At 38.9% G+C, this 72,089-nt stretch overlaps 3 protein-coding genes, 1 long non-coding RNA gene and 1 pseudogene across 5 annotated transcripts in view; all 5 read left to right on the top strand.

Annotated features, from left to right (window-relative positions):
• Nucleotides 1-8,870, top strand: part of LOC128605554 (C-C chemokine receptor type 4-like) — a 10,537-nt gene extending 1,667 nt beyond the window's left edge. Inside the window, exon 4 of the mRNA XM_053621126.1 lies at nt 6,570-8,870. Coding sequence (XP_053477101.1) covers nt 6,570-7,524 — 955 coding nt within the window. The 3' untranslated portion in view covers nt 7,525-8,870. The remainder of the gene's footprint in view (nt 1-6,569) is intronic.
• Nucleotides 8,871-29,478: 20,608 nt separating this feature from the next.
• LOC128605540 (C-C chemokine receptor type 5-like) lies at nt 29,479-35,894 on the top strand. Of its 2 annotated transcripts, none has more exons than XM_053621097.1 (3): nt 29,479-29,516; nt 32,760-32,839; nt 34,565-35,894. In XM_053621097.1, exons 2-3 carry the CDS (start codon nt 32,787-32,789, stop codon nt 35,610-35,612), a joined length of 1,101 nt encoding a protein of 366 aa, XP_053477072.1. In that variant the 5' UTR covers nt 29,479-29,516; nt 32,760-32,786; the 3' UTR covers nt 35,613-35,894. The 2 variants fall into 2 exon arrangements, with proteins under 2 accessions (XP_053477072.1, XP_053477063.1); XM_053621088.1 differs by lacking the exon at nt 29,479-29,516 and adding an exon at nt 32,099-32,430.
• A 3,695-nt stretch (nt 35,895-39,589) lies between these two features.
• Nucleotides 39,590-43,123, top strand: LOC128605549 (C-C chemokine receptor type 5-like). The gene is made up of 3 exons (XM_053621112.1): nt 39,590-39,752; nt 40,100-40,175; nt 41,569-43,123. Exons 2-3 carry the CDS (start codon nt 40,123-40,125, stop codon nt 42,599-42,601), a joined length of 1,086 nt encoding a protein of 361 aa, XP_053477087.1. The 5' UTR covers nt 39,590-39,752; nt 40,100-40,122; the 3' UTR covers nt 42,602-43,123.
• A 6,032-nt stretch (nt 43,124-49,155) lies between these two features.
• LOC128615989 (C-C chemokine receptor type 4-like) lies at nt 49,156-57,789 on the top strand (annotated as a pseudogene).
• LOC128605565 (uncharacterized) lies at nt 52,544-54,844 on the top strand. The gene is made up of 3 exons (XR_008385575.1): nt 52,544-52,584; nt 52,918-52,986; nt 54,757-54,844. It is a non-coding gene; the product is annotated as an uncharacterized LOC128605565 (long non-coding RNA).
• Nucleotides 57,790-72,089: the final 14,300 nt, after the last annotated feature.

Here is a 72,089-nt window from a genome sequence, read left to right on the forward strand (position 1 = left end):
TTTTATTTATATAAAAATTAACAATAAAGATAAACAGTGTCTCCGGTTAAAATGCTGTCTCTTTTAAAGTGCTCAGTGTGAAAGGGGTTTTAAATGGATTATACGCTTAATTAATTAAAAGTGTCATATGTTAATATTTAATTATGTCTTCAAATGGCGTTCAAACATGCAACTCTCACATAACTCCTGAACAGCGCTTAAGTCTGTAGTTATGTTTGAGGTCTGAAGATTGATGTGCACAATTCTGGTATTAAATCTTCACTGCACACTAATGTCTGGGTTATGCATGTAACCCTGTTCCCTGAGAAGGGACCGAGACGTTGCGTGAGCTTCACACTGTGGGAACGAGAATATCCACTCCGTCATACTGAGGGTACGGCCTGTTCAAAAAGATCAGAGCCCGTGGGTCACTGCAAGACACTCGAGCCCAGGGTGGAATGTATATCCAGGCTGTAATATCGAATGAATGTGTACGGCATAGACAACCCCGCCACAGCACACACATCCTGTAAGGATACAACTTTGGACAAAGCCTTCGAGGAGGGGACTCCCCTAGTGGAATGAGCCCTTATGCCCAGAGGCGAAGCGAGACAGTGTGCCTCGTAAGCGATAGAGATTGCTTCCACTATCCAATTAGAGATGCACTGCTGCGACACAGAATCACCTCTACTGTCGCCGCCAAGCAGACCAGCAGCTGCTCCAACTTACGTCACTGGCCAGAGCATTTGAACTAAGTACAGAAAGTCCTTACTGGACACAGTCGGTACAATTTCTCTTGTTCCAGTGTGAGGAACGGAAGAAGGCAGGAAGCCTGCAACACTACTGGCTGGGCAGCAGATGTAGGCATTTTAGGAATATAATCTGACCTAGAATACAGGAAGGCCTTGGCTAATCCAGGGGTAAACTCAAGGCAGAAAGGGGCAACAGAGAGAGCTTGTAGATCTCCTACTTGCTTAAGAGATGTCAGGGCCAGCAGAAGAGCTACCTTTAGAGTCAGAAACTTCTCAGAGGCTGATATAAAGGGCTCAAATGGGGCACCTGACAGAACTTGCAGGACCACATAAAGGTCCCAGGAAGGTCTGCAGATGGGCCTCAGCCACCTGCCACCATGCATAAACCTTGAAGTTAGAGGATGTTGACCCACAGAGGCTCCATCAATAGGACCCTGATTGTAGCCAACCCTGCTGAGAAATGTCCTATGTAACATAAGATCATTCAACCTAAGAATTCCATGATTGTAGCTATTGCACAGTTTACTGGGTCTAGCTGACGTTCCTCACACCACAAGACAAAAAGTTGCCACTTGAGTGCATACAATTTCCTCATGGATGGTGTTCTAGGATTCAACATGGTCTCTACAACTTCAGTTGTGAGACCAGAATCTATGAGCTGGTGCCCCTCAGTGGCCAGACCCACAGTTTCCACAGTTCTGACTGAGGGTTATAAATCAGCCCTCCGACTTGAGACAGGAGATCCCTGCGGATGGGAATCTCCCAAGGAGTGCCGTCTAGCAAGGATATTGTCTCTGAGAACCATATTTGAACTGGCCAATAAGGTGCTACTAGCAGCAGACATAGACGGTCTTGCCGAACTCTTGCTGAAACTTGTGGGAGCAGAGCGATTGGGGGAAAAGCATACAGATGTGGCTTCAGCCATGTGAGCACCATAGCATCCAGCCCTAATGGTGCAGGAGGAGTGATGGCGATCCACAGAGGGCAGTGTGTTGTCTCCTTGGAAGTGAACACATCCACTTCCACTTTGTATCATTCAAGTGAGCCTACCATCCGAACAGTAACCTTCCGGAAGTGGAAGTCTATTGATCACACAGCTTTCTCCAATTCTGTGGTTTCCATCCTAAGCGATCTTCATCCCTCATCACTGGAGGAGAAAGTTCTGCAGCTAAATTCCACTCTTGCTGCTAATCTTGACACTTTTGCTCCTTTAAGGTCATGTAAGGTCACATTCACCCGCTCTGCTCCCTGGTATAATGACAGTCTGCACTCTAGAAAGGCTGTATGTCAGAAAATGGAGCGAAAATGGTGCCTTACTGGACTGAATGTCTACTATCAAGCGTGGAAGGATCTTCTGGAGGATTATCGTGCACTACTGGAGACTGAAAGATCCTCTTACCTCTCTCAGGCTATTGTAAATAATCAAAATAATCCCAGACACTTGTTCCAAACCATAAACAGATTGCTTCAAGTTAATGCTATTACCACTTTGCCTGTTTCTCAGCAGCTCTGCGATTCTTTTCTACAGTTTTTTAATTCTAAGATTGTTAATGTTCACAAAGAAATTTCTGTTAACCCTGACTGTGACACTTCACTCCTTCGTCCATCTGGGTTCACTGGTGCTTCTTTCACTCATTTCTCACTACTTAATTCTGAGGCTCTCACAAGGGAGGTATCCAGCATGAAATCTACCACTTGCTGGATCCAATTCCTACGAATTTATTCAAATCGTGCTTCGCTGTGTGGTGCCCTACTATCCTCAGCATTACAAATGAATCACTGGAGACTGTGGTCGTTCCAGCAGTACTAAAGACTGCTGCTGTTACACCTGTACCAAAGAGAGAAAATGTTTCTGTGGATGATTTTAACAATTTTCGTCCCATCTCAAATCTTCCGTTTTTGGCAAAAATACTTGAGCGTGTTGTTGCCTCTCAACTCTGTACTCATCTTACAACCAGTAACCTCTTTGAACTCCTTCAGTCAGGTTTTCGTAAATTTCACAGCACTGAAACGGCATTGGTCAAAGTCACCAATGACTTGTTGATGGCCTCTGATTCTGGAGCTACCTTACTTCTTATTCTTCTTGACCTTAGAGCCGCCTTCGATACTGTGGCTCATGGTCTTTTACTTACCCACATTGAAAGTGTTTTTGGTGTGTTTTAAACTGGTTTAAATCCTATTTTACTGACCGTTCCCAGTTTATTTCTTTGTGTGGCTTTAGGTCTGACACGGTGCTCACTGGTGTTCCTCAGGGTTCAGTTCTAGGCCCTCTACTCTTCAATATTTATCTATCTCCCCTTGGGCATCTACTGCGATCGCTTGGCCTCCATTATCACTTTTATGCTGACGATACCCAAATCTACATTCACTCTAAATCTGGTGAAAACATTGATGCTTGTTATCTTTCTGAGATAAAAACATGGATGAACAATAACTTTCTGTGCCTGAACAGCGGGAAAACTGAGGTTATGCTTATAGGTTCCCGTCATCAAATTCGCAAAGCGGTTCCTCTGTCTCTGTTTGTTGATGGCTCTGTTTTAGAGACCCAAAGTAAGATGAGGAACCTTGGTGTAATTTTTGACCCCAGCCTCACTTTTGATTTTTTTGTTCAGGGCACTGTGAAGGCATCCTTTTTTCACCTCAGAAATATAGTCAGACTACGCCCAATGCTAAACTTATCTGTCGCTGAAAAGTTGATTAATTCATTTGTTGTCACACGGCTGGATTACTGTAATGCTGTTTTAGCCGGAGTTTCTAAAACCGCAATAAACAAACTGCAATACGTTCAGAACTCTGCCACCCGGATCCTGACGGGAACCAGGAAATGTGACCATATTACTCCTGTTTTGAAGTCCTTACACTGGTTCCCAGTCAGGTTCCGTGTCGATTTCAAGATCATGATGTTGACATACAAGGCATTACATGGATTGGCTCCGCAATACTTATCTGGCTTATTAATCCCTTACACCCCAAATCGCAGACTGCGCTCCTCACAGTGTAATCTGTTAACTGTTCCACAAACACACCTAAAGTCTATGGATGACAGGGCTTTTTCTGTCTATGCTCCATCACTTTGGAACTCTCTTCCTACTGAACTCAGGGAAGCCCAGACTTTTGGCATTTTTAAAGCTCTTCTCAAGACACACTTTTTTAAACTTGCATTCAACTGCTGATGTCTTTTTAGATTGTTTTATAATTATTTTTATTATTAATGTTGTTGTTTTTGTTCTTATTAACTTTTATTGGTTTTATTTTTCTGTGGACTGTGATTTTATGTACAGCGCTTTGAGAAGCTGCTTTAAAAGGCGCTTACAAAATAAAGTTTATTATTATTATTATTATTATTATTATTATTATTATTATTATTATTATTATTGTCCAAACCTCCGCCATACGGACTCCACCACTTCACGATGGAGCCTCCAACCACTGGGCCTTAGCCCCTGCCTCGACAGGATATCTGCCCACACATTCCGGCTGCCCGGAATGCACATTGCACTCACTGACAAGGACTTGCACTGTGCCCAGAGTAGAATTAGTTGCGCCTGCCTGAACAGGGGGCGTGAACATAACCCTCCCTGGTGGTTGATATATGAATCCACCGCTGTGTTGTCTGTCACAACTAACACATGGTAACCTCTTAATTTAGGAAGAAAGCATTTCAGTGCTAGAAATATGGCCCGTATCTCTAGGCAATTTATATGCCACTCCAGATGAGGGCTGCTCCAAAGATCATGAGCTGGACAGCCATGTAATACTGCACCCCAGCCCGTCAGGGAGGCATCTGTCATTACCGTCTTGTGATAAGGAGATGCCCCTAGAGTGTGACCCAAGGCTAGAAACCAGGGACACCTCCAAATTCACAAAACACGTAGGCATCACCGTGTGACACTGATTATTCTCAGAGGTTTTGTCCTCGGACGAAACCCCCGACTTTTCAGCCACCACTGAAATGGTCTCATGTGCAATAGGCCCAAGGGTATGACATTGGCTGCTGTTGCCATAAGCCCCAACAGTCTCTCATAGAGACTGGAGGGGATGACATGATCCAGCTTTATCTTGCTCAATGTTGATAGGATTGACCCTACGCGTGTTGGGGAAAGAAACGCCCTCATCATAGTAGAATCCCATATAACCCCTAGAAAATTTGTCCTCTGCACTGGAGATGTTTGCTGTTTTGCTTCACGAAACCTGTCGGCGATGGTATTAACCACGCGGCTGAACAGGCCAGAAGGTTCAACAGGGGTGTCCAGCAAGGAGACCTTATCTTTGTCCCCCATCCCTGAGAGGTTGAGCCATAGGTGCCTCTCTACCGCAAGCAAGCTACCCATTGAATGGCCAATATGATGGGCTGTTTACTTGATCACCCGGAGAGATAAATCCGTGGCATGGAGCAGCTCTGCCACTGCCTTGGGCCAAATTCTCTCTGCAGTGTTGAGGTCTGCTTGGTAGGCCTGCAACACTGTCATTGTATGCAGTGACCCAGAAGCAAGACCCTCTGCCGCATGCCCACCAACAGCGAGGTGGCTTTACATGGCTTGGAACGCAAAGCCGGCCCCCCTAAATTACCTGCTGTCGATGGAGAGCTGTGGCTCGCAAGCACCTCCTCCACCTTCAGCATAGTTAAATAGCCGTGCTATTCACTCCAACGATAGCCGAATAATCAGATGTCATGGGGTTATGAACATGGCTAGTGTATGGTTTTCCCCAGAAGAGTAATACTTCAACATGCATTTCTGGAAAAAAGGGGAGTTTTCTGCTGTGTGAGGGAGATTTATTTTCACTGGGGAGAAAGCGCTCATCCAGCCTGCTACGAGCCACTTTCTCTTCCCCGGGCCAGTCTAGATTTAGTTTTTGAACTGGCCTAGTAATCACTTCAAGCAGCTCTTTATATGCTTCAGAGCTGCTCTCTGTTTTTGGTGCAATGGCATCTCCTTCTGGCTCCTCTGAGTCAGAGAGGGTGTTTAGGCTTTCCATAGCGGAAGGAGGAGTTGTGACACGAGCTCCAAAATCCGGCGGAGAGCTGGACCGGGAAGACAGAGCAAGAGATAGAGCAGGGCTTGTCTCCAGCTCCTCTTCCAGATCCATACAAGATCCCCAGGACCTGAACTGGCTGGCTGCCTCAGCAGCGGCCGGCCCACATGTGCGAGGCTCTGAAACCCAACTCCCTTCGGCCGAGAAGAGAGCGAGCCCAGGGTGGAATGCATATCCAGGCTGTAATATCGAATGAATGTGTGCCGCATAGATCCCCTGTGATGAAAGGGGAGAGGCATAGCACACTCTTTTTGTAAAGGGACAGAAAAGTAAGAGATTTTTCTTTCTGTTTTTTGAAAAGTTAGAGAGGAAATGAAGAGTCTTTTGTGAGCGTTACACAAACGACCGACATGCAGACTCTCTGAAGATAATAAGGCTGATGGTGAGGTTCACAGGTGCCATTTTTATATCACGCAACATGCTTAATTGCCACATCACCTGAGTACGGCAGGTGTTACAGAAGCTTCAGATGCCGGTCACGCACGAGGGCACTTCCCATAGCGTGGAGCTCCAGCAATGTTGAGTTCCTGTTGAAAGGGAACTCAGCTTCTCATGTGCTGAAACTCTCTTGCAATAATTCTGTTCTTACTGTTTTCAGCATCACAACAACAAATGATTATTCTGATACTAATTCTGTTAAACCATGTGATTATTTTGTTGAAGCATGTGAATAGTACCTAAATCCACAGTTATGTCTGAGGTCTGAATGTGTATAATTTTGTCACTGCATTTAACTCAACTCTGAATACTCCTCCTTATGTGCTGAAGCTCAGTTAATAACAACTGTCTTCTCACTGTTTTCAGTATGATGACAACAGAGGATTACTACAATTACTATGAGGATGGCATTGATGGTGAACCGTGTGATTACGGCAAACATGCAAGTCATTTCCTCCCTGTGCTCTACTCCCTGTTCTTCGTGGTCGGCTTCCTGGGCAACATGCTGGTGCTGTGGGTGATCCTGAGGGGCCCTCAGATGAAAAGAACGACTGAAGTGTCTCTCCTGAACCTGGTCATCACTGACCTTCTACTAATCTTCTCTCTCCCGTTCCTGGCTCACTATGCCAGGGATACCTGGGTTTTTGGTGGAGCCATGTGCACTCTGGTCCTCAGCGTGTATTACATTGGATTTTATGCCGGCATTTTCTTTATTGTGCTGATGAGCATCGACAGATTCTTGGCTATTGTCCATACTGGGTTTGCTTTGAGAATCCAATCAAAAACAAAAAATGGGATTTTAGCTAGCGTGGTCATCTGGATTCTAGCTATTGCAGCATCATTTCCTGAGCTACTGTATCTTGGAGTTGAACACTATGACAACAAAACTATTTGCACTGCTTATCCAAAAGACAATAGGCACAATAATGTGAGAAGTGTAGCTTTCTTTAAAATGAATGTTTTGGGAATGCTAATTCCACTGACTATTGTGGGATACTGCTACTCGATGGTTCTCTGGAGGCTTCAGATGCTGCGTAATTCAAAGAAACTGGCCATTCGTCTTGTTGTTGTTGTTATGGTGGTGTTCTTCTGCTGTTGGATACCGTACAACATTGCAGCATTCCTGAAAGCACTGGAACTGCTGGAAATCCTGCCTCCAGACTGTGAGCTCAGCAAAAGGACCCAGCTGATGCTGCAAGCCACTGAGGCTATAGCGTATTCGCACTGCTGCCTCAATCCATTCCTTTATGTGTTTATGGGTAAAAAGTTTAGGAGGCACCTCACGAAGCTTCTGCACCAGACACCATGCATCCAAGAGTAGTGGTTTTACATTCCAGCATACCTACTTGGAATCACAATTATGATATGATTTATATGACTACACATGGTCCTTAGTTTTCATCTAATGAAATTCTGTATCTGGCCTGAGAATGAAAATGGAAATATATACATACATACACTCTATGGCCAAATGTATGTGGACACCTAACCATCATACCCATATGTGGTTCTTCCCCAAACTGTTCACAAAATTGGAAGCACACAGTTGTCTAGAATGTCTTTGTATGCGGTAGCATTGTTAATTTACCTTCACTGGAACTAAGAGCCTCAGACCTGTTCCAACGTGACAATACCCCTGTGCACAAAGCTAGGTCTGTGAAGACATGATTTGCCAAGGATGGAGTGGAATGCCAACTACACGTAAATTCAATTTGTTCATTTATTTATTCATGAATTAATTCATAATGTGAAGTCATGATTACAAATAAAATATCCCTGAAGTACATACATGCCAGAAAGAGATCATCAAAGAGAATATATGGCTCTGACATACATAATAGCAATTGAAAGCCCATAAAATGCTCTAACTTCTATGTTCTGTAATGAAAATGAATGGCCTGTTGTAAGGTAATAGAGGACAGTTTGAACAGTAAAATACAATAAAATAAATGAATCTCCATTTGTTGATGGATGTGTAGTTGGTAAGTAGGGTCAAATGAAATTGTAGAGTAAAGTATGATTTAGGACTGTTTTATCCATAGGATTTATCCATACTGGGTCAAAATTGACTGGCAATCCTCAATGATGTAACTGATTTGCAACCATAATAGTTGCGTTAGATTTTCAAAACTCATGGTGCTCAGATTTGTCATGCCTCCCAGCAAAATGCCGGTTGCAGACTTTAAATTCTTAGATTTCCAAAACAAGTAAATCAAGGAACACATAAAACACACACAAAAAAGATAGAAAAAGTTTGAGCACTTGTACATGCCACAAATGACTATCAATCGCATAGAGTAAAAGCCAGGCAAGATTCAAACACGACAATAATCAATATTTTCAAGATCCAATGGATAATCCAAATGAGTAAACAAGATATAAAAAGCAAGGGTCATACACACATGGGAGGACGAGAAGGATACACTGATACATACTTCAAAATCCACCAGATCCTTCAAATTAAGACGGCCATCGACGGCACTTGATATGACAGCCGAGATATGCAGCCGTATTAGGATGCAGCCTTCCTTTTGAGAAACACCCTTATTGAGCAGGAAATGAGCATGACAACAAAAGAATAGTCTCTAGAATTCAGAAGATGGTGCCCTCTAATGGCGTGGTGGTGACCTGTCCTAGACTGAAACTTCGAGCGCACACTTTTTCAGACCATGTTAAAATACAACAACATGAATGTTAACCATCTCCTCATGGAAAATGTCACAGTATTAACCATTACACAGTGTAATGAGCTTCATGAACTCAGCAGAAATAAGGAAGCCGGCGGCAGGCTCGGGACAACTCAAAAATGCACTTTTCTCCTTCACAGCTTATTTTATTCCCTCACAAACGCATGCATGCACACACGCAGGTACACACGGCTTCATGCTGGTTGCTCTCTTGATGGTTGCGCTCTTTCTTGCTTGCTTGCTTGCTTGCATTCTCTCTCTCTCTCTCTCTCTCTCTCTCTCTCTCGGGGCACGTCGCTCTCCCCTTTTTATCTTCTCACTGCAACACACAACATTCATTAATAGAATTCCCCCCAGGTATGCATTCTTCACCACTCACCTTCTCCAGCTCCGCCCTCCAATCACAAACCGGCACTTGAGCACACCCCTGTTATCCACACATTTTCTTTTATTGATTGAGAATGTATAACATGCAATGATGAGTACATTAATATAAACATTGGAGCCCGAGCTGCTGTTACAGAAATTTATTCAACGCTTTCTGACAATCATATTAGAGAATTCATCAGTGCTGTGATACAATTTTTATTAATCACACATCAGATCAATTGACTGCTTGTCTCTGTTATGCTAAGCCACGTTGCTTTTAATTCAGTACTGAAATGTTATATCTCATATATCTCATTACAAGTTTTCCTTAGAATTCATGAAAGCTCTGTGCATGGAAAAATAAATAGAAGCTCTGCTCTACAGCATACAAGAACATTAACTATTAGCTGGGCAAACTAATCAATTACCAAACATCATACATGTCTCCATAGAGCCCCATTACTCATCACAAAAACAGAAATCTGAAAAACACCAGCATCTCATTTCAGTTTTTGCTTTGGACAAATTTTATTTGGACAATGATAAAGTTATTGTCATTTTAGCTGTGTTCCACAGTATACTGAAGTTGAAATTAGCTTTGAGGGAATTTACATCCAAATCAGGTGAATGGTGTAAAAAAAAAGTCAGCTTTTACCTCATTATTGCACTTACAAGTAAACAGATAAATGGTTTAGAATTGATTTAAAGTGCACAAGGCATTTGCATTTGGAATCTAATACTGTCCACTCTTAAAATGAAGTCCAAAGAACTGTCACTGCCAGTGAAGCAAGCTATCATTAGTGTATAAAACTAAAACAAACCCATCGGAGAGACAGCAAAAGTAAGTCCAAATCAAGTATTTGATAAATTCTTAAAAAGAAAGAACTGTGGTAAATGACAGAAGAAATATTTCTCTGTGTTACATGTCAGTCTAGGGTATGAAGTTTATATATGTTGGTATATTTGCAGACGTATATAATGAATAGTACAGTCACCACATGATAAACAAGCAATAATACAGACAGGCCATTGCTCAAGGGGGAAGTAAACAACAAACAAAACCCACCACTAGCTCTACCAAAACCTACCTTCCCTAAATAATAATAATAATAATAATAATAATAATAATAATAATAATAATAATAATAAAAAGAAAAGAAAATTAAACGCAGTTTACATCCCTATCTCCCTACCTAATCCAGGAGAAAAAGACACAATGAACAAAAAGGCATTTACCCCCTTCCTGTCAGGGTTACAAACACCCAAACAAGACATTTCAATACATTATTATCAAATACTTCTACACCAAAGAATATTGCTCCGACCGATATACAAACAGGTCAGCCTGGATGGCATGCAACATGGAGTTCTCTTCTTCTTCCTTTATAAACTACCTTCCAGCACACAGTACTCCTACAAAGGAAACAGTTCCACCTAGGACACAAAATATATAATATAGTTTGTATATTATGTAACTTCATTTTTGACAGGTCTAGGTCAAAGGTCATACTCATCATAATTAAATATAATGATGATGACAGGTCAAAGGGTCAAAATCATCATAATTAAATATAATGATGATGACAGGTCAAAGGGTCATGATAATCACTTATAATTATGTTAAATCCGGTTCCGATGTATTCCAGATGTATTCCAGACACACGCACACACAAGTTGTTTCCTTTCCCATAGATTGTGATATGCTCATGAGTTAGGCCTAGGTCAAAATGGTCAATGATAATTATTGCTGCATGTTCATAGCTATAGCTTTCACACGCATATAACCCCCGCCCCTCCCTGCTTAGGTTGCTAGTTGTTTTCCTGAGTTAGGCCTAGGTCAAAAAAGGTCAATGATAATTATTGATGCATGTTCATTCCTATAGCTTTTCCTACAGCTCCGAAGCAATTCCGCAGACACACACACACACACACACACACCACACGCACACACATATACACAAACGCTCACACATAAATAAGGATGATGAAAAATAAGTAAATGATTAATAATTAATTTCCATACACATCCAACCAAAAATATGACCCACACACACGCGCACACATCCAACCAAAAATATCACACACACACACACACACACACACACACACACACACACATATACGAACCTGTCTATAAAAGCGAACACTTTGTTAGTTGGAAAAATCAGCAAAGAGTCGAATAGTTTGAAGGGATCGAAAGAATTTCCAGACTCTATCCTTCAAAACTTCCAAACACCATGGATTTCTCAGCAGTTAAGAAGATTTTAAACAATTGAAATAGTTCATTATAAATTGAAATACAATGTTTATGTAATTATCCATTTGATATTGATATTGATATTGATATAAATCTAAAACTATTCTTTCTGAATACAGCAATCATCATCCTTATCTGGTCATTATGTAAACGGGTACGATCAATATCTAAATTTAATGTTCAATACATTTATATTACAGAGCAAGACCAAACTAAGATCATCTGATTCTAGTGTATAGGATAACGTATCAAACGAATGCGAGTCTACTAGGTAATAAAATTTTGTCTCTTAGATCTGTGTAGCGAGCTAGAAAGGGAACTGTTAAGGTACTAAAAGTATGTTTTATTTGCTTTACTGTTTGTAGATAACAGTGTCGTCATAATTTCTGACGATGGAATTTCCGAGACATCCGATCGAAGACTTTTGAATCTGAGCTCTACACGTAAGTCATAACATAAAATCATGAATGTTTCATGCTGTAAAGTCCTTCATACATAATTATAACTTTTTGTTTGTGTCATATTCAGAAGATGAGGGCGTCATGACTATCAGTGCTTACGGTGGAGATATTTCAGGCAAGATGACGTATATTTTACCTTCTATTTACCCAGCTAAAAATAAAAACAAAAATAAAAACTCTTTCACTTGTTCTGACTTATAGATACGAGTGATGTCGACAATTTTGATGCAGTAGAAGATCGAGAGGAAATCAACTCGGAAGCCGACCTTCAACCCGATCTCGAATTGCAGGAGATCTGTACAGCGTGGCGTGAATTCTTCCAAGCAAAGACTGCTTTATTGGAAAACTTTGGGCAGCTTGATAATACATTTGAATCCGGTCGAGGTACGGATTTTCTCCCTTTACTGTACAACACACTTGAAAATTTGAATAGTTGTCTCACAGTGAACATAAAGTTGATCAGAAAATTGTACGATAGATATGGCGCAGAAACGACCGAAATGCAGTTCGGATACAGTGACTAAAAAAATGAGAACCGAAAATAATCCATCACCGCATGATTTCTGTTGTGATGGAAACCAGAGTTCTTCAAATGGTCTGTTACATCGTGATCTGTACACAACCCTGAACCCATATTTAACTGAAGCGATCAACCGGCTGAATGAAAGTTTAATTCCGTCACACCAGGTTGTTAGTGAGAGACCTAATCAGAGTCCAAATTACAACGTAACAAACACACCGGTGATGCCATACGATATATTTTCTGAATTAAATCAATGTTTGTTAAAGTTACATAATAACCTAAATGAACACAGTCATTCAGTACAATTAAACCCCGATCTAATCGATGCAGTCAATCAGTTGAATGAAAATTTAAGATCGTCAGAACAGAGCAATGCTCAAAATGAAAACCCCAGCCGAAATTCCAGTCAAACTGTATCAAGCACGCCGGTGGCGTCGCACGACATATTTTTCTAATTAAATCAATGTCTTTTAGACTTACAAAATAACCTAAATGAACAAAGACAATCTATGCAGATAAATCCATGTTTAATAGAAGCGGTGAATCAACTCAATGAAAATATGTCATTATCTCCCGAACAGAATACCGTCTCAACTCTGGAAAACGCTCAGGAACCTAGACCGTCATCTTCTCGTGATATGATATACGAACTTAATCAAAGTCTTATGAGGATAAATGACAGTCTGGTTAACTTAATCGAAAACCATGTCAATATAACACAAAATTCGGAAAACGATAATAAGTACAACCATCCTTTGGAAAACATGCAATCGCCCGATATCCAAAATTCTCAAACGGAAAACATGCATTCGCCCGATATCCAAAATTCTCAAACGGAAAACGTGCATTCGCCCGATATCCAAAATTCTCAAATGGAAAACATGCAATCGCCCGATATCCGAGTTGAGCAAGATGGGGGTGGGTTAGATCCTAATATTAGGATAATTAATCGTGAAAGGTTCAACAACACTGAGATTAGGCGAAGAGTGAATTTTTCGTCAATTGCTAATGTTGACAGCTTTGCAGATTTTTATAATTATGTTTTAGAGATTTTAAACAGTGTGATTGAAATTGCTAATAGTTTTATTTCTGCTGAGGATGCCATCACCATTGAAATCAGAGGCGATACGGTCAATGTTTCATCACGCGTTCAATTAGACAACGGTGTCATCGATTTACATTCTTTTCTGACCATGCTCGAAAATGTAATTCATTTACATTTACATTTATTCACTTAGCAGACGCTTTTATCCAAAGCGACTTACAAATGAGAAAGATACAAGCAAAGCGATATCAAGCAGAGAACAATACAAGAAGTGCTACCATACAAGATCTATTAATTGAATTCCAGAAGAAGCAAAGTGCAGAGTAGAGGTGTAAGTGCATTTTTTTATTTTTTATTTTTTTATTATGAGTTGGTTAGGTGTTCATAGAAGAGGTGGGTCTTTAGCTGTTTTTTGAAGATGGTGAGAGATTCTGCGGTCCGGATTGAGATTGGAAGTGCATTCCACCACTGAGGAACAGTTAGTGTGAAGGTTCTGGAAAGGGACCTTGCGCCACGCTGAGTTGGAACTGCTAAATGTCGGTCGCTAATCGATCGCAGATTGCGAGAGGGAACGTAGGCCTTCAGGAGAGAGTTGAGGTAGGAGGGTGCTGTTCCTGACAAGGTCTTGTAGGTGAGCATCAAGGCCTTGAACTTGATGCGGGCAGCTACAGGAAGCCAGTGGAGGGAGATGAAGAGGGGTGTGACATGGGTTCTCTTGGACTGGTTGAAGACGAGGCGCGCTGCAGCATTCTGAATCATCTCAAGGGGTTTGATGGAGCTGGCTGGGAGGCCTGAAAGCAGTGAGTTGCAGTAGTCCAGTTTAGAGATAACAAGAGCCTGGACTAGAATCTGTGTAGCCTGTTTGGTGATGTAGGGTCGGATTTTCTTGATGTTGTAAAGGATGAACCTACAGGACCTTGCAGTTGCTGAGATATGGTCTGCAAAGGTCAAGCCATCATCAAGAATCACCCCAAGGTTACTGGCCGTCCTGGTTGGCATGAGTGTGAGTGAGCTGAGCTGTACAGTGAGGTTGTGGTTGATTGAGGGACAGGCTGGGATGACGAGAAGCTCAGATTTTGCCAGGTTAAGTTTAAGATGGTTTTCCTTCATCCAGACCGAGATGTCCGACAGGCAAGCAGAGATGCGTGCAGAGACGGATGGATCGTCAGGCTGGAAGGACAAATGGAGCTGGGTGTCATCAGCATAGCAATGATATGAGAAGCCATGAGACTCAATCACCTGCCCTAGAGATGTAGTGTAGATAGAAAAGAGGAGTGGACCCAGAACTGACCCCTGTGGAACGCCAGTTGTGAGTTGCTGAGTTTCAGAAATACCTCCCCTCCATGATACCTTGAAGGATCTGTCAGAGAGATAGGATTCCACCCAGCGCAGAACCGTTCCAGTGATGCCCAGGCTGGAGAGAGTTGACAGGAGGATCTGATGGTTCACAGTGTCGAAAGCAGCAGAGAGGTCAAGTAGGATGAGGACAGATGATCTAGAGGTTGCTCTTGCTAGTCGTAAGGCTTCAGTGACGGAAAGCAGAGCAGTCTCCGTGGAGTGGTTGCTCTTGAAGTCAGACTGCTTGGTGTCCAGGAGGTTGTTCTGTGTGAGAAAATTTGAGAGTTGATTAAAAATGGCTCTTTCAAGAGTTTTCGAAAGAAAAGGGAGTAGGGAAACAGGTCTGTAGTTGTCAACTATAGCAGGGTTGAGTGATGGTTTTTTAAGCAGTGGGGTAACCCGGGCTTGCTTAAATGAGGTAGGGTATGTGCCAGTAGAGAGCGATGTGTTAAAGATGTGTGTGAGTGCAGATAATAGTGTGGGGAAGATGGACTGAAGAAGGTGAGAAGGGATAGGGTCAAGAGGACAGGTTGTGGGATGGCTAGAGAGGAGGAGTTTAGAGACATCAGTCTCTGAGAGGGGAAAGAAGGAAGTCAGTTGGGAGTTACACGGAGGAGGAGTCAGTCTATGCATGTCTGGGGCTGAGAACAGGTTTCTGATTGATGTAACCTTGTTGGTAAAGAAAGTCACAAAGTCATCTGCAGTGAGAGAAGTAGGGGAAGGGGGAGGAGGGGGACAGAGTAGAGAGGAAAAGGTTTTGAAAAGAATGCGGGTGTTGGGAGAACTAAGAATCTTCTCTTGGTAGAATGTGGCTTTAGCAATGGAGATGCTATTGGAAAAAGAAGAGAGAAGTGTCTGGTAATTGGTTAGGTCAGTTGGGTTGTTTGATTTGCGCCATTTCCTTTCAGATGCTCTTAGTTTGGCCCGGTTGCTACGCAGAGCTTCTGAGCATGTCGGTTGCGGTGTTTAAGTCAAGTGAGGAAAGGTGGCTTTCGGAGGGAAGTAAGGTTGTGACAACAGAGGAGAAATGTGAGGGGGAAAGGGAGCGAAGATTGCGACGAAAAGAGATAGAGGGAGGAGACATTGATGGTGATGAGGGGAGAGAAATAGAGAACTGATATGAACTGAATAGAGAATTCAGAGTAAACGCGAAATTTTTACGGATGATACCCTTGAAATAGTTGTCCAGATCGTCCATCCACCTCGGGGCGGTGGAATTAGAAGGAAAATGGGCCATATATTCAATTCAGAAACCATGCAGAAGAAAATGAAGCATCTATACATCTATACATATCGAGACAATATATGTTTCGTCTTGTGTGTCACCCAACTTTTGAATCGTGAAAAAAAAAAATTTTGAAACCGAACAAATCGCTAGACAATTACAACACAATGTGGGATTATCTGTAAACACCGCAGTCAGCTTCACTGACGTATCGAGATTTGAGAGTCATTTGAATTGTAAAATCGTAATCGTACATTGTTCTGTCAGCAAAGCCGGTTACTCTGTCTTTCAAACTAGCAAGACTCCCCACGAAAAAACGATTTACTTGTTTTTGCATGACAACCACTATTATGGAGTAAAAAGTATCACCAGACTTTTAGAAACGAGTCATGTATGTCACTTCTGTCACTCAGGGTTTGACGTTTTTTGGAAACATAAATGCGAATATAGCTGCAACATTTGTCACGACCCCGAATGTTACAAACACCCAAAGAATGTAACTAAATGCCCAGAGTGTTAGAGATTGTGTAGATCCCAATACTGTTTCAAGAGACATAAAGCTAAGATTCAGTCGAGCAAAGGCGAATATTCTATGTGTGAAACGGGGTTCGAGCGTAGATGTTTTATACAGCGGGCTAGGAAAGAACGCGAAAATACGGATTATGTATTTTACGATTTCGAGACTAGGCAGGAAACAGGAACTCATGTAGCCAATTTCATATGCTGTATTGATTTTAAGGGAGAGGAGTGGGTGGCTGAAGGGGATGATTGCGTCAGTGCCTTCTTTCAAAAGTTTCGGTGTAATACATACCACGGTTACACGTTTATCGCGCATAACGCTAGAGGGTTCGATTCATACCTTTTGTTAAACCATTTAGTGAAAGAAGGAATCACACCTGAAATCATAGCACAAGGTGGTAAAATTTTGTGCTTCATCGATACCGCGTTTCGCCAGTCCTACATTGATAGTCTATTGTTCTTACCCATGAAGTTGAGCAGCATCCCGAAAGCCATGGGTTTTTCGGAAAGCAAGAAAGGTTATTTTCCCCATTTCTGGAACACCATAGAACACCAGGATTACGTAGGGCCATATCCTGACCCTAAGTTTTACAGTGTAGATGGCATGATGCCTAAGGATAGAGAAGATTTCTTTAAGTGGTATAGAACGGTTTCTGACAAAATCTTTGATTTCAAGAAAGAGATGGCAGAATACTGTGTGAACAACGTCGAGATTTTGAGAAAGGGGTGTATAGCTTTCAGAGAAGAAATTCTGGAAAGTACAAAGGTCGATCCTTTGAAATGCATAACGATCGCTTCTGTGTGCATGAAAATCTTTAAAACCAAGTTCCTGCGTAAAGACACTTTAGCTATTCCTCTGCTTGATAATTACATCACCACTCAGAAATGTTACTCAACACCTTCCATACAATGGCTCGAATACGTTTCTAAAATGCAAAACCTACCCATTCGCCACACTTTGAACGAAGGTGAAGTCAGGTTTGGTAACTATTACATAGATGGTTACTGTGAGGATGGGGGAAAATGTAAGGTTTTTGAGTTTCTTGGATGTTTTTATCACGGTTGTGAAAAGTGTTTTCCCTCAATGACCCCACATCCTCTTACCAAATCCAATGCTACCTTCGGAGATATCCATCAAAAATCGATGGAGAGAATTAAGAATTTGTAAGACACTCTCAATTTGCAAGTCACTCTGATGTGGGAACACGAGTGGAATGAAATGAAAAAAAATGACAACCGCGTGCTAAACTTTCTAAAAGACTTTGACTTTCCTGAGCATTTAAACCCGCGAGATGCTCTTTTCGGCGGTCGAACAAACGCATTACATTCGCATTATGTAGCTCAACTCGGTGAGAGAATCGATTATTTCGATTTTACCTCTCTTTACCCATTTGTGAATAAGACAAAGACATATCCGATCGATCACCCTATCATCATTTATCGTGACTTTCAACCTCTGAAATATTACTTTGGTATCGTCAGAGCAAAAGTATTACCGCCTAGGGGTCTGTGGGCACCTGTTCTACCGTTTCGTGTAAAAAGCAAACTCCTTTTTCCTCTTTGTAGAATGTGCGCCGAACATCAGCTAAAACAATGCAATCATACGGATCACGAGAGAGCTCTTACCGGAACATGGGCATCTATCGAAATTGAGAAAGCTATCGAAAAAGGTTACAAAACTCTAAAAGTGTTTGAAGTGTGGCACTTTCCTAAAAGGTCTGATGAGCTTTTTACGAGAAATATTAAAATGTTCCTCAAGACCAAACAGGAAAGTTCAGGTTATCCGTCCTGGGTCGTTGATGAATCCTCTAAACGTGAGTACATTCGCAAATATAAGGAGAACGAAGGGATCACGTTGGATCCGAAATTTATCACCGTTAATCCTGCCAAAAGATCCGTGGCTAAACTCGCACTAAACTCGTTGTTGGGTAAGATGTGTCAAAGACCTGACAGATCAAACACGACCTTAATTCGCGATCCTACCGAGTTTTTACAGTTCATGTTCTCCGATATTTATAATGTGAGTCAGTTCTCTTTTTTGAATGAGAAGGTGGCGATGGTGCAGTGGCGTTACACAGACGAGAGACTGATTAAACCGCTGAATGCTAATGTATTCATCGGAATTTTCACTACCGCATACGCTAGACTTGAGCTGTACAATTTGATGGATCGATTGGATCAGCATTGTTTGTACACAGACACGGACAGCGTCATTTTTAAAAGTAAGGAAGGTGACTGGATGCCACCCTTAAGCGATTACTTGGGTGGTCTTACCAGCGAACTAGATGATGGCGATCAAATCGTAGAATTTGTAAGTGCAGGTCCTAAAACGGAAAAACGAGGAATAACAACCATGAAAGCTAAAGGCATTACTTTAAATTGTATCAATTCTGAAATTGTCAATTTGAAATCACTGACAGAACTGGTGGACGAGCGAGTGAAAAATCCGGATCAAACTATTTGCGGATAAAAGAGCGTCCGTAGAAAGAAAAAGAAAAGTTATTAATCAATCCGGAGGATTTCTTCTGCCTTTGCTCAGTGTAGCCATTCCTTTTATAAGCAGCTTAATTGCACCCCGCAACAATTAACATGGAGACTACAGAGAAAATGTATTTAGTCCCTCAACATCAGATCGATAAACTTAGAAACATCACAGCAGAGAAGGAAAGCTTAAGAAAAACAACTTGGACAATGCAATACGAGGTATTTTATTGAGGACTTAATCTGAATGATTAAGATAAGGCGAAACTCTACGCGTCGGTGCTGCAAAATTTTTTAAACTTGGTTAAAGTAGGAGAGCAGGAAACCGCTCAATTGACCTTGTCCCTGCCTAAAATACCGGAAAGCAAAACGGAAGCAGCGGTGACGAACCACCCAAAGACGAGATCGTACAAGAGGTGCTCGCTAACATTTCTGTGAGAAACAAAAGAAACGCTTCATACGTTATGGAAAAACTTTTAAAAGCCGGTGCATCGTAGAACAATAGTGGTGAATTTATTTTTAAAGGAAACACTATCAAAGGATCTCACATGGTGGATCTGCTTAAAAATCTCACTGCACATCATAGAGTATCCGACGATCGGAGGCCTTTAGGCTGGAAAGAGTTCTTACAGACAGTAGCCAACCTAAATATACCCTTTTCAGCAATACCTAATAGTGGTGCTCGACGCAAAATATCTGACATAAAAAGATCTAAAGATATCTCTCATCTTGTTTCCCCACCTAAAAGCAAAGACTATGATTCTGAGCCAGTTTTCAAATCCCCCGTTTTTAACAGTTCTGACTGGTTTGGTTTTTGAAATGACGACGGACAACGAATGTTATATTGTGTTACCCTTTATTTCAATAAAATAACCTTTGTTTAACAATTTCTTGTGAAGCGTCATCATTTATCATTCCACTGCAGATGCAAATGAAACATATCTAGACAGTTAGCACATTGTACACAAGTAAATGAATGCTTTTTATTTACTCTAGGGTACATTTTTTTAACAAAAGACACGACACCCTTATCATTTCTATTTAAATCATTGCTATACATAGACATAATACGGTTAAACGAATAATCTCTAGCTTTGTGACACAGAAAAAACACGCAGTGTTGCCCGCAGCAAACTGAAGTAAAGTTTTGAACTTGTACAGGGTTATATTTTATTTTGCAACAGTTCTTTGTCAAAAAATAATGAATTGATCGAGGAAAGAGTTCGTAGTCTGGAGGGTTTCCGTATGAGTCAAAAAATTCTCCGGTGGTTTCGTCATTAAGGCATAAAGCTAGCCAGTGTTCGCCCGGCACGTGTCTCTGATGTGTGTTTACGATGAACAAAGCGGGAAACTTTCTCAGCGTACTCGTAGGTAGCTCGTCACAGGCCATCACACCGTGAAATATTTTTTCTATTTCAGGACAACTTCTCATAACCTCGGTTAGTTCTCTGGTATCCATACGTTACTTGGTAATCGATGAGCACGTTTCTTCGATTGTTTATTTCTAGAATACTGTCGAAACTGGCGTACACAATTAGATTCACTGTGCTCGGAAGCGGCTGTCGAAATCTGAGTTCCAATCGCATATTTCCCGACTTTATTAATGACAAATGTTGCCCACAATCGTCGTCAGGATTCAGGTTCAATGCGAATAAAGTATATCCGTTCAGGTACTCTTCTCTGTTTATTGACAAAGCCTGATCTTTCAGCTGCTTTCCTGATGCTAAAATTAAAGAATGGAATTCACGGACCGCGTTACCGGACTGAAAAACAGGCTGAAAAGGTTTTGCAGGATATTGAGTACCGTCTACATAGAGAGCGATAGACTCTGCGTTGTAATGTTTAAAATTAAATGGGTTTTTATTGTACGACCCGCTGAAGGCATCGTTGTCTACCATCCCAAAGGTAATGGTTTTAGGTAGGGGGCCGAGGAAGAGGTTATCTTCACAAATGCAGCTCCTCTAGCTGCTAGACTGAAGGTCTTCAAACAGATTCTTTCGATCGGGTACTTGGCTGTGGCACTGAGAGGAGCTTGCCCGTGACCGATTTTTACAGACGGTGAGACGGTTACTTTCTTCACAAAAAGAGAAGCGTTTAGTATTTCCAGAAGGAAATTTGCATTTCCTTCCTTCATCAAGCAGAATTCAGCTTTTTTAATCCCTTTAATCCTTTTATAATCCTTTAATTTTAATCCTCAAATCGATTCCATTCAGTAAAAGTTTATCCTGAAAAAATATTTCCGAGTGAATGTGTCCAATCAGGTCAAAGGTGTTGCTTTCAGCACTGAAACTGGCCCTTTTTTTGAGACCTTCATTTCGGCCGTCTGGGTCTGTGGCATCCATATGCCCGGCTGTGTCTTTGTATTATAGCCCGGTGCAAAATTGTGTTTCCAGGGTATCTTCTCCGTAGTTGAGTAGACTTTTAAAGGTAGCTCGATATGGGTATGTACTGTGTGGCGCCAGGCCGGTAACAAAGCTGGAAACAAAGCTCGCTCCTCGCATGACTGCCGCAGTGGCACAGAAGAGACACTTCCGCTTCAGCGCCACCAAATGCTGTGGACATCCAGAGAACACGTGGCGGCGGGGCGGGGCCGCCGACACACCACGGCTCGTGAATGGTGCACCGTACGGAAGAATTCCACCATCCAGCAAGGGAGGGGAGAGTATAAAAGGGCGATATTCCACTCACCGAGAGAGAGAAGTATCTCCGAGCATGTGCGCAATTCTTTGGCGTGGTTTATGAAGTGTTGCCGGCGCGTGCCTGTTTGCTAACCGCTGTTGTGTGTTTTTTCTGGTTTCAGGTGACTCCGACGGGAGTGACGGCTCCGCCCCGCCCCCTTGGCTGTAACCGCCGACGGCTGAGACCCTTCACCTCCCGATCGCCCTTCAACCCGCACCCACACGCGCACCCACACGTGCACCCCCGCTCACCGATTGTCTTCAATAAATCTCCCATAACCTTGAAACAGCCTCCTGTGTGTCTGTGCTCCGCCCACCGCTGGCTAAAATCCCTACAACTGCTAGACTGAGAAATAAGACGATCCCCGAGCATGACATCCACTTGTGAAAAAAGTGAGGCTACGGGGTAGTTAACGACCCCAACCTTTGCATCATTAGCTATAATGGAACCGTCGGGATTCACGATTTTACAGGACAGATGTAAAAAAGTGTTGTTCAAGTCGAGGTAATCCTCCCAGTTTCCAGCCAGTAGAACTCCAGGGGCCCGTTGTCCGTAAGAGCGGAAAGTGGAGGTATTTTGACATGAGTGTACTTCTCGATACTCGTTTGAGTATAAGGTAATGTGAAAATATCCAATTTTGCCTTGGTACGCTCTGAGGATAGACTGTGTAAGAAAGCCATGATGTTAGAAAATGTTCAGCCGCTTTCTCTTGTGAGAGATGGAAGGATGTCTGTTGCCTCTCTGCTCGGTCTTTTTCACACTGGTCTTGATTTTAGTAGCCTTACGTCTTTTATTCGGAATCACGTGTCGACGTCCTGGGAGCCTTTTAGATTTTTTACGCGCAATCAATGCAAGGCCTGATCCGTCTTGATTCTGAGTTTGTGTCTTGCTCATAATGTTGCTCACTACGTCGCTTACGAAACCTTTAGCCGCTGTTTTTAAATGAGGTTTTGCAATAGCAAATCCCCTTTCGAGGAACGGAACAGCCATTCTAAATAGACCCTTGAACAGTCCTCCTAGCCCCGACTCATACATGGTGGGGGCGCCTTGAAATCATGTATGAGTCCATTTCCAGCCTGATGGACATAATAATCCACGTAGGTCTGCGGGTGAACGTAGCCCCTATCCATCATTTTACATACGGAACAAATGTTTAGCGGGTCTAAAGTGTAGTTTAGCTATAAATTTTCCGTAACTAAAAGGTATAGGCTTATTCTGATCCGTTTTAACTTCGATTACTATATCGGTGATGTGGTTCTTGGTGAGAGGTATGTAATGTAGCTTATCATAAGTAATTGTGACGACTTTGTTGTTTTCTCCCGTTATATGTACACATCTCAGTAACGGGGCAAAACTGTCACCAACTCGCTGATACTTGATAACGTCTGTATATACATACATCGTGTAAAAGCCTGCATGAATATCAGCGGGGTTAGGCGCGTCTGGTTCTCGGGCCGCTATCGGAACACCGAGCATATATGCTAATTTTCCATTAGCTTTGAACGCAAAATGTTTTTGGGATGTGATGTGTATTTTATTTTTCATAGGGTTATAGGTTATCTCTATTCCAAGTTCCAATTTCTTCATGCTTTTGTTGATTTCACTAATCAGTTCCTCGATACTTTTGTAATATCCTTGAGTGATATTAAAGTAACTGTTTTGTGTTTTCTTTCCATCCCTCTGGATAATATGACACAGACAGTCTTCCTCTGTTAACGAGTACCAACTCTGGATATATTGAACCTCCGCGAGCGAGACTTCCCATATCCCGGTCAAATCGCTTGGTTTGGCGAATTTAGTAGTGTAGTGCGCGATCTTATTATTAGGGTAAATATCCAGCGACACGTTGCTTGGAAGCACAAAGAACCCACACTCTTCCATGTTTTAATGAATATAGATTTCAGTTTTGTTCACGACGATCCTTTTGTTACGTTAACTACGTCTTCGACCGGAACCCAGGAATTAAATTTATCGGGCCACCCCACCCATTTCACCAGGCAGACTTTTTTCCGGTTTCTGGTCTTCTCAGACCAGATTTTCTCAATTTTAAACGTCTTGTCCTTCCCGATAATGATCTTTTGTAACTCGGGTTCATAAAATGTTCCCTCAATTTTTTCACCATCATGGTCTTGTAATTTATATACAATAAATAAGTGCATTTCTCGGTATCTGTTCGGAGATTGTAAAATATTCATCCGTAAAGTTTTGCTCGTATCCTTTTTCAAACTATCTTTTTAAACGGGAAATTCTAATGATATCACCAACTTTAAACTTGAATTTTAGTTTCTTTAATTTAGGTGTGAACAGTCCGTAGAGGGTTTTAAATACTCTGAAGGAATTGGCTTCGTTGACCTCGGCGGGTTTCATTTTGATGCTGGAATGGTAATTGTGATTGTACACTTGAATCAGATCCTGGACTACGTCGATGTATTTTCTCGTGTTAAAAGCGGTAAAATATCTCCACATCCTGGTCTTTAGCGTTCTGTTGAACCTTTCACACACCGATGCTTTTTGCCCCGTACCCGTAGCAAAGTGAACGATGTCATGTTTTTTTCATTAATGTTTGAAAATTTTTGTTAAACTCCTTCCCTTGATCAGTTTGTAGTTTTTTGGGGACTCTACCTTCCTTTAGAATGGAATCAAAGGCTTTAGTTACCTTGTGTACGGTCTTGTTTCGTAACACACGTACCCAGGCATATTTGGATAAAATATCTATGCACGTGATCATAAATGTCGCGTTGTCATTGCTCTCTGACAGGTTGCTCATATCGACTAAATCAGCTTGCCATTGTTCATCGATGTTCTTTACAAAAACCTTGTTTCTTTTAAACTTTGTAGATACTGGTTTATGTAGACTGTACGCATCCTGCTCTGCTAACCAGTTTTTTATTTCAGTATCATTAGCTCTTTTACCTATTTTCTCAACAATAGCTCTTTGCAAACTCTCAACGCCACCGTACGAACCAGGTTCTGATGGTGTATAATATATATTCTTCATCAATCGCTCAGTCATTTTCGAGTGTCAAGACAAGAATGATCAAACGCAAGTGTAGATTAAACATTTTATCTCAAAACACATGAGCATGGTATTACATATTCAATCAAAGTAACATTTTCCATTCTAAACAATTTATATCACACATTGGTTTAGACACATGATTAGTTTTACATTCAAATGTTTGAGCAATACATGTATGATAAAACTTGATACAAACAACGTGTTAAGGACACACTCTATTTATGAATGTCTTCAGCATTTTGTTTTGTTTGGCTTCAGGCTTTTCTTGCAGCTTTTCTTGAGTGAAAGGTCCAGTAGTCCACAACGTCTTCGTACACCTGCTCGTTGAAAATGTTTTTGGTTTTCTCCTTGACCTCGTTCAGCACGGTTTTGATGTGAGGCTCGTCTTGCCATTCACACACGATGGCTTCAGCGATACCTTGAATTTTTTCCAGGGATGGAGTGTGTTTGATACCACACAATTTCAGACCTCTTGCCAACGTGTATTTGAACCACGGTTTAAACAGCTTTTTCAGCAATCTGTAGGTGTTTAGGTGCAGATAGTACTCTTCAGGATCGAACAAACACGCGTGTTGGAGTTGACTTGGATGATCGATCGCGCAGCCGTGGCAGTTGTCCTTCAGATCTTGTTGTATAATTCTGTCCAACAGTTCTCCAGTAACCGTGCGTATGATGGCTAGCACGGTGCTGGTTATACAGCCGTCGGTTTCATCGTTCGTTGTCAGATAGGTCAGGTGTCTTTTTCCTAGGTTTTCGCCGTCTTCAAACCCTGAACTGGTCACATCATCATACAGGGAAGCATCAGAGTTGTAGAAAACAGGTCTGAGTTCAGAAGCCATATCGAATGTTGATGCTTAGAATGTAATGACTCGATATGTATTCAGTGTCAATTATATATCATGTGGGAGGAGTCTTCGGAAGGTGGAGTTTCTGCTCAGGAGTAGTATATTGATGATCTCAGAAGAGATCTTCTAGCCTTACTTTTATTTTCGCTGTTTCTTTGTCTCTTCCAATTTTTTGGAATAATTCATCGATTTTTAATGGAAGTAGCGTTGTAGTTCGTGCCAGCTGGTTTGTTCATACCTCACTTCGCAGATTTCTTTGTGATCGGGTGTGTCGTCACCGGTTAATACCGAAACACAGTGCAGCGAAACCTGGTTCTTGCAGAAATTTGTTGCTCTGATGTAGTCAAAATCCTTGCACCATTTTCTGAACTTTTTCCAGTCACACTCATTAAAAGTTACGCTCTCAGTAGCGCAGCTCCAGTGGATGTGACCCAGGACCGAGAACTTGAAAAGCACAACGGTTCCTTTTTCTGCATTGAAAAAAAATCCGGCTGTACATCCGTTTGACATTACCCAATATTGAATCTTCTCATGCTCTAAATTTTTTTGTAATCTTCCCAAAAAAGAGTGAGTTTTTTTCGGTGCATCAGGACAAGCAGCAGACATGCTGTAAGCTCACACACGATCTTCGAAGTACAGAGTATTTTTAAACCTAGAGGGTGGGTGAGGCCTTCTTCTTCTATAAACTTATGGTGCTTATAACGTCACCTACCGGATGGAGCAATTTTATTTTCTTTTGTTCTGATTGGACAGGTTATGTGTGTGTGTGTGTGTGTGTGTGCGTCATATTTTTGGTAGGATGTGTACAGAAATGCATTATTAAACATTTACTTATTTTCATCAGCCTTATGTATGTATGTGTGTGTGTGTGTGTGTGTGATATTTTTGGTTGGATGTGTGCGTGTGTGTGTGAGAGTATGTGTGTGTGTGCGTGTTGTGTGTGTGTGTGAGCGTTTGTGTGTGTGTGTGTATGTGTGTGCGTGTGTGTGTGTGTGTGTGTGTGTGTGTCTGCAGAATTGCTTCGGAGCTGTAGGAAAAGCTATAGGAATGAACATGCATCAATAATTATCATTGACCTTTTTTGACCTAGGCCTAACTCAGGAAAACAGCTAGCAACCTAAGCAGGGAGGGGCAGGGGTTATATGTGTGTGAAAGCTATAGTATTGAAAATGCAGCAATAATTATCATTGACCTTTTTTGACCTAGGCCTAAATCAGGAAAACAACTAACAACCTAAGCAGGGAGGGGCGGTGGTTATATGCATGTGAAAGCTATAGCTATGAACATGCAGCAATAATTATCATTGACCATTTTGACCTAGGCCTAACTCATGAGCATATCACAGTCTATGGGAAAGGAAACAACTTGTGTGTGCGTGTGTCTGGAATACATCTGGAATACATCGGAACCGGATTTAACATAATTGTAAGTGATTATCATGACCCTTTGTCCTGTCATCATCATTATATTTAATTATGATGATTTTGACCCTTTGACCTGTCATCATCATTATATTTAATTATGATGAGTATGACCTTTGACCTAGACCTGTCAAAAGTAAAGTTACATGTGATATATAATATAGTTTGTATATTATGTATGAATGAATGAATGAATGCCTTTTAGTGTATAGTGACAATAAAAGGCATTCATTCATTCATTCATACATAATATACAAACTATATTATATATCACAAATACTATATAATGAACGATAAATACAAAACCAAACAAAGCCAAGTCCACATAAAATACAAAAAAATTCAGTACAGAATCCACAGAATATGTGGTGAATATTACCATGTTGTATTGGTGTTTATGGAGTATTACCATTTCTCTTATGGAAGTTTCTGTAACAGGTAGTTCCCTGGGTGTGAGAGGTACATGGTGAGTTTCTCAGCTTTTCTTGTATAGTGGTTGTGACTGGTAGGGTCCCAGCCATACAAACTGCCTCCTGTCTGTTAGGAAGTCAACAATCCACTGGCAGATGATAGGGTCAAGTCTTACTTGTCGCAGTTTGCTGTGGAGTTGTGAGGCCAACGACTGTATTAAAGTCCACAAACAGAACTCTGGCATAGGAGCCAGGAGCAGGCAAATGATTGAGGACATAGTGTAAACTCAAGTTGACTGCATCACCAGCTGAGCTGATGCTCTTTAAGCATAATGCATTGGATCAGGAGGGAGCCATAATAACTGATAGTCATTTATCCAGGTTATAGTGTCCTTCTTTGGACCAGGAACAATAATGGTGGTCTTGACTGTACTTTGTATCAAGCGATGGATAGGTTGAAAATCTCGAGAAGAATAAAGACAGGGTTTGGTTGGCTCACGCAGCGTTTCATTGTGCCAGGTGAAATTCCATCTGCTTTTCCTCAAACGTGAGGGGAAAGGCGTGACAGACATTGAGTAGAGTGGAGGATGGAAGAGTTCTTTGAAAATTGTTGAGTTGGTTAGCCATCTTGGGGGAATGGTGTGACTTTATGAACTCTTTTTCTTGTAGCCAGTGACGGTTTTTGAGTGCCATACTAAGTGTTGTGTTTTTCAAAGGCTTACAGTATGAGTATATGAGTCACTGTATATGAGTGAGTATTGTAGGGATTTCTAGTTGGTTGTGCTCATACAGTCCCGGGAGCAAATCCACTGCTTCAGGAGTCCACCTTCTGACTGTTTCTCTTCAGCTGCTGAGAGCAGGAGAGAGCAATTGATATACAATAGTAGTGGAATAAAAATGGTGCTGCACATCATGTGTGTCAACACGTGAAAAAAATCACATCTTTAATACATGATATGCATCACAATGTCATTATTTCCTAACAAAACGCCTGCAAAACAGTGTTGCATTTTAAATAAAAACAATTAAAATAACATATTTTGATGATGTTTATTTAATGTTTACAGCAAATAAATGGATAGATAGATAGATAGATAGATAGATAGATAGATAGATAGATAGATAGATGCATTCTAATAAAAAACAGTACAAAATGAACATAAATCCACTGCTACCAATATGTTTTTTATTTTTATTTTTGTTGTTGTTGTTGTTGTTGTTTTAAATAGCACAATACTAATACTATTATAAAGTGCATTGTGACAATTTATAATAATATCAGTATTATCTCATCATATTTCATTATAAGGGGGTGCACGGTGGCTTAGTGGTTAGGACGTTCGCCTCACACCTCCAGGGTCGGGGGTTCGATTCCCACCATGGCTCTGTGTGTGCGGAGTTTGCATGTTCTCCCCGTGCTGTGGGGGTTTCCTCCGGGTACTCCGGTTTCCTCCCCCAGTTCAAAGACATGCATGGGAGGCTGACTGGCATGTCCAAAGTGTCCGTAGTGTATGAATGTGTGAGGATGTATGTGATTGTGCCCTGCAGTCGATTGGCACCCTGTCCTGGGTGTACCCTGCCTTGTACCCAATGCTTCCTGGGATAGGCTCCAGGTTCCCCGTGACCCTGAAAAGGATAAGCGGTACAGAAGATGGATGGATGGATGGATTTCATTATAAAGCTGTATTTGAATAATCTGTGAACTTCCTTTTCCCAAACGGTGAGGGGTGAGGAGAGACAGATGTTGAGTGGAGTACAAGTTCTTTGTCCTTCAAAGCAGAACTAAAAGTTGTCGAGTTGGTTAGCCAGCTTTGGGAACTTGTGTGACTTCTGAACTATTTCTTGTAGCTGGTGATGGTATGCCAGTGTCATATTCCAGAAGTGTCGTGTTTTTCAAAAGGCTTGCTCAAGGCTGTCCTTATACTTGTATTTTGCTGACATGATTGCTTTATTGAGATTTTGCTTAGCCATCTAGTATTCCTTTCTGTTCCCTCTTCTGTGAGCCTGCTTTTGGAACTTCTGAAGCTGCCAAAGGTAAGATTAAAGATTTCTTTAATTGTCACATATACATTATAGTGCAGCAAAATTCTTTCTTTGCATATCCCAGCTTGTTAGAAACGTCAGCTCAGCCATGATACAGTGTGCCTAGAGCAGAGAAAGTGAAGTGCTTTATTCAAGAGCCAGTGGCAGCTTGGTGGTGCTGGGGTGTGAATCCCAGTAAACCAGAGCTTTAACCACTGAACCACCACTGAGCCAGGTGGGTTATTATAGAAAAGCATATTTGCTCACAAAATGAGATGTAAGCATACAAGTCTATTGCAGGTTGCTTGTAGGGATTTCTACTTGGTGGTGCTCATACAGTCCCGGGAGCAATTCCACCGTTTCAGGAGTCCACCTTCTGACTATTTCTTTCTGACTGATTCTCTTCAGCTTCTGATAGCATGAGTGAGCAACTGACTGACTATAATCGTGGAATAAAAATGGTCTAAAAGTGCTGCTCATCACGTGTGTCAACACCAGAGAAATAAATCTTATGCATCGTAATGTAATGGTTTCCTAACAAACTGCCTGCAAAACATTTTTAAAAAATCATTTAAAAGCATATTTTGGTGGTAGGTTTATTTAATATCTCAGTAAATAAATGATTGAATTAATTAATTAATTAATAATTAATTAATTAATTAACATACTCTAGTCATTCTAATAATAAATAGTAAGTAGAAAATTAATATAAATCACATGCCAGTTACCAGTTAGATTTGTACAACCCAAATTCCAAAAAAAAAAGTTGGGACAGTATGTAGAATGCTAATAAAAACAAAGAGGTGTTTTTTGTAAATGTACTTTGACTTGTATTTAAACAAAAAGTTTATTTTGATGCATGCAACATGTTCCAAAAAAGATGGGACAGGGTCAATTTAGGACTGATAGCGATGTGAGAAGTTAAAATAAGAAGGTGATGTGAAACAGGTGAGGCAATCGTCTAATCATAGTATATAAGGAGGCTCCAAAAAAGGCCGAGCCCTTCAAGAGCAAGGATGGGTTGAGGCTCGCCAATCTGCCAACAGATGCATCAGCGAATAATCAAACACTTTGAGAACAACATTCCCCAAAGACAAATTGGTAGGATTTTGGACATTTCACCTTCTACAGTGCACAATATAATTAAAAGATTCAAGGAATCTGGTCAAATCTCGGTAAAGGGCGAGGCCGAAAACCACTTCTGAATGCACGCGATCTCCGGTCCCTCAGACATCTCTGTCGCAAAAAACCGTCATGAGTCTATAATGGATATGCTGACATGGGCATCTATTCTTCATGTCTTGCTGTGTGTGGATGTCTCAGGATTTTACATGGCATGCATGGTAAACTTTAATGTGCACTCAGGATCAGTCTAGATGAACTAGATGTTTCTGCCATTTGTCATTTCTTTTTAAACTAAATGCAGGATGTTGTTACCTTTGCTTAAAATCTTCCAGTATATGCCTAAACACCTTTCTAAAATAGCCTTCAAAGCAGAGATTGTGTTATTCATTTCACTAGGAGTCATATGATGAGATAGATCTTAGGGATGCTCCACTGGCTCTACTTTCCATTGTTCGAGAACAATAACAATTAGTCCTAAATTGCCCCTGTCCCAACTTTTTTGGAATGTGCTGCATGCACCAATTACAAAATAAATGTTTATTTTCAAAAGACTATGCAGTTGATTAGGTAAAACATAAAATACCTTGTCTTTATACATTTTTTGTCAAAGTACATTTACAAATCAGTCCTCTTTGCTTTTATTAGCATTTTCCATACTGTCCCAACTTTTTCGGAATTGCGGTCACCTCAGCCTCCATATGCAAACAAGTATTCGATAGCTAAGTTATTCAAATATAACATTTACTGCAGCATTGACTGTTCTCGAGTCTTGACCCGGTGAAGCTCAATTCAGCCTTGGTGTGTGCATTGTGGATGATCACCTCAGCGCACCATTGGAACTTAGCTAACTGACTTCCTTATAAATTCAATAACCAAATATTACAAGTGCAGTATATGCTCTCAGTTCCGATAAATGCGAAAATGGCATTCAGTTTCAAGTAGTTCTGTTTTCAAATTCCAGACAAATCATAAATAAATGTAACTTACCTATTACAACAAAATTTCCATATACAGTAGAACCAACACAAGAATACATCAGGAAAACCAACAAACCCTGCGGATCTCCAGAAAGTTCTCCGGAAGAGTTCTCAAGATTTTCTCAAGATCATGACTTATTTTCTTATGATGTCAAAATGCACGATTAGGTATACATGATATAAAGGATACAAGATTCAAGACATGAATAATGTTCTTGAATCTTAAATCTTACTTTTATTTCTAATTACATTTCATGTTGTGAAATATCATTTCCTGTTACGCCTTACGCTGCAGCAGCTACAAACAGTTTTTCACTCACTAGCTTCTCTTTTTTCACACACTCTCTCTCTCTCAATAAGGCAAAAGAGTGTTACCAAGAAACCACAAAGTACTGCTGTATTAATATTGATAATAATGAGAAACTTAAAACCCTATGACCAATAAGATTTGAGAGATCATTTCTATTAAATCACATAGTAGACCATCTGACTGTTTCTTCTTGTATTGCTAAGCCACTTTGCTTTTTATTCACTACTGAAACAAAAAGGTTTAAAATATTACCCCTCATCGTATCAACCCAAATTTTTCTCAGAAGTCAGTGAGCTCACTGTGTGGAAACATAATGACAACCTCAGTGCTTTTGCATACAAGAGTATTAGTTACTAGCTTGGCAAACTAACCACGTGCCAAATGTTGTGCATGTCTCCGTAGAGCCCCATACTCGTCATTAAAACAGAAGTGTGAAAACCAGAAACTTCAAACATCAGCATTTCATTTCAGTTTTGACTTTGAACCCCAAAGGACAAGTCTATTATTGAGTTTTGTGAGTATACAGTATGGTGGCACTGTTGGCCTGGATAACTGTACCTATTGCTTGAATAATTTATTATCTGCACTGTACATGTTAACTGCTGTGTATTATTGATTTTGTTAATTGCTGTATGCATTAATCTTGACCTCTGTGTCTTCTCTGGTTCACCTTCACAGCTAACACTTGTTAGAGTACACACTCTGCAGTTCAGCAGTTTACTGAGGCATTTTTTTTAGCTTTAGCAAACGGCATAGAAATATGTGGTGCGCAAAACAGATGTGTTTAATGTTTACACAGCATTAAAGATTTATAACTTATTTGTTTTGTATATTTAATCCCAGGGATAACTCTTTAGTGTTTGATGCTGAATGTCAACAATGTTGAACACCACCAGAGGTCTTTCGGAAATCATATCACCCAGGTGAGAATTTCATTTCCTCAATAATGACTTTTAAAAATGAATTTCGGAATAATGTAGGTGAGGATATAAAAGTGTAGTTGCATTCTTTATATAATGTCACAAGAAGTTTAATAAAGTAAAGAAGCTTGCATTGACTTCTTCCCATTATGGGCCAACACATAATGATAATCAAAAAAAGCACTCTGCTCTCTTCTTCATAAAAATCAGCAGAAAATTTCTAATATCACCTCATGTTTTCATTTAAGCCTTTTGTAAATTCTCTAGCATTGCCTTATAAATGATTGGTGCATTGCTAATGAAATTGTTATAAATGCCCCAATGTTATCTAGGCCCCCATTAAAATAAACGTTTGCCCACAAACAGTGTATATGCTTCCTGTGTTTATCTGCTTCCTGAATTTGTTCGTCTTATACCAGAGAGATGGAATTTACCGAAAAGGCTGTGGTTAGAAAGATTAGATGTCCATGAGATATTTCTCTACTCAATTATTACTCATGATAATCAATTATTACTTATTGGCTTTGAATCTTGAATCTTGAATTTAGTTTTAAAGAAGTTGAAATGAACAAACTGAAGTTTATAAGTTAAGATCGTTTTTTTGGAATAGCTAAATGTTAGCTATTGTTCCTCCAATTAACAATGTAGATAACAACCCAATATAAAACCCTGTCGCCTGAAGTGATTATTTATTAAACAAGCTTTGTCATATTCAGAGTTGATGACTTAAGTCCAAAAGGTACATCAATAATTATGCTTGGAAATTTCTTTGTATTCAGAGCCAGGTTGCACAGCTGCTTTAGTCACTTGGGCTCGTCGTTCAGATCATGCAAATTACCCGTCTGTGGTTTATGCTTTGAGGTTGTGAGATTTACTATTGATTATAAAAAGCTCAGATGGAGTTTTTCAACAGGATACAGACCACTGCATTTAAACACAAGCCCTCAACTTTAACAACAACAACATCAACAATAACAACAATAACAACAACAACCAGAAGTCAGGGATATAAAATGACACAAGAGTCTGGTATATTGCCAATATATTGCTGCATAAATAGTCCCAGTTGTAATGATCACATTAATCACTGCAAATTTGACAGGGTTTAACAATACGGCTTCCACCCTGAATATTTGTCAGCTTATTTTTCGCTTTCGTACACAACTTCACATATCAAATACTAAATTGTAATGTGTGCATGGGATATAATCTATTTGATCACATTTTATTCCTTATTTTGAGTTGTAAAATGAATAAAACAATAATGCCAATGTTTTGGTTAATTCTGTGTCTTGAGAAAAACAAATAAACAAAAAAAAAAAAACAAGGTCTGGTTCGTAGGATATGCTGAACAAGTACTCCTCTGCTGTGCTTATGACTCACTCGAAGCGTTGCTCATAATTTTATTCAAACTCCACTCTGCATACAGGTCTGACTATCGATGCACAGTTCTGGTATTAAATCATCACTGCACACTAACTCAGCTTCTCGTGTGCTGAAACTCTCTTGCGATAACTATTTTCTTACTGTTTTCAGCATCACAACACCATATGATTACTCTGATATTGAGTCTTCTGAACCGTGTGATTAAAACACAGCCTGTTTTCTCCAAGTAGCATGTGTATCTGTCCATATTTATATAGTGCTTAAGTCCTTTGCTGTGCCTTAGATCTGAATACGGATGTGCACAATTCTCCAGTAATTCTCATCTAGTAACTCTCTCCTTAGTGTTTTCAGCACAACAGAATATGATTACTCTGATGTTGTGTCTTCTCAACCGTGTGAGTATGGATACCATTCAAGACGTTTTCTCCCTGTGCTCTACTCCCTGTTCTTCGTGGTGGGCATCCTGGGAAACATGCTGGTGCTGTGGGTGATCCTGAGGGGCCCTCAGATGAAAAGCATGACTGATGTGTCTCTCCTGAACCTGGCCATCGCTGACCTTCTACTAATCTTCTCTCTCCCCTTCCTGGCTCACTACGCCAGGGATACCTGGGTTTTTGGTAGAGCCATGTGCACTCTGGTCCTCAGCGTGTACTACATTGGATTTTACGCCGGCATTTTCTTTATTGTGTTGATGAGCATCGACAGATACTTGGCTGTCGTCCATGCTGTGTTTGCCTTGAAAATCCGAACGAAGACTTATGGGATTTTAGCCAGCCTTGTAGTCTGGATTATAGCTATTGCATCATCATTTCCTGAGCTGCTGTATCTTGGAGTCACAGAAAATGGGACTGAAGTAGTTTGCAGTGCTTATCCAAAAATTCAAGAAAGTCACAATGATGTGAGAAGTGCAGCTTTCTTTAAAATGAATATTTTGGGAATGCTGATTCCACTGAGTATTGTGGGATTTTGCTACTCAATGGTCCTACAGAAGCTCCAGACCCTTCGTAAATCAGGGAAATTGGCCATTCGTCTTGTTGCTGTGGTCATGGTGGTGTTCTTCTGCTGTTGGATACCGTACAACATTGCAGCATTCATCAAAGCACTGGAAATGAAGCATATCCTGCCTCCAGAGTGTGAGCTCAGCAAAACAATCCAGCTCATGCTGCAAGTCACTGAAGCTATAGCGTACTCACACAGCTGCCTCAATCCATTCCTCTATGTGTTTGTGGGGGAAAAGTTCAGGAGGAACCTTGCAAAGCTCCTCCTCCAGACACCATGCGTCAAAGTGCAGTGTATGAAGCACCACATGACCCGGGCCGCAGGCTCAGTGTATTCCCGGACATCAAGCGTGGACGAACGCTCAGTTACGAATCTGAATGGAGGAACATGAAGTCTTTTTCTATGTATAAATTACTCCCATTTTATGCTGTATGTACTATTTAAAATGTGAGAGCTTCTATTTGCATGTGTTATATATCCCTGCTTTTAGGTAAAGATTACCATAACATGCTCTTTTTTAAATGTTTTGTACACTCTCAGAGTGATATCATTACCTTCTGTACCTTAAATGTGTGTCTTCCTCATATAAATGCATATGTAGTGTACCTTTGAAAAGATTTATAGTAAATAATTGTACTGTAATAAAGTCTGGATTATACTTGCTTTTAACTACGCATACACTCATATGCAAAATAGCTGCCACATGGTTGTTTGGAGTGTTGTTCGTGCAGGTCCTTAGAATTGTCCTAGGTGTCCATGTGGTTCAAAACCAGGGTAAATAGTGGGATTAGTACAAAACTCTCTAATGTAAGGTTATAGTTTTCAATTAGAGACATAGCTCACGCCAAAAATCACGATGGCAGTGGAAAGTGGAATATTATATTTTACATTGCTGTTCATTAAATTGCTAAACATTTTAAAGTACAACTTGGAAATCTGACAGACTGGGAAGTTTTGGTTCGGATTTGCCATCTATTAGATGTTGCTTTAATCCTTTAGATTACATAAGAGTGCATAAAATGTGTTTCAAAGGTATACCTTTTTACTTTCTAGGTAAAAGGTACATCCTAAAGGTACCAAAGGTGTATGCAACAAGGAATGGTCCAGTTTAATGCCGTTTTTTCTGACACTGGATGTGTTTACTGACCTTATGTTATTCAAGTTAGCGTGATCTTAAAATTATGACTGAATAATACTGAAAAACAGAAATTTTAATAGATCTCATATGGATTTCATCAAAGGTCAGACTAAAAGCACAATCCCTTCCTCCAAACACATCCTTTCCCTACAAAATAGCTCATATGAGTTTCCATAAATGTTACCAAACCTGTTGGAGTGTGTTTTTATAAGTGCAGACTGTTGATTTATTTATACTTGCTTATGTTTATAGAGAGTCATTTATCTTAGTGAAAAACAGTCATAAACACATTTGGACATCTGGACAAAACATTTATACCCATGTCTTAAATTATAATTTAATTTAGCATGATGTATGAATATTATGAGGATTACACCTCCATTTAACACTTGAATGGAACATTCAACAAACACATATGTTCAGGTGCCCACACACCTTTAGCCATAGTGTGTATATAGGTCAATTGTGACCTGTAACATAAGTTGAATTTATTCATTTATTTATTCATTAATTTATACATAATCTGAAGTCATGATTACAAATAAAATATGGCTGAAGTACACATATGCTAGAATGAAATAATCAAATAGAATATATGGCTCCTACATACATAATAGCGATTGAAAATCCATAAAATTGGCCTGTTGTACAGTAATACGGTCAGAATGGACTGTAAAATGCAGTGAAATAAATTCAAAATCTAAGTTGTTGATGGATTTGTAGTTGGTAAGTGAGGTCAAAATAGAACAGTCAGATATTTCAGGACTGTTTTGAGCTGATTTATCCATACAGATTCAAACTTGCCTGGCAAAGCTCAATGATATAATTGATTTGTGACCATAATTTGAGAATAAGGAATGGGTGTTTCCCCCTTTCCAGTCAGTGTAGCCATTCCTCTAGGGCAGCTTTAATTGCCAATAGCTTTCCACTAACCATTATCATAATGATTTCCATTATCATAATTGTGTTCATCTGGGGATAACCAATTTGAATAGAAGGCACAGGGATGCAGTTTAGGAGGATTTCCATGGCTCCATAACAAAGGGTATCCAACTCCAGCACAAAAGGTAATGAGGGATCAGGATGATGAAGATTAGGAACACTGGTGAAGCAATTCTTCAGTTTTCTGAAAGCTTAGATGTCTTTTTCAGTCCACCTGAGGGTCATGGGTTTTTGAGAGGCCAATGGCGTTGCCACTGAAATAAAACCCCTGAGGAATTGACAGTAGATATTTTTGACACCCAGAAATCTGTGCAGATATTAGTGGTGTTTGTTTTCGGCGATGCAGTTACAGCATCCACCTTGAATTTCTCCATCTCTACTCCATGATGTAGCATGGAACAACTCCAAGATGTAGCGAAGCAATGTAGCTACTCCAAGATATAGCCAAATAACCTGATTGAAGAGTGGGGAAACTTACGCTTTTCTAACTTGAAAAAAGAGGTTATTTCCAGCAAGTTCTCAAGCATTTTCAAACATGTTGCATATGCTCCATTTCCAAGAGTGAAAAACTAAAGCTTATTAACTATGCTATTAGACATAACTACAATGTGTACAATGTGTACTGGCCAGAGTTTGTTCTAAAACATGGTCTTCCATTCATCTCTTTCTTAAATCTAAATGAGGATGCATGCACTGCACAAATAAAGCTTAGTGCAAAATGTTTAACACAAAGTCAAGGTCATGAGGAGGCAGCTCAGAAAATATAGCCTTGCTGAAAACATCTGCAAGGTCAAGACAAGGTTTAGGATTATCTACCTTTTTCTGGGTGAGAGAGAGAAGGGTGTGAAAACAAAATTAGCTTGGTCTTCATGCTCTAATCAAGTAATATGTTTTAATGGCTAGTTTGATTATCTGATTGGGAGAGAGTGAGTCATCCCGGCATGAAAACTCTGTTTACAGTGTATCATTGAGACCCTGGTGAAACACCTTTGGGCCAGTTCGCTCCATCGCTTTCTACCGTTAGTGTTCAGGTGACTGTTTACCTTCAGACCTTCATCTCACCTGCGACGTTTCTGGAGATTGGATGAATTTCACGAAATTCTTTCTCAAACTGTCTTAAAGGTTTGTTGTGGCGACAACTGGTCAAACATGGAAGAAGCACAGATGAGCACTCTTCCGAATAGTGGCAAGATCACCAAACTGATTTTATCTACATCTCTGGGGTACAGAGACAGATGTCAGGTTGAGCGATATGAGGTTGAAACAGATTTATATCCGGGTTTACCTGGGGTGTTTCATGCTCATGCCCAGGTGAGATCTTCTAAATAGCTGAGATTTAATGAAGCTGCCAAGCATGAGAACCTAACTTGAGACGTGAGGCAGAACATAGATTGTATACTTTCGCTGGATCCATGTTACTAGGCGAAGCCTTCAGACATGACTCAGGGAAGTTGTTTGGACCAATGTGCTGGAGATTTAGTAACAATATAGTCCACAATCCAAAACTTAAAGAAGAAAGAACAAGACAGCATCAGACACAGAGATTACAATATTTCGAAATCCAAAGAGCAAATTCAAAGAGCAGTTGAAAGTCCAGGCAAGATTCAAACATGACAATAATGACTATTTTCATGATCCAAAGGATAATGCAAATGAGTGAACAGGAAATAAAAAACAGGGGTAATACACAAAAGACAAAACCATATACAACGACTCAGAAATTATATGAAAGGTAATCAAATAAGGCTTCACATAAAATATCTGACATGTAGGAAGTGAGCAGGAAATGAGCAAGACAACAAAAGAAGTGTCTCTAGAATTCAGGAGAGGGTGCACTCTAGTGGTGTGGCGGTGACCTGTACGAGACTGATTGGCCAAAAAAATTTGAGAGCACACGTTTTCAGACAATTTTAAAATACAACATGAATAGTCTCCTCATAGAAAATGTCACAATATTAAACATTCCGCTTTTCTTTTTTTTTATCAAGAAAGTATAATGTATTAAGATGAGCACACTAATATAAACCTTGCAGGCAAAACTACCAGAGTTATAGAAAAATGTTCTAACAATCATATTAGAGAATTCTGCAGTGCTGAGGTAATATTTGTATTAATCACATATTAGATCAGTTGGCTGCTTGTCTTCGTTATGCTAAGCCACATAGCTTACCTCTCTCCAGAAAGAATATTACCACATATCTCATTACCACAAGTTTCCTTAAAATTCAGGAAAGGTCAGTGTGTGGAAAAATAAACACAAGCTAGGCACTTTTGCATAAAAGAACATTAGCTACTAGCTGGGCAAATTAATCAAGTGCAAAAACACCATGCATGTCTCCACACAGCCCCTTTACTTGTCACAAAAACAGAAGTGCGAAAAACAGAGACCTCAAACACCAGCATCTCATTTCAGTTTTGGCTTTGATCCCCAAACGACTATTATCGAATTTTGTAAGTATACGGTGGCAGTGTTGTCCCAGCTGCTTGTGCTTATTATTTGAATCGTTTTTTTATCTGCAATGTAAATGCTAAACGCGAGGTGTTATTAATTTTCATAACTATTGTATACATTAATCTTTATCTTCATTTCTTCTCGGGTTTGTCTTCACAGCTAAGACTTTCACATTTATTTTCATACTCTGCACTTCAGCAGTTTACTGACTCATTTGTTGAGCTGATACTTTCTTAATGCTACAGAAACGTGTGGTGCGCAAAACAGTTCAACATCACAGATGGTTTACACAGCCTTACATATTGGTTTATTACATTTGTTCCCCTTTTTTCTCTTACCCCTGCAGTACTGTTTAGTGTTTGATGGTGAATGGCAACGATGTCGAACATGAGCGGTGGTCTTGGGGAGGTCACAACATCCAGGTGAGGACACATTAAATTCCAAATATTAAAAGGCAGTCGAATGCACTTTTAATGGAAATCATATGTTCTTTGCTGATATAAAATTGTATATATTCATGTATTGCAATTGTAATTGTATTGCTTTTTGTGTACTGGAGTGTTTTGTCAAGTGTAAATGACTCTGAGGTGTTTGTGTAGAACAATTTGAGTAATTATGAGCTAATATGAGATCGACAATATATATCTACATCCTCTGCATGAAACCAGATGATTAATTCTGCTCTCTATAAGATATGGAAAAGCTTTATTTCCCTCAATATTTGCTAATAACTAATAACACAATCATTAGCATCACATTTTTGTAATAATGCAGGTATGAATATGAACAGTTCATTACATTATTGTATACACTATTGTGTGTGGTATGTATACATTATACACCTTTTTCAACTAATCACTTGCAATGAAGGATTAAAAAAATACAGTAACGATATTGATAAGCCCATAATGATAATCAAGGCTTGTGCTTTTCTTTCTTCTTCAAGAAAAAATCAAAGTCACATAAAATCTCTAATGACTGCTAACTAGTTTTGTTATAAGCCTTTCATAAATTCCTCATGCACGGCTTATAAAGGTGTTATTAACGCCTCATTTAGGCGCCCATTAAAAGTGTCACCAAAACAAAGTCAACATCCTTCTTGTATTTATCTACTTCATGAATTTGTTTGCCCTATACAAATGATGGAATTTATTGAAAGGCATGTGGTAGAATTAATACATATTAATATTAATAAATATCTTAAAACTAGTTTTAAATTTTTATCATTTTAAAGATTTTCAGGGAAGAAAGTGAAATTTATATAATTTAAAAAAAAAGAAAAAAAAAAGTAAAAGAAAAAAGGTTTCAAATTTTGACAATCAAGATAATAGCCAAATATAAAACCCAGTCTGTTGAAGTGACTATTTAACAAACAAGCATTTGAGTCGATTTCCTGGGCTCTTCTTACAGATTATGCATATGAGCAATATCTAGATCACACCTCTGAGATTGGAAGATTTTTTCTAGAGTTTATTAATAGCGTATGAATATAAATTGGTCCCCAAGATAACAATGTGTCTCGTTAAGATGCTGTCTCCTCCAAGGTACTCCATCTTAAAATGATTTTAAATAGATGATACTCTTGATTAATTAATAGTGCCATATGTCATATTTAATAATGCCCTTGAATTTGATAATTTTTGATAGTTTTTGAGTGTATTTACAGCCCAAAAACCAGCCTGTTTTACTTAATCTCCAATCTGCACGTGTAACTCGCCATATCTGAATAGTGCTTAAGTCTGTAGTTATGTCTGAGATCTGAATACGGATGTGCACAATTCTCCAGTAATTCTCATGTAGTAACTCTCTCCTTAGTGTTTTCAGCACAACAGAATATGATTACTCTGATGTTGTGTCTTCTCAACCGTGTGAGTATGGAAGGATTGCAAGCCATATTCTCCCTGTGCTCTACTCCCTGTTCTTCGTGGTGGGCTTCCTGGGCAACATGCTGGTGCTGTGGGTGATCTTGATGGGCTCACAGATGAAAAGCATGACTGATGTGTCTCTCCTGAACCTGGCCATCGCTGACCTTCTACTAATCTTCTCTCTTCCCTTCCTGGCTCACTACGCCAAGGATACCTGGGTTTTTGGTGGAGCCATGTGCACTCTGGTCCTCAGCGTGTACTACATTGGATTTTACGCCGGCATTTTCTTTATTGTGTTGATGAGCATCGACAGATACTTGGCTATCGTCCATGCTGTGTTCGCCTTGAGAATCCGAACCAAGGCTTTTGGGATTTTAGCCAGCCTGGTAGTCTGGATTATAGCTACTGCAGCATCATTTCCTGAGTTACGTTATCTTGGAGTTGAAGAAAATGGGACTGAAGTAGTTTGCAGTGCTTATCCAAAAAATCAAGAAAGTCACAACATTGTGAGAAGTGCAGCTTTCTTTAAAATGAATGTTTTGGGAATGCTAATTCCACTGAGTATTGTGGGATTTTGCTACTCAATGGTCCTACAGAAGCTTCAGACTGTTCGTAAATCAGGGAAATTGGCCATTCGTCTTGTTGCTGTGGTCATGGTGGTGTTCTTCTGCTGTTGGATACCGTACAACATTGCAGCATTCCTCAAAGCACTGGAACTGAAGCGTATCCTGCCTCCAGAGTGTGAGCTCAGCAGAAAAATCCAGCTCATGCTGCAAGTCACTGAAGCTATAGCGTACTCACACAGCTGCCTCAATCCATTCCTCTATGTGTTTGTGGGTGAAAAGTTCAGGAGGCACCTTGCAAAGCTCCTCCTGCAGACACCATGCATCCAAGTGCAGTGTATGAAGGACCACATGACCCGGGCCGCAGGCTCAGTGTATTCCCACACCACAAGTGTGGACGAACGCTCATTAGGAGTCTGAATGGAAGAACATGACGTCTTTTTATGTGTATAAATTACTTCCATTTTATGCTGTATGTACTATTGAAAATGTGAGAGCTTCTATTTGTATGTGTTATATATCCCTGCTTTTAGGTAAAGATTACCATAATATGCTCTTTTTCAAAAAAATGTTTTGTACACTTGTTGTCTCAGCATCATAGCTTTACCTTGTGTATCTTTAATATGTATTTTCCTCCCGTAAATGTAACTTTAACAAAGGTATATAGTACATAATTGGACAATAATTAAGCCTGGAATATACTTGCTTTTAACTACATATACTCATATGCAAGATAGCTGCCAAATGTTTGTTTGGAGCATTGTTTGTGCAGGTCCTTAGTTTTCTGCTAGGTGACCATTTGGTGCAAAACCAGGGTAAATAGTGGGGGTAGTGTAGCATCTTGTGGCCTGCATTCTTATGTATTATTCTAGACAGATACTGAGTACTAATACATTTTTCTATTACAATAATAAAACATTAAAAATAATAATTCTTATGTTGCCAAAAGAAATGTCTATCTTCTCTACCCATCTTCTGGTTCCTCGAGATTAGTAAAAACTTTAGCTCAACATAGCTCAAGCCAAAAAATCACAATGACAGTGGAAAGTGGAATATTGTGTTTTGCATTGCTGTTCATGAAATCGCCAAGTTCGACTTGGAAATCTGACAGACAGGGATTTCTTTTGGCTCTGATGTGCCATCTATTTGATGTTGCTTTAATCCCCTCCATTACATAAGAATACATAAGAAAGATGTGCTTCAAAAGGAATACATAATACATAATATAAGAATAAGAATACATAAGATATGCTTCTTCTTATTATAATACATAATAAGAATATATAAGATATGCTTCTACATGAACATTTCTAAGTAAAAGTTACATCCTAAAAGATACCAAAGGTGTATGCAGCAAGGAATGGTCCAGTTTAGTGCCTTTTTTCTGACAGTGGATGTGTTTATGGACCTTATCATATTCAAGTCAGCATGGTCTCAAAATTATGACTGAATAATACTGAACAAGAGTACTTTTATTAGAGCTCATCAAAGGTAAAACTACAAACACAATCCCTTCCCCAAGTACTTCCTTTCCCTATAAAAATAGCTGATATGAATTCCCCTAAATGTTTTATATGATTACATATGGTTCTTAGTTTTCATCTTCATGAAATTCTGCAAATGGCCTTAGAATGAAAATGGAAATGTGTATACTGTTTATATGTTCTATGTACACTTTATGGTCAAATGTATCTGGACACCTGACCAGTCAACCATCCATCTATCCATTTTCCAATCCAGCTTATCCTACACAGGGTCACAGGGGAGCCTGGAGCCAATGCTGTGGATCTGGGTGCACAAGGCTGGGGGCAACCTGGACGAGATGCCAACCCATCAGAGGACAGACACCTGACCATCACACCCATATGCAATTCTTCCCCAAACTGTTGCCACAAAATTGGAAGCACACAATTGTCTAGAATGTCTTTGTATGCTGTACCTTTGTTAGTTTCCCTTCACTGGATTTAAAGGCTCAAACCTGTTCCAGCATGACAATGCCACTTTGTGCAAAGCGAGATCCATGAAGACATGGTTTGCCAAAGTTGGAGTGGAAGAACTTGAGTGGTCTGCACAGAACCCTGACCTCAATCCCACTGAACACTTTTGGGATGAACTGGAATGCCAACTGCACACCAGGCCTCCTTACGCAACATCAGTGCCTGACCTCAGTAGGTTCTTGTAGCTGAATGAACACAAATCCTCACTGCTATGCTCCAAAAACTAGGTGAAAGCCTTTGCAGAACAGTGTAGGTTTTTAATAACAGCAAAGGTACGCAAATGTGAAATACACACATCTGAAATACAAACATGCTTGAATGAGATAATCAAATAGAATATATGGCTCTGGCATACATAATAGCAATTGAAAGACCATTAAATGCTCTAAAATGTGTGTTTTGTAATGAAAATGAATGGCATGTTGAAAGGTAATAAGGTCAGTATGGACTGTAAAATACAGTAAAATCAATGAATCTCTAAACTGTTAATGAACGTGTAGATGGTAAGTAGGGTCAAATGAAATTGTAGAGTAAAATATGTTTTGGACTGTTTTGAGCTGATTTATCCATACAGGGTTAAAATTACCTGGCAAAGCTCAATGATGCAATTGATTTGTGACCATAATACAAGGGTTAAAAAGCATTAAAAGTGAGAGCTCACCTGGCTTGATGTAGATTTAACCTCTAACATACTGTACTCAAGGTTCCTGTGATCTGTAAGAATTAGGAATGGGTGTTTTCCCCTTCCCAGCCAATGTAGCCATTCCTCTAGTGCAGCTTTTATTGCCAATAACTTTTGGTTTCCGTCATCATAATTGTGTTCAGCTGGGGATAACATACTTGAATAGAAGACAGGGAAGCAGTTGAGGAGGATTTCCATGACTCCATAACAAAAGATGGTGAGGGATCAGAATAACAAAGGATGGGAGGCACTGGTGAGGTAATTCTTCAGTTTTCTGAATGCTTGGGTGGATTTTGCAGTCCACTTGAGGGTCTTTGGTTTTCCCTTAAGGCGGTAGGTCAATGGAGCAGCTGCTGAGCTGAAACCTCTGATGAATTGACAATATGAAATTTTAAAACCAAGAAATCTCTGCAGTTCTTATTGACGCAAGGTTGTGGCCATGCAGTTACAGCATCCACCTTGGTTTTCTCCATCTCTACTCCATGATTTAGCATGGAACTACTCCAAGATATAGCCAAGGAACTTGATTTAAGGGTGGTGAAATTGACACTTTTCTGATATAACAAAGATCCAGCAGGTTCTCAAGCACTTTTCAAACATTTTGCATGTGCTCCATGTCTAAGTGTGAAAATTTCTGAGTATAATCAGTGTAAACAATGTCAAGTTGGTTGCTGAATCCCTGAGGACTTCATTTACAAGGGTGTGAAAAACCAAAGCCTATTAACTAGTTCATTAGACATAACTAAATAAGTGTAGTGGCCAGAGTTTGTTCTAAACATGGTCTTCCATTCACCTCCTTCTTAAATCCAGATGAGGTTTTATGTACTGCATAAATGAAGCATAGTGAAAACTTTTAGTTTAGAGTCAGGGTCATGAGGAGGCAGCTCTGAAAATTTAGCCTGGCTGAAAACAGCGAAATATAGGAATATTTATCTGTTATTCATCAGGAATATCTACCTTTTCTGGGCCTCTTTTTTTGGGACCTTCACCAATTAAACGATAGGTACTTACAATCAGTAACAATTGCAAAACCTTCATGTGTAACCCACTTATTTTCAAAACCAACCAGATTTCCTGTAGCTTGATAGAAAGCAAAATCAACACTTACACAGGATGTTGCTAGCACTTAAAGTGAATAAACAACATAAATGTCTTCTCCTTCAGCTGTAAGCTTACAGGATGTCTAAATCGCTAGCTTCTTGCCTGATAATAAAATTTGTTAGGGTACATTTAACTTTTTTCCCCCTTGGAGTATTTGAATCCACAAATGAATAAAGCCTTTGTAAATATGAAATCTATTCTTCTAAGTACACTACAAATCAGATTGAATAACGGTCTTAGCCAGTAGTTGCAAAATGTATGAAAAACATTATCAATATCATTGCAGAATCATGACTGAAATGTTTGGGTTACAGTGTTACTGGTGGGCATAATGCTGTTCAAGATTCTCCACTGAAGGTCACCACAGTGTTTTGGTAGGTGGTAAAACACCACACAGCAGCCTCCAAGAAAGTGACAAACCATCAAGATCAGAGAGATGAGCGCTCCATTTGGTATCTCATCTCCCATGTACGTTAGGTCTCCAAAGTGCATGATTTTTTACACATGCTTCATACATAACCTTCTTGTCAGCTGCTGAAAAAGGCAGCTCCTCCAAAGACCTGAGTGAGAGCAGTTGTCTCTCTGTATTCACAAGTCTCTCCACCAGCAAGAGCAGAAAACACAAAAGTGATGAGATTTTGGGGCATGGAGGCTTTAAGTATTAAACAGCTTTCCAGCTGCTCTTTATGTTTTGACCCCTGCCAACTCAGACAAGCCAGATCTCCATTCTCCCTCACTCACATCAATTAGGTGAATAACCTTATTCAGTCCCTCTCTAGAAAACGCTCCAGTGACCCCACTAGAGTGTAATGCTCAACAAGAACACCACTGAGATTACACAAACAAAGGGGATTACTAACCTTTCTAAATATTGTATATCTAGGTACTCTGGAACAAAACAGACCACGGCAAACTGTTATCAAACACCCAGCATGTATTATACATATGATACATGTGCAATAACTCCCCATAGTTTTTGCACATATATCATATGTATATTAGGTGAATTGTTAGAATTGTTTCATATTTCCAAATAAATAGATTATGACCCAGAAATTAATGTAGTGCGCTTCACAAAAGTTATAATAAATGTATAAATAAACAGATTTGTCACGTATTTTACGTAATGAAGGTTAGGACAGATGCAAGTGCAGATAAGAGTTTATTTAGAGAGAGACAGGCAGACAAATCCAAAACAGGAGACAAGAGTGAGGTCAGGAAATGGGTCAGGCGATTGGCAAACAGGCATAAACTGGGCAAGGCTAGAATCAAGAACGAGAAACAAGAAACAAGGTCAAAGAACATGAAACTAAACGAGGAACAGGGTACTAATGCTTCATACGGTTATAACACTCCACACTATGCGAAGTGCAAAGAGACACGAGGGGTTAAATGACAAATAATCAGGGGTGAAGCACAAGACAGCTGAAAACAATGAGGGACACACATACAGGAAAAAACCAGTGACAATACCGGGGTGGAGTCAGGACCAACCATAACAAAAGCACGTGTCCAAAGTAAACAAAGTCATTGTCACTGAAGACCCAAAACCGTGCGTTCGCTAAGAGCTTGCAAATCGAGCTTTGGGTCTCCAAGCAAGCTGCATGCTACAGCGCCAGCTCGAGGGGAAATTGTGACAAGATTGAGATCCACAAATACATGTTAGGAGTTTCACAAGAAAAGAATTGAATTCACAAATAAATAAAATGAGATTTGCAAATTATATATATATATATATATATATATATATATATATATATATATATATATATATATATATATATATATATATAAAGTAGTGAGTGTAAAGCTTGTGTAAGAGTGTAAATTTGCTGTCCCTTCAAAGTAACTCAACACACAGCCATTAATGTCTAAACCGCTGGCAACAAAAGTAAGTACACCCCTAAGTGAAAATGTCCAAATTGGGCCCAATTAGCCATTTTCCCTCCCTGGTGTCATGTGACTTGTTAGTGTTACAAGGTCTCAGGTGTGAATGGGGAGCAGGTGTGTTAAATTTGGTGTCATCGCTCTCACACTCCCTCATACTGGTCACTGGAAGTTCAACATGGTACCTCATGGCAAAGAACTCTCTGAGGATCTGAAAAAAAGAATTGTTGCTCTACATAAAGATGGCCTAGGCTATAAGAAGATTGCCAAGACCCTGACACTGAGCTGCAGCATGGTGGCCAAGACCATACAGCGGTTTAACAGGACAGGTTCCACTCAGAACAGGCCTCGCCATGGTCGACCAAAGAAGTTGAGTGTCAGTTCATTGAGGGAACCATGAATGCCAACATGCACTGTGACATACTGAAGCAGAGCATGATCCCAGCATGTATCCCAGCATGATAACGACCCCAAACACACCTCCAAGACGACCACTGCCTTGCTAAAGAAGCTGAGGGTGAAGGTGATGGACTGGCCAAGGATGTCTCCAGACCTAAACCCTATTGAGCATCTGTGGGGCATCCTCAAACGGAAGGTGGAGATACACAAGGTCTCTAACATCCACCAGCTCCGTGATGTCGTCATGGAGGAGTGGAAGAGGACTCCAGTGGCAACCTGTGAAGCTCTGCTGAACTCCATGCCCAAGAGGGTTAAGGCACTGCTGGAAAATTATGGTGGCCACACAAAATATTGACACTTTGGGCCCAATTTGGACATTTTCACTCAGGGGTGTACTCACTTTTGTTGCCAGCGGTTTAGACATTAATGGCTGTGTGTTGAGTTATTTTGAGGGGACAGCAAATTTACACTGTTATACAAGCTGTACAGTCACTATTTTACATTGTAGCAAAGTGTCATTTCTTCAGTGTGGTCACATGAAAAGATATAATCAAATATTCACAAAAATGTGAGGGGTGTACTCACATATATATATTCTCTTGTGGATCGCATGCTGAAAATTTGTGGTTTGCTGCGCGCATTTGTGAGTTTTGAAACATTTCTAGCATCGAATGCACACAAATCCACAAATATCTGTAATCCACCCACCATTTTCTCAGGCCAATCAGATAACCGCCACATTGTGCTGAGTAATAGTGGCATGTTCTTGCTCCAACCAATCAGGTTATATTTTACAGGAATGGAGTCATACTGTACCAGACTCGCGTGTATTATCTAACAGAATCATTGTAACAACATCTAAAAGAAAACCAGCAATGTTACTGTTCATAAATGCACTGTTATTATAGATGTCTAGTGGTCTGATGGCTCAGTGACTGACTGAGTCACTGATTCATTAAGGATTCGTAACTGGTAACTCCTATGGTCTGTGAATCTTTTAGAATGATTTGTTTAGAGAATGCAAAAATGAGTATTTTTAACCCGAGAATTGGACGACGCTGGTCGCGCTGTGTTTTGACATGCATTTACTGTAAAATCACAAGTCAGGTTTTGCCGTGGATTCGGTAGCGATGCAGGAAACACTGGTGAATACACAAATATTCCCTTAAAATAAAGAATTTATGACCCATAATGTTGCTTGTTTTCTTTTAGATGTTGTTACAATGATGCTGTAAGATGGTTAGATCCACTCTTCTGTCACGATTCCTCCTAATCAGCCATGTTGGAGAGCCTTAATAGTATGAGAGTTCAATGTAATATGACTCTGTTCCTGTCCTGATTGTAAAAAAGGAAAGGGAAGAATGTAAAAACAAAAAAGGAAAAGTATTCCATATATAGGCAGCAATCACCAAGGAGTCAAGAAAAAGGGGAAGAAATCCATGTTACTAGGTGAAGCCTTCTATAACAAACATGACTCAGGGAAGTTCTTAGGATATTTATATGTGCTGGAGATTTTTTAACAATATTGTCGACAATCCAAAGCTTAAAGTACAAAGATGCCGCTGTCAAACAAAGATATTAAAATATTTCAAAGAATAGTAATAATAATCCAAAGAGCAAATTCAAAGAATAGTGGGCCAGGCCAGGCAAGATTCAAACATGACAATATTCACAATTTTCAAGATCCAATGGATAATGCAAATGAGTAAGCAGGAAAAAAGCAAGGGTCATACACAAAAGGCAAAACCGGATAAAACGGCTCAGAATTTACACAAAAGGTAATCTGGTAAGGCTTATGGGCAAGTCTTTGGGTTAAATGTTTGTGACCATGGTATCCACACTATCCGAAATCACATCCTGTGACAGTACCTACTTCATTTGATTCAGTACCCATAGCTTGGCCATTGATACAGTTTGTTCTGATCAGTATGATAACGATAATGAGTCTTTACTGATCACATATACAGCACAGTGAAATTCTCTTCTTCGCATACCCCAGCATGTCAGGAAGCTGGGGTCAGAGCGCATGATCAACCATGATACAGCACCCCTAGAGCAGAGAGGGTTAAGGGTAGGGATGCACCAATACCGATACCAGTACTCAGGTGTTGGCCCGATACTGTGCTCATGTACTCATACTCGTACTTGTAAAACTACCCCGAGACAACCACACCGATACCACTTTAGGACAACGTGACATAGCCTAGCCTCTCGTCAGTTGAGCAGGTAGTTGGAAGAGGAGCAATGTCAGCAATTTGGAGATATTTTAAGATAAGTGATGATGATAAAAGTAGAGCAGACTGCAAACTATGCTCTGCTAAACTGTCAAGAGGAAGGGTAAAAAATAGCCAATTTGACACATGCAATTTGATTAAACATCTAAAGAACAAACATAACGTCGAGTGCAAAGAGTTTGCTAATGCTAGTGTAAGAGGGGTTAAGGAGAACTCGCGAAGGTCCAATGTCTAAATGGGTTCGAATAATGCAGGCATACACACGTCGAAATAAAGCTTTTACTAACTTTACTGTCAGAGCTACATTTCCTCGTGGATCACTGACATGAACTTTTTTGCGCTCTCCCCTTGCACATGTCCCCCGTCCCCAACATGAACTCAGTATGTCACTCGCACAAGCGCAACAGCACTAATTCTCATACTCAACACAATTATACTGAAATATAAATGACTCATAAAATAAATTTGCTTAATCGCACATAAACATTTAAAATAAAATAAAGCATTTAAAACTCTTATACAAAATATAAAACAGAGAAATAAATCTCACACTAGCAGCGGGAAACAGCAACAACCAACTTTGCAGCAAACGCTGGAGAAGCGAGAGAAAATGTCCAGAGACAACCCACGGGCAGTAAAAATAACAGAAGCTCTTACCCAGTTCATTGCTCTTGATGACCAACTGTTGTCAGTTGTAGATAATCCAGGATTTCGTCATCTTCTTGGTGTACTTGAGCCGAAGTATGAGATTCCCAGCCATCACCACATTACAGATATCGCATTACCAAAGCTGCATAACTTGAAAAAGCACACCAGGAACCTCTCGCAGGACATTTCGGCCTTTAGCTTCACCACTGATATTTAGACTAGCAGTGTCAGCCCAATGTCTCTTATACGTTTAATAGCACAGTGGATTGATGAGGATTTTACTCCCCAGAGAGTCGTTTTACAAGCAACGCAGTTTAGGGATTCGCACACTGGCCAAGCCATAGCAGGTGAATTTGAGGACATGCTTCAGACGTAGGGCATTCCGAAAAGTGTGAAGTACTCATATCAGTACTTGGTATCTGCAAGTACCCAAATGTAACTACTTGTACTTGTACTTGGTCTGAAAAAAAAGTGGTATCGGTGCATCCCTAGTTACGGGCCTTGCTCAAGGGCAGTTTGGGGCTTGAACCCCCGACCTTCCGATCAGTAACCCAGAGCTTTATCCTCAAGTGGTATAAGTGGTAAGAATACAATCCTGATGTACTATGCACTGTGGATTCTGACAGTTCTTCCATGCCAGTCCCATCAACTTATGGGGTAGCGCAGTATCCACAGTGTCCAGTGGTTCCATACTGCAAAATCTCGCCGGAAGCAGTAGGTCATCTGGGTATTTCTCGCCTACTGTTTTATGCATACTGAGAATTCGGACATACTACTCATTTGGTGTACTGCTTTTCACCTACTGTGTATTTGGACACAGCCCATAAGCTTCATATAGTAAGTATATTTGTGACAACAAAAGAAGAGTCTCAAGAAAAAAAATTTCAGACATTAAAATACAATATAAATGTTAACAGTCTCCTCACAGAAAATGTCACAAGACACATTTTTTTTTATCTCTCTGTCATGAAAGGTTACTGATTGAGAAAGTATAGCGTATTATGATGAGCACATTAATATAAACCTTGGAGCCAGAGCTGCTGTTATAGAAATTTCTATTATAGAACACTTTCTGATCATCAAAGTGATGATCATTTCCGCTATATAATTTGTATTACTCACATATTAGATCAGTTGGCTGCTTGTCTTCGTTATGCTAAGCCACATAGCTTACCTCTCTCCAGAAAGAATATTACCACATATCTCATTACCACAAGTTTCCTTAAAATTCAGGAAAGGTCAGTGTGTGGAAAAATAAACACAAGCTCAGCGCTTTTGCATAGAAGAACATTAGCTACTAGCTGGGCAAATTAATCAAGTGCAAAAACACCATGCATGTCTCCACACAGCCCCTTTACTTGTCACAAAAACAGAAGTGCGAAAAACAGAGACCTCAAACACCAGCATCTCATTTCAGTTTTGGCTTTGAGCCCCAAACGACTATTATCGAATTTTGTAAGTATACGGTGGCAGTGTTGTCCCAGCTGCTTGTGCTTATTATTTGAATCATTTTTTATCTGCAATGTAAATGCTAATGCGATGTGTTATTAATTTTCATAACTATTGTATACATTAATCTTTATCTTTGTGTCTTCTCGGGTTTGTCTTCACAGCTAAGACTTTCACATTTATTTTCATACTCTGCACTTCAGCAGTTTACTGACTCATTTGTTAAGCTGATACTTTCTTAATGCTACAGAAACGTGTGGTGCGCAAAACAGTTTCAGCCTTACATAGTGGTTTATTACATTTGTTCCCCCTTTTTTTCTGTATCTTTTACCCCTGCAGGACTGTTTGATGCTGAATAGCAACGATGTCGAACATGAGCGGTGGTCTTGGGGAGGTCACAACATCCAGGTGAGGACACATTAAATTCCAAATATTAAAAGGCAGTCGAATGCACTTTTAATGGAAATCATATGTTCTTTGCTGATATAAAATTGTAGATATTCATGTATTCCAATTGTAATTGTAATTGTATTGCTTTTTTGTGTACTGGAGTGTTTTGTCAAGTGTAAATGACTCTGAGGTGTTTGTGTAGAACAATTTGAGTAATTATGAGCTAATATGAGATCGACAATATATATCTACATCCTCTGCATGAAACCAGATGATTAATTCTGCTCTCTATAAGATATGGAAAAGCTTTATTTCCCTCAATATTTGCTAATAACTAATAACACAATCATTAGCATCACATTTTTGTAATAATGCAGGTATGAATATGAACAGTTCATTACATTACTGTATACACTATTGTGTGTGGTATGTATAATCACTTGCAATGAAGGATAAAAAAAAAAAAATACAGTAACGATATTGATAAGCCCATAATGATAATCAAGGCTTATGTTTTTCCTTCTTCTTCAAGAAAAATCAGATAAAGTCACATAAAATCTCTAATGTCTGCTGACAAGTTTTGTTATAAGCCTTTCATAAATTCCTCATGCACGGATTATAAAGGTGTTATTAACGCCCAATTGAGGCGCTCCCATTAAAAACAAAGTGTATATCCTTCCTGTATTTATCTACATCATCTACTTCAAGAAAAAAAGGTTTCAAACTTTGACAATCAAGATAACAGCCAAATATAAAACCCAGCGACTATTTAATAAACAAGCATTTGAATCGATTTCCTGGGCTCTTCTTACAGAATATGCAAATGAGCTATATCTAGATCACATCTGTGAGATTGACAGATTTTTTTTCTTGAGTTTATTAAGAGCATATAGACCACCACCTTTAAAAGCAAGCACTCATTTTTAACAAAGAAAAATACATCAGGGATATTAAATGTGGATTGAAGAAGCTTTTTTTTTTCCATTTCCAGTCAAATGTAAAAAAAAATTAAAAATAAAATAAAAATAAAAAATACTATGTAAAATAAAAGCTAAAGGAAGTTTAAAAATGAAAAATAAATGAAGACATATATGATGATATGATTGAGAACATAGCAAGCAGTAAAATTAACAGGAATCTGTCATACTGCCGATATATTGCCGCATAAATAGAACTAGTTCTAATTAGCACATTAAACGCTGCAAATTTGATTTAACAATATGGCTTCCACATTTATTTTTCAGCAACTTATAAAATAGCACTTGATCCCACGTACTATTATTTTCAGACCAATGTTTTGCTTAATTATATAATACATTTAAAAATAAATAAATAAAAATATACTATGGTTTAAAGGATAAGTTGACCTAGTACTCATTTGCTATGCCACTGGTAACACTTTAAGCATTGTTCATTTTATAATACAAAATAATTGGTCCAGAAGATAACAATGTGTCTTGTTAAGATGCTGTCTCCTCCAAGGTACTCCATCTTAAAATGATTTTAAAATGGATGATACTCTTAATTAATTAATAGTGCCATATTTCATTTTTTAATAATGTCCTTGAATGGCATTTTATAGTTAAAAAAAAAAAAATTGAGTGTATTTCCAGCCCAAAACTTAAATTTCAGCATGATATAGGAAACCGAGCCTGTTTTACTTAAACTCCAATCTGCACATGTAACTCGCCATATCTGAATAGTGCTTAAGTCTGTAGTTATGTCTGAGATCTGAATACGGATGTGCACAATTCTCCAGTAATTCTCATGTAGTAACTCTCTCCTTAGTGTTTTCAGCACAACAGAATATGATTACTCTGATGTTGTGTCTTCTCAACCGTGTGAGTATGGATACCATTCAAGACGTTTTCTCCCTGTGCTCTACTCCCTGTTCTTCGTGGTGGGCTTCCTGGGCAACATGCTGGTGCTATGGGTGATCCTGAGAGGCGCTCAGATGAAAAGCATGACTGATGTGTCTCTCCTGAACCTGGCCATCGCTGACCTTCTACTAATCTTCTCTCTCCCCTTCCTGGCTCACTACGCCAGGGATACCTGGGTTTTTGGTAGAGCCATGTGCACTCTGGTCCTCAGCGTGTACTACATTGGATTTTACGCCGGCATTTTCTTTATTGTGCTGATGAGCATCGACAGATACTTGGCTATTGTCTATTCTGTGTTTGCCTTGAGAATCCGAACGAAGGCTTATGGGATTTTAGCCAGCCTGGTAGTCTGGATTATAGCTATTGCAGCATCATTTCCTGAGCTGCTGTATCTTGGAGTTGAAGAGACTGGGACTGAAGTAGTTTGCAGTGCTTATCCAAAAAATAAAAGCCACAATGATATGAGAAGTGCAGCTTTCTTTAAAATGAATGTTTTGGGAATGCTGATTCCGCTGAGTATCGTAGGATTTTGTTACTCAATGGTTCTCCGGAAGCTTCAGACCCTTCGTACTTACAAGAAACTGGCTATTCGTCTTGTCATTATAGTTATGGTGGTGTTCTTCTGCTGTTGGATACCGTACAACATTGCAGCATTCCTCAAAGCACTGGAACTGAAGCTTATCCTGCCTCCAGGGTGTGAGCTCAGCAAAACAATCCAGCTCATGCTGCAAGCCACTGAAGCCGTGGCGTACTCACACAGCTGCCTCAATCCATTCCTCTACGTGTTTGTGGGTGAAAAGTTCAGGAGGCACCTCACCAGGCTCTTGCGCCAGACACCATGCTTCCAAGTGCAGTTTATGAAGCGCTACATGACCCAGGCCACAGGCTCGGTGTATTCACAGACCACAAGTGTGGAAGAACGTTCAGTTGCCATGTAAATGTAGAAGAAAATGAAATCATCTTATTTTACATGTCAACTTATAAATGCTCATTCGGTTTATATATACTGGTGAAAACTTCTTTTTGCATGTGTCTCTGCATTTAGGTAATTAAAGAATACCATACCATGCACCTAAATGGTGCATTTTCTTTTCATTGGGGTGGTAGCCAAATGTACTTTCCACCTAGAAATGTGAATATACTGAATCATCTATTTTAAGGTAGATTTAAAGTACATAATTGGACTTTAATTATATTTTAGAGTAAAGCCTGGATTATGGATGAAGGTTATGCTGCATTCTGAATGGTCAAGGTTTTCAGAGGACTCCCGCACCCTCATTTTATGTGTACTGGTGAAAATGAGAGAAATTATATTTGTATGTTTTATATATACATGCTTGCGTCTAAGTAAAAACAGATAACCATACCATGCTCTGTTGTTAAACGTTTTGTACACGCAAACTTCAAGTTGTGTTAGAATACCTTTTTATGCAAGAGCCAGCTGTAGAATATAAATAAGATGGTGTGTTGGTTAATTAGTAATTTCCTAGTCAATAATGTATGTTCTTCCAATCATATATTTTTAAAAAGAAGTGATAAACACATGAACATCTATGACTTAAACCATTATTTAATGTAGCACAAGGTTATAGTATTATGAGGTTTATAGCTCCATTGAGTCACTTTGGACATGCAATTTAAATAGGTTGATGAGTTGTCGGTTTGTTAGTTCACATATCTTGTTTACATGATTTACGCATGGTCTTGAGATTTCAGAAAGCTCAATGGTCTTTATGTCATTCTGCAAATGGCCTGCGAATGAAAGTGGAAAGGTATGGAAAAGGTTTTATTTATATACATTATATGGCCAAAAGTATGTAGACACCTGACCAGGTGCACCCATATGTGCTTGTTGAACATCCCATTAAAGATTTGGTCCCCATTTGGAAGGCTTTGCACCAGTTTTTGGAACATGACTGTGGGGATTTGCTCATTCAGCTACAAGAACATTAGTGAAGTTGAGCACTCATGTTGGGCAAGAAGACCTGGCATTTGTATACTGTAATGTTACAGTATACAAAGGCATTCTAGATGTCTAATTTTGTGGCAATAGTTTTGGTAAGACTCACATATGGGTCTGTAGGTCCATACACCATTGGACATATTATATATATGTTCGCCATTTTGTAGTATTACAACCTGGAACTGAAATGGACTTAATTGGGATATTAGCCTAATTAACACAACACTGCTGATCACATTTGGAACACCTTATAAGACTGTGAATCATGGAGGTGGTAGCGTCATATTGACACCGTTTATGTTATTTGAATTTTGACAAAATTATAAGTTGCTAGGAAGCCCCTAATTTACTGCAAGCCATTGCCTTTGCAAGCCATTGTCACATACTCTAACTAGTTCAATATTAAGGGTTATTTTGTTCAGATTCATGAAATCTCACTTCATTTCCAGGTTGTAATACTATAAAATGTAGTATCTAGAGGGTTGATTAGTTATGTAAGGCTTTATATGTACGTTATCTCTACATTGTAAATCAAGCTATATACAACTACGTTAAATCTAAAAATGCAGTAAAGTTTTTAATATATTAATTTACTATTCCGAGTTCTTACTAGTAGTGGTGCTTTCTTATAATTTTACTGAGCTCATCCCTATTACACATGGAGTACTTCAATTGTATGTGTAATTCGGATATTTAAATGATATTTCTGAAGAATGATGGAATCTACTTTGAAAAAATTTGTATTATGAAAGGAAAATTAGTTCCTGGTAGTTGATACAGACCAATTCCTGTCTTTTATTCTTGGGGTTACTTGGTAAAAGTATTTTTAAAGGGATGAATTATTGCATGAGTAGGGGGGTTTTACCGGTTTTCTGCTATAGCATTATTCACGGTGTGCATGTACTCATTTATTTCTTATTTGTTGACTTTGATCCTATCTGGAAAAATAACTCTATGCATCTTCTCATTCTCAAACACTTTATATAAATCTATTATATAATCTATTGAATATTTTCTGTTGCCAAAGCAGCTGCATGTGCAAGTTGTCATTTTTTACTGCTTTAAAGGACGGAATAAATAATGATAATTATCTTTAAAATGTGCACCTTTATTCCTTCAGTTTTGTTTGCTGAATTTTCGGCATATAAATGCTGCACATATAAGTGCGAACGCGCACACACACACACACACACACACACACACACACACACACACACACACACAGAGAAAGAGAGAGAACAAGAGAAAGAGAGAGAGGAAACCACATGCCTTGAACAGGAGTCAGCTGATATAAATAAACAGTTTATCACATTTATTCTACATCCTGTGTGTCAAGGAGGAAGCGACCAAGAAGACCAACAGCATCTGACATCATCTTTTCTTCTTAATTACCAATGTCTAACTTCAGACAGTCAAGCATCAAACACTCAACTGCTGCAATACTACTATTAATAGTATTACTAGTACTAGTTATAATATTGACAAGTAAGGTGCTGTTATAGGAAAATAATCAGTGATAGGGAGGTGTTATTCAGCCTTATGCACAGAGGAACCACCACGAAATGAAGTCAGAACAGGACCATGGAGCAATGGAAGAAGGTGCGTGGTTTACATCATGTGGATGGCTGGGTGGGTGTGCATTGCTTACCTGGGGAAGAGATGGCACCAGGATGTACTATGGGTAGAAGGCAAGCTGGCGGAGGAAGTGTGATGCTCTGGGCAATGTTCTTCTGGGAAACCTTGGTTCCTGGCATTCATCTTGAGGATATTTTGACACGTACCACCTACCTAAACCTTGTTGCAGACCACGACTTCATGGCAATGGTATTCCCTGATGTCAATGGCCTCTTTCAGCAGGATAATGCTCCCTGCCACACTGCAAATATTTGTTCAGGAATAGTTTGAGGAACATGACAAAGAGTTCAAGGTGTTGATTTGGCCTCCAAATTCCCCAGATATCAATCTGATTGAGCGTCTGTGTGATGTGCTGGACGAACAAGTCAAATCCATGGAGGCTCCACCTTAAGGACTTTATGGACTAAAAGGATCTTTTGCTAACATCTCGGTGCCAGATACCACAGCAGGGACCTACGCAATAGTACGCAGGTGGTTTTAATGTTATTGATAATCAGTGTATACCTCTGGTAAATCTACTCATAAGTCTAAAAATAAGGGAATCCTATTGAAGCCTTGCTGCTGGTGATTAATGTCACACATTTGATGGCGCAGCAGTTATGAGGTAACACTGCAGTCTGAAATGAGTGCTCAGTTCTTGTAAACCTTTTGTGGGTTTAAATGTAAAGTAATCTGAAAACACGCCTAAGAAGAAGCTGATGCTTTCCTCAGCAGTTTTACAATGTGACGAGCAGTTTTTCAGTTGTAGGTTGCATTTCTATGAACATATCTTGAACTTGAGTGTTTCTAGTTGCATGCAAATCATTCAGCACCAATCACATTTCAGTGCTGATTTTCCGATCCAATTATGGATACAAAAGTCTTGTCACAAAGGATACCCTAGTAAACTGTTGTGCAAGCATAAAGATTCGTAAGAAAGCATGAGAGGAAATACAGAAGCGAGGAAAGGGAAGTCCCAGTGCTGGCCTGACCGTTTTAATTTAGTATTATATTTAGACTGCAGGAAACCATGTGAGAGTGTGACCACCTTCAGACACTAATGCGAAGTATTTCCTTCCAACCATATATAGAGGTGCTGGCTTATTTTATTTTTTATGTGTACAGATGCCCTGAACATGATAAGAATTTTGAGAAAGTGCTATGTTGTGTTGACTTTCTGGTTCTGGCTTCTATTGTAAATTAAAGGAAAAACCAACACAACATGTTTTAGTAAGGTGTTGGGCCACCACAAGCTGCCAGAAAAACTTCAATGCTCTTTGGAATGATCTCATAAAATCCATGAATTTTCCATGTCTTATATTTATGAATTCACGTTCCTTTATATTACATTTGACCAAAGGGAAAAAATATATGTTTCTTTATTTAGTCTGCATTTTCTATCCCTATTTTTTATTTTTTTTCAGCTTATAGGCAAGGTGTTTATGTTTAAAATCAATGGTTTAGATGCTATTCAAAAACCCTGAAGCATCTGATATTGAAAAATCAATTTGGTGATGCCTTCATGTAGATCATGTTTATGCAAGCAGCACTACCCAGTGGACTGATGCACCACTACTTCCACTCCAGAAAAATCTTCCTTAAGACCCTTTATACAGTTTATATATATATTGGTTTTTTGCTTTGATTTTCTGACCAGTTTATAGTTCAAACACTGAATTTTCTTGGATTTTTCAGACCTTAAATTTGATTAACATATCCTTGTAACTTTCATTTCTTCAAAACATTCTAATCACTTAGCTGATGTGGTAGTGCTGCTCATTGCTACCTCATAGCTCCAAGTTTCATAACTATTTCCTAAACATTTTCTTTGAACTGTATGACTAATGTGTGTCTTCGGTGGTTCCCTATCAAACTCCTGCAGCCATTCAGCTACTGGAGGTGATGGACTAACACCCTTAAATGTCGCAACACTTCTGTTTTTCTAAGAACTCCTACCCAGCAACACTAGAGAATAATAGTAGAAAAAAAACTGCAGTGCATCCTGATCATTTTGTAGGTTTGTGTGTCACATGGAAATGAATGGAAAAAATTCTGTGAAGCACATGTGAAATCTCATATTCCCTCAACTGAAGCTGTTTACCAGTAGCCAGTGAGCAATTTTTATAATGCGATTATGATGTTATGACATCCTTTTGAGTAACTAAAGTTGCTGACGATTTTCGACATGTGATGTGTAGGAATAGCAAACTTTCAATATTTGAAGGGAGTGTCCCCTCTTGGGAAAAAAAGAGGAAAAGAGTAGTTCTCTCTTGAAGAAAAACAAACTACGGTAGAATATGCACGCCTACAACGTGCAACCAACTCAGTGACTGGAACACTCTGTGGTTTGTGTATGAAATCTTACATTAGCCTGCAACCGAGGCTGCTTACTAGCCTACTTTCTCTAGTGCTGTTGGGAATTCAAAAGAAACGTTTGGAGGAAGTGCCCTTCCTTAAAAAAGAGGAACAAATAGGCCTCTCGAGTTAAACAAAAGGTTCAAATTTAGTGCCAAATATGCATGTGGATACACAAAATCATCTAGTTTATTTAAAATATATATGATGCAAGGTAGCGCGAGACCACCTCAATGAATGGAATGAAATCTGCCCACAACCAATGACAGGTGGAGTATATATATGAGGACATATATATATATATATATATATATATATATATATATATATATATATATATATATAATAGTAAAGCAGCCAGAAAAAAGGAGGAAATGAAGATAAAATAGTAATAATAAATAGGTTGAAACAGGAAATTGTAGTTCAGAAAAAAATCTACTTAAAATTAAAATAAAACATTTAAAGAAGCAAACAAATAAAAGTACAGCTTATTGTACATGTACATATACACACAAACACATAAATAAAGAGTCATATTATAGAGCAACTATAAAACTAGAGACAAGCTCATGTATTTTAAGCTTTGCTTGTGGGTGGAAGTTCCACAATTTGGGTGCACATGCGTATACTGAAAGGAAACTCACCATTATTTTTATGTTTTGATCTTGGAGGAGAACGTAATTGGAATAACTCTTGCTGCTTCTGTCCAAACGGTGATCTGTCTATAGTGGTTTTACACATGTGTGTGTGTGTGTGAACAATGTGTTACAAGTACTCAAACGATTAAAAATGAAAGCATCAACTTCTCAGCAATGTAGTGTGAGATAAGGCCTGACTGGCAATGTTTCTAAAATGTACATGTGTTAACCACTAGTCACCAATACCATCACCTTTAGTTCACTTTGTGCTTGAGCTCTGAATGTTTGATTCACTGGATCTGAAGGTGAGCAGAACTGATCAGTAACCATGGTAACAAAGCAGCATTCATGGGACCTCATGACCTCTAGTGGTGAAATGTGGCAACTTTTTCCACATAACAGTATCACACAGTGTATTATTCTACCTTTATATACTCTATATACTAAAGAAACATCCTCTCACATTCATCTGTTTTTATTTCTAGGAAATTTCTTAACATGTGGAAATATTTGTATTAACATGAAAAGATTCAACAACTGAGACATAAACTGAACTAGTTTCACAGACATCTAATGAACAGAAATGGAATAACGAGTCCCTGAACGGGGGTGTCAATATTAAAAGTACCAGTCAGTATCTGGTGGCCTCCAGTTGCTTTAAGTACTACAGTGCATCTCATCCTCATGGACTGCACCAGATTGGTCAGTTCTTGCTGTGAGATGTTACTCCACTCTTCCACCAAGGCATTTACAAGTACTCGACGATGTCTGGTGGGGTGAGACACATGTCTCATATGTAATTTTCCACTGCAAGGATGATCAGCTGTCCTTCCTGTCTCCCTGGAGCACTGTCTTAGGCAGCTTACATTACAGACATTACAGTTTATTGCTCTGGACACATATGCGGTCCTCACGCCTCCCTGCAGCAGGTCTATGGCATGTTCACGCAGGTGAGCAGGAACCCTAGACATCTTTCTTCTGGTGTTTGTCAGAGTCAGTAGAAAGGTCTCTTTAGTGTCCCAAGTTATTGTAACTGTGACCTTAATCGCCTACCACCTGTAAACTGTTCGTGTCTTAAGGACTGTTCTACAGGTGCATGTGCAATAAGTGTTTACTGTTCAGCAAACAAGTGTGAAAAATATCATTTAAACCCTTTCTGATAAAGATCTGTAAAGCTTATTTGGATTTTTTACAAAATTATCTTTAAAATTCAGTCTCCTGAAAAAGGGACATTTCTTTTTTTATAAACACAGTCCCATACATACATACATACATGCATACATACATATATATGCACACACACACACACACACACAAACACACACACACACACAGTGGGTATATATAGTATACACACCCCTGCAGGTTTTTGTGATGTAAAAAAAAATTAAACCAAGATAAACCATGTCAGATGTTTTTCCACCTTTAATGTGATATAGCTACCAAGAATATTCAAGTAAAAAACAAATGTGGTAGAAAAAAAAAGAAAGAAAAAAAACTTGCTATAACCTTGTTGCATAAGTGTTCACAATCTTTAACTTATACACTGTTAAAGTCCTTTGGTTGCAGTACAGTCTTTCTGGGAAAGAGTCTACCAACTTAGCAACTTATCTTGATTTGGCAATTTTGTTCTACTCCTCTTTGCAGAAATGCTCCACATCTATCAAATTGTGAGGGGATCTCTTCTCTTTTTTCCTTTTTAAAGTTTGGCTTGATAAACACCACCCACACACATGCACGTAAACACACAATACAATGTATATAAGAATACAATTTGATTTGTTTGCAAAACTTGCAAACTTTATTGTACCAGCTACTTATCTTTGCTTAAAAGGACTGGCTGTTATATAACATTATTACAGTCACACTTATGCAGTCATACAAATATCAGACGAAATTGATTTGAAATAGAAGAACTGAAAGGGACTGAAAACTTCAGGTGACAAAAAGGCAAAAATAAAACACAACAGATTTTCAATATGTTGTCTTTTTTTTTTTTTTACAAAGTAAACTAACATTCAGAAACCAGGTAGGTTTCCCTTCCTACTTCCAAAATCATTAAGAGATTAAATTAGCAGCCAGGTGTTACTAATGAAATGCACAAGGTTAATTAATCAAGAAGTGTGATTACCTCTATAGAAGAAGAAATTTGGCAGTTTGGTGTTCAGGTGCATATCATGCTAAGAAGAAAGCACAGCATATCACCACAAACACCTCATACCAACTGTCAACCATGGAGATAGAACATGATGATGTGGGCTTATTTTTGAGCAACAGGACCTGGGAATATATTTATATATATATATATATATATATATATATATATATATATATATATATATATAAACTGGTTTCACCACCCAAGCACTAGGGCTTGGACATCCGATAAAGAACATAATTTCAGGAAACATTTTCTAATATTCAGTTAAGTCCAGAATTTTCAGCAGTCTTCAAGTAAATGAACAATACATGCAAATTTAGCTTCAAAATGTTTGGCACCCGATAACTCATATTTGGTGAAGCCAGCACCAAGATTGCTTCCTGTAATGTCTCATTCTAGAGGATCTTGGTCTCTTTGGACATTTTGTCAGTTGCTCTCAGGAAAGGCTCTCTTTTTTTGCTTCTTTTTACAAAACAGTGTGTTCATCAGCCCAAGTCATAGCACATTTTCAAGTGAGCAGATGAGAACATTCCAGTTTCAAGTAAAATAAAATTGATTTTCTTTTTAATGCAACTACACCTGAAAACATCATTAAATCTTTTGAATTTTTCTGGTCATGTGTTTAATTAACGATACATAGTTTGATACTGTATTAATCAGAAATAAAATATCCTGTAAATAATCTATATATACTATTAGCTAGAATTTGACTTGCTGCCTAGCCAATCAAGTTAGCTACTGGAATCAATAATAATAATAATAATAATAATAATAATTATTATTATTATTATTATTATTATTATTATTATTATTATTATTATTATTATTATTATTATTATACTATTTATTATAGCTTATTAATTATTTTATATTAATAATATAGTTTATTTTATATAGTGCCTTTCCCAGGGTTGCTTTGCACAGTATATACACAGATATACTGTACACATTTATACCTATAAACATATAAATATCCATGCGAGTAAATGTATATACACATAAATACCCATAAACATACATACATACATACATACATACATTTTCTACACCGCTTTTCCTACTGGGCCATGGGGCACAAGATGGGGTACACCCTGGATGGGGTGCCAATCCATTGCAGGGCACAATCACATATACATTCACACACCCATTCATACACTATGGACACTTTGGACATGCCAATCAGCCTACCATGCATGTCTTTGGACTGGGGGAGGAAACCAAAGTACCAAGAGGAAACCCCCACACCACAGGCAGAACATGCAAACTCCACACACACAGGGCTGTGGCAGGAATTAAACCCCCAACCCTGGAGGTGTGAGGCGAACGTGCTAACCACTAAGCACAGCAGAACAGTGAACTACTGAGAGCTGCTTTACAGAAATATATAAACACGGTATACAGGTTTTAAAAGTGCAAATTTATCCCAATTGATCAAGCCGGTGGTGATGGTGGCAAGGAAAAACCACCTAATGTTAAGCGGAAGAAACCTTGAGAGGAACCAGACTCAGAAGGGAACCCATCCTCATCTGGGTAACAACAGATAGTGTGAAAAAGTTCATTATGGTTTTATATGAAGGCTATTTGGCCTTAGAAGCAGCCGTAGCCCCAGCAATCTGGAATTGGAGCAGATGAGAGCTCCATCCAGAGGTAGGACATCCGAAACGGATCAGGCAGGTCCAGAGAACAGAAAGGATCAGGATCTCTAGTATCTCCATAAAATCATATGTGGCACTAATTGGAAGACTGTTCCATAACTGTTTCTCTATAAGAGAAAGCTCTAATTTAAACAATTGAAACAATGATTTAAACAATGAAAGAGTGGAACATTCATGGAGGTACAGTATTGAGGCAAGGCGTTCCAGAGCTTGGGAGCAGCAGCACTAAAAGAACGGCCACCCATAGAAGACATGGCTGTGCAAGGAACAGAGAGAAGACCAGGATCAGAAGAACAGAGAGAGCAAGACGGGAGGTATGGATGGAGAAGTTCAGAAAGATAGACAGGAGCAAGACCGTGTCTTATATGTTCATATGATGAGTTGAGGAAAATGAGGAATGCTAGTCTAACCAGGCATTAGCAGAAAAACAGGCTAACTTAGTAACATATAACCAGTTAATGTTAGAAAGTTTCTGAAAAACTTACCTCAACATGCATTTTCAAGTTGGATGCCTTCTAGGGAGGCAAAGGAGGCGCCGCATTTCAAATAAGTAGGATATTAAAACATTTTACTGTGGTTCTAAGGTCCATACTGCAGTTTAGTAGCTTAATCATAGTAGTTATATCATACACTTTCTGTCAAACTGTCAATCAAAGTAGTGTGTGCTGATTTATGACCCTTTGTGCTTCCCTGGCCGACATTTCTGTAGGTAACCTAATTTATGACCGGGGTGGGGGCAACACTATTGACTTTATCAGTGGGTCACTCTGGCCCCTGTGTGTCTGGGCTGTGGTGGAGAGGGGTGTGTGGGGGAGTAGCCCCCAACAAAGGTGTTTATGTTAATGAGACTGGTTTTGGGCGAAATACGTCTGAAAAAGCGTATCAGTGGTTAATATTGGGCATGCGTTTGTGTTAATATGTGGGGGGATTTCGTCTGTGTAACCATATTGTTAGAAAAGTACATACGATAAAACGATAAAAAAGACTTTTTAAAGATGGTGTTTTAAAAGAATCGTGCGTTTTGTTTAAACTATAAACAAGTTTTCGGAAAATGGTTCGCCAATGAGGATACTTACATAGAATTGTTGCTAAATACATAAGCTTTTGTCTATGCTTTGACATCCCATGACCTGCTGGCTGACAGTCAAGTCAAGTTATGACATCTGGTAACACTGTTTGACATGAATGTGTGATCTTTCCTGGCAGTTGTCAGTCTGTGTGAAACAGAAACGTGTGATTTCTGGGGTTTTTGTTGACTAGAATGCTTTTAAATGTGTTTATGTTAACAAATTAAGGAGCGAGTCGTGTGTCTCAGTGCTTAAATAATGATGAAGACGTTGTAGTTAAAATACAGAAGAAACTCTGCAACTATCTGTTACAATGGCTGCTCCGAGAAATCCTAATACCCCTAGAAGAATGCTGTGTATTTCACCATGATAAACTGATGAAATGAGACCTGACTTCTGCTCCAAGAAAAAAAAATCCCAAGATGTTAGTTTGACAGTTTCTTCATGAAGATACTGTAAAGGCGTTGTTGTTTAACACTGAGCAGGGCGTCAACAACTCCAAAGATCGTCTCTTAAGTCTGAGAGTCCTTCAGGAGGTAGAAAAACATTTAAAGATGATGTTTTAAAAGAAACGGGTGTTTCGTCCATAATGGTAAAAAAGAAAAATGGTTGTACTTCAATGTGAAATAAATCGGTGGAGACACACTGAGTACATTTCTGTTCCACAGTCTATAAGCATCCCCACCCTTCATGTAGTGTGAAAAATGTACATACCCTCCGTGACTGTTATTTAAGGTTTAAACATTTTTATTTTGTGACGGCAGCAAGACAAAACTGTTGTACATTTGGTATCTGGTGATTTTAGAATTAGACCCAACTGTCAAATATGTTTTGATATAGGATGTGAATTGCTTTGTCAGGCAAAGAGCACGATGGCATGGAAAGAGTATATAGGAGTAATTGGGGTGATCTAATGCTTAGGAGTTCTACAGTACTTCAACTTGGGAACATTCCAACATGGCCCTCAGAGAGGCATTATCTAAAGTACATATATATAATATAGATCAGATCACCAGTATGTCTTTACCCACTCCTGATCTGGAGTGAAAATTATTACTTTTTATTTCCTCGTATGGGTTTACGACAGTGAGCAGTCATATACACTACAAGCCAAAGGTATAGAAGCAGGCGAGTTATTTTTTAAAGTTTCCAAATTAATTGAACAGTTAAGGCATATTTCCCACAGAACAGAATATTAGACATGTAGTGTAAACTAGTGTAAAAAAAAAAATTCTCTGAAATATTTCAGTGAAAATATTTTTCCATATTAAATGCATTATATTAGAAAAGATAGTACAGTCTTTGTTGATAAGTTACAAACTCATACTTTATAACAATTTGTTTAGGAGCACCTGAATCTGGCAAATAACTTTTATTCCATTTAGGCATACAATAAAAGTTAATAAACAAATTAGGAAGAAATGACTTGTACACTACTGCTGCGGATATTAAGTCAAACCATTTTGTTCAAACTTCAGCATGATCCATAGAGTAGCAGAAATTTATGGCACCTTATGAATACCATGTGATGGATTAAGTTGACTAGTCACTTACAGTTACAAAGACATATCACAAAGACATGTGCAGGCTCACCTTCAGACCAGCATTGCCCATTGCACATCTTCTCCCATGTCAACGTATAAGAAAAGTCAAAAAGTAATATAAGATATTTAAGAATATATTTTATAAAATATAAGACATTATAAGGAAAAAAACTAATAATATTATTTAACAAGGTCTGCCATTCAGCCCTCTTAAGTGTTAGAGCATTATCAGTATTGTACGGCAGTTGGGACAGTAGTTAGCTTTCAGATGTCAGATGAAAAACAACTTTTTGAGTCACAGTGCCAAACTACTGGCAGAATATTTTGATCCTTCTTTTTCAGCCTGAAGGACTAGCATTTATTTAATAGACAAATGGCACAGCCGTATCCTTGGTCAGAGGATTTAGGAATTTCTTTAAGAAAGGTTAATTGTTTTTGTTCTTTTATCATAGCTTCAGTTTGTATACTTACTTTGGTTAGTGACTTAAACTGTTTTATTAGGTGGTGACAGAGTTGGTTAACAGGGAATGATGATAGGTGAAGATTAAGTTGGTATGCATGTACAAAATAAAACTGTCTATATGTATATTTGTCTGCTGTGTATCTGTTTAAACACTATTTTGAAAGCGATTTGAGAGAGAGAGAGAGAGAGAGAGAGAGAGAGAGAGAGAGAGAGAGAGAGAGAGCATTAACTAATTCATAAAACCCCTTTCTACATTTTCAAGTTCGTTATACATGTTTCTTTTCAAGCATTGTGTTCAGAAATTGCAAATCATTCGTCTGAAGGTTAAGGGTTCCTTAGACTTTTGCTTCTCAGCATCAAAAAAAAGTATAAACAAAGACTAAACTCAGAAACAATATAACTGTCTGGTTGTGATCAGAATAAAAGGCAACGTGAAAGGTGACTTAATTCCCAAAGCGCTAAATGAGATTTCTCTATGTTCTATATGACCTTTCTACAGAATGTGCCATTAAGTCCTAGTTTCCAGCCATCATTACAGCACAGGAGAGGAAATCTTGTTCGTCAGATGTGTGATGTACATCTAGACAATCTGATAACAGACTACACACAAAATTTATGTTGAGAAAATTCAGTTTGCTCTTTGTTCCAAAATAACATTGAACCAGATCCATAGTTTACATCATCTGCCCACATTTATTTAATCTGTATTACAAGTACAGAACAAGTTAGAGGAAGAGAGCATGTAGATTTACTGTTCATTGGAACTTTATTTTTTATTTGGATCTGTCTTGATTCATTTTCATATTCAGGTTTTTTTTATTCATTTGATTATTATTTTTTATGAAGTACCTTCAACCTAGGAGAGTCTGGCATCTAACATAATGTATGAATGTAGGAACATGGATTTTCACCATGCGCTCCACCTGCATCCTAGTTGAAAAAAAGTAAAATATTTCACATTCAAACATCATGCTTTTCTAACAATATGGTTACACAGACGAAATCCCCCCACATATTAACACAAACGCATGCCATATATTAACTATTGATATACTTTTTCAGACGTATTTCTCCCAAAACCAGTCTCATTAACATAAACACCTTTGTTGGGGGCTACTCCCCCACACACCCCTCTCCACCACAGCCCAGCCACACAGGGGCCAGATTGACCCACTGATAAAGTCAATAGTGTTGCCCCCACCCCTGGTCATAAATTAGGTTACCTACAGAAAAGTCGGCCAGAGAAGTACAAAGGGTCATAAATTAGCACACACTACTTTGATTGACAGTTTGACAGAAAGTGTATGATATAACTACTAATCATATTCATATGCACATGGACAGCCATAGCAATAACTACATTGTCTCGCATGAGAAGGTCACTGCATATTTCTTTACATTGATGAACTTTTTTGGATGCTAAACTGATCCAATTCGATTGATGTTTAGAGAAAAGACCTTCATGATTTGTAACAAGTACATTGAAGGTGTAAATAAAATTATAAGGTGTGTTTCTTTTTTTTCTTGAAAGTGTAATTAAGTAAGAGTACAGGTATTCAATTTCCAATTAATAATCAAGTAAAGAATAAATAATACTTAATTATAACAAGGTAGAATTACTCAAGTAATTTCCACCCATTAAACCATTAAAGTTTCCGTACCACCACTTCCTCGTCTCCTCCACACTATTCACATTAACTCGTACTCGAGAATGTGTAGTGGGAGGCCTGACTGTCTGGTACAAAGCAGAACTTCTCACAGAAAGCTTTCAGATTTGCAGCTGTAATCGGTGTGTGCCTCCTGGTGGTATGCAAATGTGAGACACACACACACCTAAGTTTATGACTTTTAACTGTAAAATCCCCTTAGTACTCATATTTTGAAGCTAAACCAGTCATTTAAACTAAACAGTTTTGAGCAAAGACAAAAATGAGTCACACAAACATTATGCAGCTTATTCTTAGAAAGTTAGTTTCTTGCTATAATGTGGGAAGTCTCTTCAGAGTTTAACATGAGAAAATGCACCCTTTTTTTATTGCACCACCACATTTGTGCAAGATAAGGAATGAGTAGATGCCATGCTGGAGATACCATCAATGCGTTCAACCTCATAAAATCACAGAAACCTCTGTATGATAAACCTCTGTACAATAGGTTTACTGAAAGATAACGATACAAGCCAGTAAAGGGTTATGATACAGCTGAAAATAATGTCAGATAGACATTAAAGAAATAGTTTGGCGAAATTAAAGTGCACACTTCAGACTTAATTTGTTAAACTGTGAATTATTCATAAATCGTTCGCAGGAGCATTTGCGCAAGTAATGTGGCATTTGTAAAAATGAAATAAAATAAATAAAAATGGGTTACACTGCTAAGTTTACACAACTTTTAAAAAAAATTTCAATTACAAACTCCATACTGTAAAAAAAAAAAAAAAAAAAGAAAATAATGAAAATAACAAAATTAAGGTATGTACATGATTGGCACATGAGACAAAAAAAGTATGTAAATAAATAAACCTTGCAGCAAAAAATAACAATTTTACACAAAACACCAAATTTCTTGAACGCTCAAGAAGAATTGATGCCACTATTGTGTAGCATCCACCTGGATGATGCGACAGCAGCCATGGTGCACCAGAACACCCACCACACACCAGCTATTAGTGGAGAGGAGAAAGTAATGTAGCCAATTCAGAGATGGGGATTATTAGGGGGCCGTGATAGTGAAGCGCCAATGGGGGAATTTCACCAGGACACCGGCGTTATACCCCTACTCTTTTTACGATAAGTGTCCTGGGATTTTTAATGACCATAGAGAGTCAGGACCTCGGTTTAACGTCTAAGACGTTAAAATGGCAACATTCAATGGAAATTCCATGCAAATTCCTCCTTCCATAAATGTTAAATAAATGTCTCCTAATAAAACAAAATTCATTTTTAAAAAATCTGTTTATTATTAGTCTTAAATTATGTGGAGAGTTTGCAGTACAAGTCCCTGCATATGTGCTGTTACTATAAAACAATAACATATTGGAAAAAACACATTAATATAGTTAGTCTTTTAGCCAAGAACGGAACTAAAACTTTTGGTAATTTCATCGAGTTCACCACATTTAATTATGTCTACAAAACTCAGTAAACACAGTGTGCAAGATAAATCCTAAACCACTTTAGTTTTTTTTTGTTTGTTTGTTTGTTTTTTTTAACACAGACAAACTCCTTAATGAAAGAATAAATTTGGTGTTTTTGTATAAAATTATGCATTATATTATTTGCTTCAATGTTCATTTATTTATATACTCAATTGTTTCATAGGTCAGTCTGCATGTGCACATCTTTATTTTATGTTACATAGCTACCCATGTAGGGTTGAGGAGCCAGTAACAAAGTAAACATTTAAAATAACGAAAGAAAAAGAAAAACTTTGAGAGAGAACCAGGATGTCCCACCTCCTGTCCCAGAAGCAACACCACTTCAAAGAAAATAACTTACATTTTGTAGTTGTAAAAGATGTTAATCACAACTAATCACAGAACAAAATAATACCAAAGAATAATCATGGAAAAGAAAATAGGGGACAATAGCTTCTGGGGAGGGCAAGGCCAAAATAACAAACATAACTAACCAACCAGAAAACCCACACTAAATGACCTAAAAGATTATTTAAAATATATATATAATAAATAAAATTAATTAATAATAATTTTAAAAAACCCTTCCCTCTCTCCCTGTCTAGCCATAAACAGAAGAAAAGTCAGGAGAACAAACAAAAATGG

This window comes from Ictalurus furcatus, chromosome 1, assembly GCF_023375685.1.
Source record: "Ictalurus furcatus strain D&B chromosome 1, Billie_1.0, whole genome shotgun sequence".
NCBI lineage: Eukaryota > Metazoa > Chordata > Actinopteri > Siluriformes > Ictaluridae > Ictalurus > Ictalurus furcatus.

Excerpts from the sequence above, each read along its gene's own strand:
- LOC128605540 (XM_053621097.1), top strand. The coding sequence starts at position 32,787 with ATGTCAACAATGTTGAACACCACCAGAGGTCTTTCGGAAATCATATCA. Across the intron at positions 32,840-34,564 it reads TCGGAAATCATATCACCCAG|TGTTTTCAGCACAACAGAAT; the intron begins GTGAGAATTTCA and ends CTCTCTCCTTAG.
- LOC128605549 (XM_053621112.1), top strand. The coding sequence starts at position 40,123 with ATGGCAACGATGTCGAACATGAGCGGTGGTCTTGGGGAGGTCACAACA. Across the intron at positions 40,176-41,568 it reads GGGGAGGTCACAACATCCAG|TGTTTTCAGCACAACAGAAT; the intron begins GTGAGGACACAT and ends CTCTCTCCTTAG.